This window comes from Doryrhamphus excisus, chromosome 8 (genome assembly GCF_030265055.1).
Source record: "Doryrhamphus excisus isolate RoL2022-K1 chromosome 8, RoL_Dexc_1.0, whole genome shotgun sequence".
Classification (NCBI taxonomy): domain Eukaryota; kingdom Metazoa; phylum Chordata; class Actinopteri; order Syngnathiformes; family Syngnathidae; genus Doryrhamphus; species Doryrhamphus excisus.
In genome coordinates this window covers 19,569,737-19,624,479 of record NC_080473.1, presented here as the reverse complement: position 1 = coordinate 19,624,479, position 54,743 = coordinate 19,569,737, and the positions used below count along the sequence as shown (strand labels likewise).

The 54,743-nt window shown below is 40.1% G+C and overlaps 2 protein-coding genes across 3 annotated transcripts; one reads left to right on the top strand and one right to left on the bottom strand.

Annotated features, from left to right (window-relative positions):
- Nucleotides 1–3,261: 3,261 nt before the first annotated feature.
- On the top strand, nt 3,262–25,999 carry dhx36 (DEAH (Asp-Glu-Ala-His) box polypeptide 36). Its single transcript, XM_058079130.1, has 27 exons — nt 3,262–3,376; nt 3,586–3,832; nt 4,179–4,336; nt 4,420–4,485; nt 5,700–5,931; nt 6,010–6,048; nt 6,130–6,300; nt 6,500–6,579; nt 7,800–7,874; nt 9,354–9,520; nt 9,611–9,692; nt 9,760–9,900; nt 10,532–10,637; nt 12,386–12,473; nt 13,566–13,621; nt 13,712–13,776; nt 14,233–14,376; nt 14,661–14,778; nt 17,051–17,149; nt 17,929–18,102; nt 18,187–18,273; nt 18,339–18,422; nt 19,309–19,408; nt 19,492–19,582; nt 21,082–21,202; nt 23,397–23,549; nt 23,620–25,999. Exons 1-27 carry the CDS (start codon nt 3,327–3,329, stop codon nt 23,869–23,871), a joined length of 3,246 nt encoding a protein of 1,081 aa, XP_057935113.1. The 5' UTR covers nt 3,262–3,326; the 3' UTR covers nt 23,872–25,999.
- LOC131134176 (rho guanine nucleotide exchange factor 26-like) lies at nt 25,139–53,681 on the bottom strand. Of its 2 annotated transcripts, XR_009131360.1 has the most exons (16): nt 53,533–53,681; nt 51,664–53,037; nt 51,322–51,373; nt 51,066–51,208; nt 46,705–46,761; nt 45,526–45,686; nt 42,615–42,767; nt 42,360–42,489; nt 41,870–41,944; nt 40,452–40,541; nt 40,188–40,342; nt 35,567–35,776; nt 27,617–27,690; nt 27,413–27,517; nt 25,777–25,974; nt 25,139–25,651 (listed from the first exon to the last, which is right to left on the bottom strand). XR_009131360.1 is itself a non-coding variant. In XM_058079131.1 (15 exons), the coding sequence occupies exons 2-15, from the start codon at nt 52,945–52,947 to the stop codon at nt 25,832–25,834; spliced, it is 2,832 nt and encodes a 943-aa protein (XP_057935114.1). In that variant the 5' UTR covers nt 52,948–53,037; nt 53,533–53,681; the 3' UTR covers nt 25,139–25,831. The 2 variants fall into 2 exon arrangements, 1 of the variants encoding a protein (XP_057935114.1); XM_058079131.1 differs by having other exon boundaries at nt 25,139–25,974.
- Between the last annotated feature and the right edge of the window lie 1,062 nt (nt 53,682–54,743).

Sequence of the window (54,743 nt, the reverse complement as noted above, 5' to 3'; positions counted from 1 at the left end):
CAACCATTCACACTCACATTCATACCTATGGACAATTTGGAGTCGCCAATTAACCTAGCATGTTTTTGGAATGTGGGAGGAAACCGGAGTACCCGGAGAAAACCCACGCATGCACGGGGAGAACATGCAAACTCCACACAGAGATGGCCGAGAGTGGGATTGAACTTCGGTCTCCTAGCTGTGACGTCTGCGTGCTAACCACTCGACCGCCGTGCAGCCCTACTTTCATAATATTATAACATTCATTCATTCATTTTCTACAGCTTTTCCTCACGAGGGTCACGGGGGGTGCTGGAGCCTATCCCAGCTGTCTTCGGGCAAGAGGCGGGGTACAACCTGGACTGGTCGCCAGCCAATCACAGGGCACATATAGACAAACAACCATTCACACTCACATTCATACCTATGGACAATTTGGAGTGGCCAATTAACCTAGCATGTTTTTGGAATGTGGGAGGAAACCGGAGTACCCGGAGAAAACCCACACATGGAGAACATGCAAACTCCAAACAGAGATGGCCAAGGGTGGGATTGAACTCCGGTCTCCTAGCTGTGAGGTCTGCATGCTAACCACTCGTCCGCCGTGCAGCCCTACTTTCATAATATTATAACATAAAAAAATGCAAACAATACAACTTTTTTTGTATTACAACTCTATGCTACTAAAATTACATTTCTACTTTTTTCAGTTAAGTTTATTCTTGTAAAATTCCTATTTTATTCTATTTATTTTGACTTTATTCTCTTTATTCTTTTTATATTTCTAATCAGTTCAACTTTCATTCTTGTAAATTTCCTTTTCGTAATCATGACTTTATTTCCATAATATTTTGGCTTTATTCACATTATCACGGCCTCCGCAGCCTGTACCTTTTTTTGCCGCTGAGAGGGTTGGCATGAGTCCTTCATTCTTAAAGACGTGCTTCCTGTGATGCATTTATGGTTTCCGTGTATGTAAGCATCCACACCCTCCTATGCACATGTGCACATGAGAATTTTAACTGTGTGAGCGAGTAGACTAACTGTAAAATCAGAAAAGCAAAGTTTGCTGAGAAAAGGAGAATCTGGCAGTTTTTCAATGCTAAAAAAGATTGAATAAAAAGCTCTGGCCTTTTTTCTCTTCATGTCAGCCAAGGCCTTTCACATCCCACTCACAACCTCACAGCTTACGAAAGCATCAGAAAAGAAGCATCACTTGGGGCCCTGAACTGCTTGATTCTAATACAACATGCATCTCCTAATATTCGTCAACGGAACAAAAAAAGACCCTTTTCACCTGGGGTTTTTTTTTGTTTTATAAATGAATGATTCAGCGGGCTCACTGGTTATTTGTATGCACTGCTGGTTGCCTGGAGGCTAGCAAAACAAGGTGTGCAGAGGAATCATCAGCGACGACTAAAAGGGGAGAGAGTGGAGGATGCATAGCTCTCACCGTCGTTCATCCCTCACATAACGCACAATTCTGAAAGCTCTTTCGTCCGTTCTCTCCCACTACGTGCCCACTCTCTGATTCAACTTCTGTGCTTCACTTTTCAGGGCGGTTGGACAATCAAAGTGCTCCAAAGATACAAATATTCAAAACATGTATACTATGCTATTTAACATAACATAATATAACAAAACCCTTCCAAGAAACCTTCTTGTAGGTCTAACAACAGCATCTCCAGCAGGAAGGTTTCTGGCTTGACGTACCCTACCCGCTCATCTCTGCCTTGTACCTCTTCACTCTCGTGCAGGCAAGCAAAGGTGGAGCATCTCCACATCACAGCAAGTCTTCCAGGTCCTGAAGCAACAAAACAGCACTAGACCATTACACTACCACCACCGTATTTTATGGTGTTTCTATACTGTTCTTGTTCTACTGTTTCTGAAATACACCGTTACTTTTATGTCTGATGTAATGGGACATACAACTTCCTAAAAATTAGACTTTTGAGTGTTTTACAGTGTTTTACGGTGTTTTCCCAAAGGTCTTAGGGATCATCAAGATATTTTCTGGCAAAATGGAGATGAGCCTTAATATTCATTTTGTTCAGTAGTGGTTTTGGTCTTGGAACTCTATCATGCAGGCTGTTTTTGCCCTTTGTCTTTCTTATGTTGACGTCATGAAAACTGACCTTAACTGAGGCAAATTTTTAGCATACATTTGACAATGGTAATGGTAATGGTAATGGTAATGGTAATGGTAATGGTTTTATTTCATTTGAACATCTCCTGTGAGCACCTGTGTGGCCTGCTCACAAATTACTCGTCCGCCTTGCACGATAATATTGATAATCTACAAAATTATAGAAAGATTGAATCAAAGAGACCTAGCTGAAAATTATTTTGTGTGACAATAAATGGAGTATATGTGGATCGTGTATTGGTGCTTTTTCATGATGATAGAGCAGGAATATAAATTTTTCATATTCTACCTAATGTAACACACGAAAGTCCGGAAAGCCATCAAATTACTGTTAGTGAGTATGAACTCCAATAACGTGAATTGAGGCGAGAAGAACATGAAAGGTGGAACATTGTTTGTGTGCCAGTAGCAACAAGAATCTGGAATGAAGGCAGAAAATAGCTATTATATTGTGCCTTTGTGCTCAAATGAGGACAAGGGGATTTTTGCACGTTTTATTGTCTGAGAGAGGTGAGCATTTGTTTCAATTTTGGAGACTTCGCTCTGCCGATGGAGTGTACTGTGTTATAAATTAGGATGTGAAGCCTACCTTAATAGAGTAGGGTAGATCATTTTCATTTGGTGGTGACCTTTAAGGCAGAGACAAAAGGTCACTCAGAATGCATCACCGAACTGTGAGTATGGCTGCTTTGGCAGCACATTGCTTGTATTAACTTCTTTTTGGGTCAACATTTTGTTCAATCCATTTGGAGTACAGTAAGCCATCAATGCCCCGCCCCACTTGACTAAGAGATTCCACTTTTTAAAACACTCCTTTACAATTTTTTAATAAATTTAGAATGAAAGCCATTTTTGTTAAATTGCATTGTTTACTATTGTCAACAACAAGGTGTTAAATTGGTCAAAAATGGCCACTATTTATGTAGGTATACAAATGACTTTTTTATACCACTTGGCCAAACACCAAAATGTAAAAATCATAAATGCAATTGGATTTATTCAGTATCATTTTAATACATTTAAAGATGTGAAATTAGTGCTATGTTAATCTATTTATCTTAGCTAGCTAGCTATTTATTAAGCTAGCTAAGATATTTATTTAATATTAAGCTATTTATTGGTCTATACTTCCCACCTTGGAAGTATAGACCAATCACAGCGCAAGACGTCTTTTTCAGGCAACATTGAAGATGACGTCATGACTGTGCGACATGCCATAGATGCAAACGCTTACATAGCTTTTGACAGGTATTGTAGCCTTATGTTCCAGTTACGCGTGTCATTTGAATATATATTGGTTAATGTAAGTGCTGGTATCGATACATTATAGGTTTAAGTCCTCACGCACTAATCTAAGATCGTTACTCGCCGCCGGAACAACGTTAGTCTTAGCAAGAGGGACCGTTTCACCAACAGTTCTGTTGTCAAGCTAATTGTCTCTCGCTGCTCGCTGACAGAGTTATGAGTTATAAATATGGAGGTGGAGGCGGTGGAAGCAGAAGCAGAAAAGGTAGTGGTCGTAGAGGCTATCGAGATGGCAGCAGAGAAAGAGCCGACAGAGGACGCGGGTCCGGTGGGAGCTCTAACAGCGTTGACGAGGACCAAGCTGGTGGCCGCCATCCATCACACCTGAAGGGTCGTGAGATTGGCTTGTGGTACGCAAGATACGGAGCCGTGAGGAAGAAAAATGCTGATCGGAGATCGGTATGCTTCACCTTTGTTTACCCTTAATGCGTGTGAATGTCTACAGTTTTGCTGCCATTTAGACTACCCGTCCCACTTCAATTCCAAATTACCCTTTTTTTTTTTCAAAACAAAAAAAAATGAGGGGAACACCACAGTCTACATGTATCCCGACGGTGATTTAAAAGAACAGGTTAAACAAAGCTAAACTTTGCCAAATTGCTATCATTAGCTGACAACAAACACAACCACTGCATGTGTGTTGTGTGTGTGTTATGTGGGACTTGCAATATTGCTGCAGCTAGGGAGTGGGTTTCCACAAGCACGTATTTGAGTAAAACTCTATTTCTATCCTACGTTTTTGCAGCGAGCAGTGGTCCAGATGGATGCGGCCAGGGAGCAGAACATTATCAAGCTGCTTGATTCCGTCCAGAATGACCAGTCTGGTGCAGCGAGACCAACGAGAGAAGCAAGAGCCTCAGCGTCCAGCAGCTGGCGTGCGTCGTCCAATAAAAGTGGTCATTGGTGAGAACATTTTCATAGCTTTTAATGTGATGTGATAACATCAAATACAGATATTTGATGCTTTCACTGTCGATTCTATGCAGCTACTTTGATGGAGACATGCCTGAAGAGGAGGAACAGAAGACTGACATCAAATCTGAGGAGGAAGAGTAAGACATTGATTGACACAACACATAAAAAAACAAATTAATGTTACATTCTACATGATATTTTTCATTTTGCTGAAATGTGCTGCTTTATAGTAGTAGTATTGATTTACTATCCACTGAGCATAAGTCAACACACAGCCATTATTGTCTACATAGCTGGCAACAGTTGTGAGTGCACCACAAGCATCGGGGTCTAACCTGTGGCCCACAGCACATATTATTTAATAAAATGAAATACTAAGCACTGATTACATTGAAATAGTTAGAAAATGAATAAAAACAGCTGTCATTTGTGGAGATTAAAGACAAAATATCAAGAAAACAAAGAAAAAAACCCACAATTTTATAAGCACAAATTGTGAGTAAAAATAATTTCATTTTAGTAGCATATAGTTGAAATATGACATTTTAAAAAAGTCGTAATGTGAGAAACAAACAAAATAAAGTTGTAATTTTTTGGTAAAGGTTAGGTTGGGGAACAAATAATGTTGTGGGAATGAACATTAGGGAATAAAGTCAATATTACGATTTTATTTAGTTTTACAAAGAAAGTTGAAACAATTTGGAAAATTAGAAAAAAAATACAAAAGCATGCAAAAAGCAAAAAATCCTCAGTAGGGTTACGTGGGTATGCTGGGGTATTCTCAGCTGACATTGGGCGAGAGGTGGGGTACACCCTGGGCTGGTGGCCAGCCAATCACAGGACACATATAGACAAACCATTCACACTCACATTCATACCTATGGACAATTTGATGTGGCCAGTTTAACCTAACAAAGAGAAGTCAATACTAATAATTAGTAGGGCTGTCAAATGATTAAATAAAAAAACATTATTATTATGATAATTAATCACTGATTTAGACCACACATGCACTCATAATAAAGATGTGGTTGGGATGTTCGGGGTGCCTGTGAAAGCATCACACGATTTGTCTAATGGGGAAGTGTTGCAGTGACGAACGGACTAGAACATGTGTTTGTTTCTTTCAATGAATGTTTCCTTTTCTATGCCGGCAGCTGTTGATGGTACAACCACCATGCCTGTCTCTATTGCCTAGATGTCTGGTTTGGGTGTTCAGTCCTTATCAGTAGATAGCAACGCTATGCAAGCTGTACACTGACTACTCTAAAGTATATCATTAATAAGATACAATGTACAGTGCTTAATCACATTTGTGAGATTCTCTTGTGTTTATTTTTCTTTTTAATAGCTCCATCACTCAGACAGTTAAAGATGAGCCCCCTGACACATGGGATGATGATGATGATGAGCAGGAGCAGCAGAAGCTGGAGGAAGAAGAGGAGGAAAAATGGAAACCTAAGCAAAAAGACAAAGATCTAGAGTTCTTACTTCAGGAAACAGCCAGAGACCGTTCACTGGATGAGTCGTTGCAAAGAGATCTGCAGAGTAAGAAATCACACCCCAAGTACAAGGAGATGCTGGTGAGTATTTGTTACAGGCTCACATTTCTGTCACTGCGTGTTGCATGCGTGCTGATGGGCCTTTGCTATTTGCCTTAGACATTCAGAGAGAAATTGCCATCCTATGGGAAGAAAGAGGTTTGTTTCTGCTAACATCCACATTCTGAATACAAAAGCCTCTTTCCTCAATCTTACCCGCATCTGTTCTTCTGCCGTCAGGAGCTGGTGAAGCTCATCAACTCCAACCAAGTCCTGGTTGTGAGTGGGGAAACTGGCTGTGGCAAGACCACCCAGGTGACCCAGTTCATTCTGGATGACCACATCAAGCGTGGCATGGGCTCAATGTGCCGGGTGGTTTGCACGCAGCCACGTCGCATCAGCGCCATCTCGGTATGTCACCCAGAAGTGTCCCCTTGCAAGTTGTTCTTTTTTAAATTTTGGACAGTAATCATTATAACAATTATAATAATAATAATGCATTTTATTTGTAAGCGGGGTTTTGATGTTATGTAGATGGGGTAGATACTGGGTAACGTTAGTGATGTGCAAGCGTTTTAGTAGTCAATTAAAGTTGTTTGCTTCCACACAGGTAGCAGAGCGTGTGGCGGCAGAGAGAGCAGAAATTGTTGGCAATGGAAATTCGTGTGGGTACCAAATACGCTTGCAAAGGTAAGTAAGGTTGATGTTTTTTCTCCCCCCTCGTGGAATGTTTGCAGAGCATTTGGCGCAAATAGCACAGGAAATGTAGAAAGACGTCCCACACGATCGTTGCCGTGATTGTTTACCAGTCAGCTCAGGGGAGGTGAAGAAATTACAACAGCAGCTTTGCAGCTGCACCACATCACAGCAAGGGAGCGCTTGGTTTGCTCACCACAGTAATGGATAATCTGGCATCACCATAGAGTTTTATTTTTTATTTTTTTTTACAATTTTCGGTTATTGGAGCTACTGGATTTATTGGTATGACATCCTAATTCTTCGTATTAGCCCAATAATTATCGTACACCCCTACCTCTGCATGTAAATCCTTTTTAGTTTAGTTGCAATAGATTAACTCAATTCAATCCCAGCCATTTTTCACCCCTCATTAGATGATGTTTCAAGGCACACAGAATATTGTGTTCTATGGCTATATAAAGATGGAACCTGCCAAAGGAAGATTAAACTCCTGTCTTTCATAAAAAAAGTTTTTTTTTCTACCTTTTTAGTAGAACATAAAAAGGAAAATATCAATTCCCGTCTAGAAAAGGGAGAAAAGCAGCTTTTTGTGAAAAGATGCATTTCAAGCAAAACAGTTAATAATAATTTTAACACCATGAACTATGTGCAGTTTTCACACATGGATCTGAACTATGTGTGTGCATATGTGTTCATGCATTAAAATTTCCCTACAATGTGTAACCTTTTGCACACTTCTTTTCCACGTTCTCCCACTCCTCCTTTCTGTCATGTTTGATTCTTTTTTTTTTTGATGCTCTTATCAAAATTTCTGCCACATTATGGCCCTTTATACTATATGTCTTAAATTTGCGCTGAAGTGAAGAGTTGTGTCATCACACTCTTTTTCCCTCACGCAAAATACGTTGTTGGGGTCAGGCGTTCATAAAAAGTCAGTCTTTGGTATTGATAAGTTTACAAAATGTACAAAGTTGTACCTACGTATCCGCTTACAAGGCTTAATGGTACCAGAGATGAAAGTAACAAAGATGGGAAAAGATAATGCTCAGTAACTGTCAGAAAATTATTTTCATGTGGTATTTTCTCCCTTGGAGTTGTAGAAGTTACTACAGCATGACAAACTTTTATATTTTAGACTGAGCATCTGTAAAGTGTGAGTAAAGCAAATTGGTGTCAGCAGGAAAATGCTCATTTTTATTCTTTCTTCTCAGCCAGTTACCACGGAGACAAGGGTCGATCCTGTACTGCACCACAGGCATTATCCTTCAGTGGCTTCACTCAGACCCGTGAGTCTTCCTCATCTCAGCGCTGACTACTTCTGCTAGTTATTGCCCTCGGCTGCCCGATCTTTCCCTGTGTCACTCTGCTTCATTGATTTGTGCTTGACTCTGCCATCAGTGCAAGATGAATTAGAATGGCTCCCCATCCTCTGAGGCGCGCACACACACACACACACAAACACTCTTGACTCATCTCTGCACGCCCTCCCTTGCATTGCGAGTATCGAAACAAGAGTGCCAGCTTTTGTTGTTGTCTCGTTTGTGCTCATCCCAAAATTGACACGACTCGACCGGCGTGAGTCATTTGAAGGACTACAGCAGTCTGACAAAATGCTGCAACTAAATGCTGCCTCATGTTTACACAGCAGCAGGCCTACAGGTTGCTGCACGTCACTTTATTTAGAAACACTTTCACTACAGAGAACACAACCACAGATCAGTTCATAGAGGTACAAAACACAGACCGTCATCAGAGAGCCTAAGCGCTTTTCATGCCATTCACTTTATTTTCAAGCCATTTTGGCTCGGCTGCATTTGTTGTATTGCCATAGGATATTCATTAAAATAAAATAACTGGCATCTATGTTCCTTAAATCAACCTTAAATGGCAAAGCTACACAAAAAAGGACATTTGTTACTAATGACAAAAAAATTATTCCTCTCTCTATTAGGGTTTGAATATTGCCCCCTCACTATCTTTCTATCAATCAATTTTCTATGGCGCTTATCCTCGCGAGGGTCACAGCTATATGTTGGAGCCGTTCCCAGCTGACTTTGTGCGAGAGGCGGGGTACACCCTGGATTGGTCGGCAGCCAATCACAGGGCACACTCACATTCATACCTATGGACAATTTGGAGTCACCAATGAACCTAGCATGTTTTTGGAACGTGAGAGGAAACCGGAGTACATGGAGAAAACCACCCCTCAATATATAGCAACTTTTTCAAACAATTTAATTCATGATTGCTGTGTCATGATTGAATATGGCCAATCGTTAGTTTGGAAATGTATATTTAAGCAAATTGTTTGTGTTCTTGGCCTAAAATGAGTATTTTCAAATGTAAAAAACGTTTAATGAACTAACCTAACAAACTAAAATACAAGTACAAGTAGGGCTGCATCTAGGCCTGTCACGATAACAATTAATAATTGGGACTTTCCCGTCTCATAATTATGACCTTAATGTCATAATGACATTCCCATATCAAGAAGGGAAAGTCCTAACCTAAAAAGGTTGTAATTATGATTATTGATTATCATGTTTACCTCCATAAACACACGGACATCATGTTTTACGCATGCGCGCCACTTCCTGGATGCCTCTCGTTCACATTTCACATTTTTCCGGTGATGTAAAAGCCACATAAAGTATCAAATTTGAACCAAATATTCAAACAGGGCATCAATCCCCTGCAGTGGAACCTGTGTTATTGTCATGATAGTGTACGTGAGAAGCTCATAAAACCAACTTGTCTCTTGTCAGGCACTTATCCAGTGTCAGCCACTTGGTTTTGGATGAGATTCACGAGAGAAGTCTGCACTCTGATGTTTTGCTCACCATTGTCAAGGACCTGCTCAACATCCGAGATGACATCAAGATCATCCTCATGAGTGCCACGCTCAATGCAGAGAAATTCTCCAAATATTTTGGTATATCAAGCCACGACTTTTAAGTATAGTGGGACAATGCTGTATTACATAATTCAATAATTTGTGCAGTAATTAGATCAAATTTTTTAGACAACTGCCCTATGATCCACATCCCGGGTTTCACGTTCCCAGTAGAAGAGTTCCTCCTCGAGGACGTTGTGGAGATGATCAGGTAAGAGTGTGAATCTCATACCCAGCCTGACTGTTCCAGTTAAGATGGAACCGCTTGTTTTTTCCAGATATTGTCCAAAGACTCAGCCTCGTCGCCCCGTATGGAAAAGAGGCTTCTGGCAGGGGCGCCATTCCAGACCCGAGAAGGAGGAGAAGGAGGCGGAATACAAGGAGAGCTGGCCTTCCTATGCTCGCACGCTGCAGGCCAGGTTCATCAGCAGCTTTTGTTGACTTCCAACAAAGAAAATGGACTTTCTTGTGATTGGATCCTTTATGCCAGGGGTGTCCAAACCTTTTCCAGCGAGGGCCACATGCTGTTGTGAAAAATGGAAGGGTGCAACTTTGCCACTTTGATATTTTGTAAAGCAACACGTGTAGATATGCAAAGAAGTTCTATACTGTATATTTCAAAGAAGAACTTTCAGTTTTCTCATGTAGTGTTGGTGAGAAAGTTAGTATCACCATCCATCATTTTCATTTGTTTTTTTTTACTTTTTATTTTTTCAGTTGTTTACTACCCAAATAATTATTGTAAATTAATTTAATATTTTACTTTATTCTTGGAAAGACACTGCAGATTTTTTCTGTTGTATTTTTTCAAGTTTTAATATAAAATTGCATTTATAGAATGTGCTGCTGGTCAATTTAAAAAAACAGCAGTCGGCAGCAAGTGGTCCTCGGGCTGCACTTTGGACACACCCTTTCTTTCTGGTAAATTGTCTTAATATCATGCAGAAGCACATGGGATTGTTTGGAGCAGATTTCATTTGCTTTCTAATGCAGTAAAATTGTCATCTCTTGTTTCAGCTAAAATATGCATAACCTATTTTTTTTTTACAGATACTCTGACAGCACCATTGCTACTCTTGAAATGCTGGACAGTGACGACAAAATTGACTTGGAGCTCATCTTGGCACTTATCCGATATATTGTGTGGAACGAGGAGGTGAGTTTGCCTTTCATTAGGTACGGCACACCTGCACAACAAGAGCAGGACTCACAAATACTGTACTCAATAATGGCATATTTACACGGACAACTAATAAAGTCCCTATCATTTGTAGACAGCATATTAGAGTAACAGAAGGGTTCGCTTTCAAGCACGCTGTGACATAAGATCAGAAAGAATGACATAGATCCTGAGTAGCTGAACCGCTCTAATGAACAAATGCACAGATGCTCTCCCACTGCATCCTCATTTGCATAACAGCTCTCCGATTAGTCCCACTTTCCTTAAGTTATGCATACAGTATGCAGCCATAATGAGAGCTTTGCTTTTTCAATCCTAAATGCACCAGCATCATTAATGTAGGCATATACTGGGCAACGTACACTAAAGTTCCAGTATTGGATCTTTACTGAAACTCCCATAGAGCAGCTTCACACTAACCAACTTCTATACTGTTAATTGAAGCTCTCGGCACAATACCGGAAGTCCTTCGAAGCATTTGGGAATGTGACCAACTACAGCGGAGTGGGCGTGCCTGGAGACTGGCTGTGGTTGGAATACATTAAAACAGATTGTTTTCACGGGAAACAAGAAATCCAAAGAAATACAGCTGAATAGGTGCAGATTCTGGAAGATCTTTCTGTGCTGGTTATTGTGTGTAGCTGCTCTATAGGAGTCCACATCTCAATAGAAAGAGTTGAAAAATGGGCATAATATGTCCCTTTTAAAATGACTGCTGATTATTGTATTTGTAGATTTGCATTTGTGCCACAAGCCGCAAATGGCCACTGAGCCACACTTTGGACACCCATGTACTGAAATGCTTGGTGATTGTATTTATACGAGTTGTCAGCAACAGTGGAATCATTTAAATAAGACAGCAAGGCCCACAAACACAAGTGATTAGTGCAGTTACGTAGCCCTTCCCCTCATGAAGCACCAACGTCTAACAGCCAATGGAAGAGCTGCTTCACTGCTGTGATGTCAGACAGTGACTGACTGATTGGCTGTGATGGAATCCTGAATGGAGGATGCGTCCAGCTGTGCTGACTGGTTGATTACATTGCAGTGGTCCATAATTAAAACTAACTTCTTAGGAGAATACATTGCTATGGTAACATACGCAGTAGCGTGAACCTGCTCAGAAGCAGGCTATGTTCGGGGATGAGAGCGCAGAGCCCGGCAAAAGAATCTTTGAAGTACCACTTATCCCACACCTTCAAAGTTTGGCTGGTGTAGGGTGAGAAGCAAAGACGAGATCCTGCATAGCTTAAACTTCCTTGGTAGTACAGGACAATGACATGCCATTCAGCATGCATGTTTACTAACCAGTGAGCCAACTTTACATGTCTTACTAATTTAGGTTACTTGGGTGATTAATACGACACTCGCAACAGTGGTAGATAACCGCTCATAATAATGAGATGTCATTCAAAGACAGCACTGCTGGAGGCTATGAATATTTTTTTCATATCTGCTTCTTCTGAGGAGATGAAATGAATTTTTTCACATAAAGGCTGTACTTGTCTGTCAATCACAAAATAGAATGAATCCCACCCGTAACATGCCTGGGACATCATGTTCTAATGAATGTTACAGGAAATGTTGAATTTTGCAATAATATTGTAATCTATGAGGTGCGGTTAACATTTTATTTAACGTCACTTATCACTTTGTCCACTCCTGTTGTGTTTTTTAAGCCTTGCCCGTATCTTGGTGTCTACCTGTAAGTTCTTGTCCAACAGGAAGGAGCCATCTTGGTCTTCCTGCCCGGCTGGGATAACATCAGCAGCCTCAATGACCTGCTGATGGCGCAGCAGATGTTCCGATCAGGTAGTCACACACGGAGTCTATGTCGGCGACTTTAATGTCCCTAATATGTAATAGCGGTGTGACTTTATTAAACATTGTTGGTTGAACATAATTAGCCTTATAGGAGGAGCTCTGGAGCAACAAGAGCTATTTTTACTTCAATATGAAGAAGAAAAAGAAGTGGTGACTGTACCCACATGCACGAGTGGGTGTTCTCAGCTAGTGATATGAATTTGTTAGCTACTCATGTTAGCTAGCACTGAACGCATAGCTAATCATAACAACATCATGACTGCATATTGTTATAGTCAGGCTGAATCAAAATTGTATGACAGTTGGGATGCGTTTTAATTCATAACACTGGCTCACCCAACCACTAGTGGCAGCATTGGCCAGCCGGCGATGGAGTTCTTATGTTTTTTTGGTTTTAAAAAAATGTGGTTTAGTTGCATCCAGCCCCGAATATGATTTTTAACACTGATGCAAAGGCTGGTACGCTTTGCAAGATTCACACTGCCTTGAGGCAATCACTCCACATTTCCCTCACTATATATTGCTTCCACACTTCCACACTCAAATATTTACTAATTAATAAATGATTTGTGGCTGTCTACAGCCTATTAGCAGGTTAAAATGTAAGCAATTTAAGCAAAATGTACCTATTTTATCAGGGGTGCCCAAACTTTTTCATACCGCTGTATATTTGATTACTGTTGAGCATATACAAGATTCCTAAACGGTAAATGCTATATTTTTAGTGAAAAATTAAAGCTGAAATTCTGCTAGACTGAATCCATGGTGGTAAAGGCACTGTCATACAAAACTATCCATATATTTGTAGACCTCGCTGTTACAGCATTCTTGGACCCATCATATAATAGTATTATATTAATGTAATATTAATGTGATTCTCCTGATTGTAGTTACTAAGAGTATAGGCAGACTTAGATAGGCTTAATTAATTTAATGTGCATTAGTCAATATCTTAATTCCCCACATGTGGTCCATAAAGTATCATATCAGTTGATGCATTTCACCATGTATTATTAGCAGCTCCAGACAGCAGGAAGTTGTGCTGTGATGTTTCCAATACTGCATTGTTTTGTGTTTCAGACCGCTTTGTTATCATCCCGCTGCACTCGCTCATGCCGACGGTTAATCAGACGCAGGTCGGTATTTACCACTTCTCTTGTCTCCGACAAATGTGTTCCTCAATATAACCAAAATCCAATCTCATCTTCGTCCTCCATTCCTCCCAGGTGTTCAAAAGGCCTCCTCCCGGCGTCCGAAAGATTGTGATTGCTACCAATATAGCGGAAACAAGGTAAACGTGACTCTTTGCCTGCTCCAAACACCACATGTTTTTGGGTTTCTCCAAGCTGAAATATGATGGCACTTTTGCCACTTTCGCTGCATGTGTGTGTATGTCAGTGTGCAAAGTAGTCCCGGGAATTTGTGGACGCGATGATGAAAGATTAATTAGCATACATCTCTTGGACTCATTACCAAGGTCTGGAATATTGCCTTGAATGGAACAGACTATCTCTTTGAAGATGCTCACAAGTCTGCGTGCACACACACGCATTTAAGAAGCAACCCATGCTCTCCAACACTTAGCTAAAAATAGGTGCTAAATTCCCCCTTGGGCTCAATTTTTTTTTTTTTTTACTTTCACAACAATTGTATGTCATAACGAGGGAGTTTCAGACCGCTTGCTTTGAAGTGTTTCCCCATCTGACTTCATTCCCATTTACTAACCCCCCTCTCCTCCACCTCACAGCATCACCATAGATGATGTTGTTTATGTCATCGATGGAGGGAAGATTAAGGAAACTAACTTTGACGCCAACAACAACATCAGCACCATGACAGCTGAGTGGGTGAGCCTGGCCAACGCAAAGCAGAGGAAAGGACGTGCTGGCCGGTGTGTAGTATTTACACATTTTTCTCTATGATCATATGCAATGGTTACCTTCCTTTAATCATCCCAGCTCCCCATTTGTCTCCAACACTCACCAACCCGCGGCAGCACGTAGTCTTAAAAGCAGAATGCTTCCAGCTGGCTGTGTTGCTTTTGTTGACTCGCTCCAACATTAGAGTGGAGCCAGATCCAATTAGCGGGAGCTGCTTGTTGTTTTGTGCCATTGATTGTCAATTAGTCGACCGACATAACTTTTGTTTGCTCTCGCTTGGCGTACATACATATAGAGTGTGTCCAGGGAAGTGCTATCATCTCTACAACGGTCTCAGAGCCAGCCTGCTGGATGCCTACCAATTACCCGAAATCATGAGGACGCCACTGGAGGAACTGTGCCTGCAAATTAAGGTCTGTACGAAACATGTGCCGCAGAGTCGACTGTTGCAATATCCCCAACAGTCACATTTGAGTATACCCTTGTTTATTGCGGTTAATTGGTTCTAGACCTGACCATGATTCGTGAAGTTCCACAAAAAAACCAAAGGCGTATTTTTACATACATTTACTACGTTAATGACACGTTAACACAAGTTTGCTTTAACGGCGGCAATTTTTTGGATGTGTGATTGACATGCACCTCTTTCACCCTCAGCCCCCACCGTAGTTTGATTGAAGCACAGTAACTCTGTACCCACAAGCTGGAAAAAATATTGCGCAGAAATTGAGAAAGAAAAGAGTATTTAGCACTCATAGTCATCAAATCTTACCTTTATGCATTCCCACATAGTATCAGCATTTGGGAACAAATATGACGTGAAAGAAAAAAGGAGGAAAATACATCCAAATACGTCCATACATCCCTCTTTGCATCGGAGAACGGTATACGGTGCGTTCAACGACCGTCAAAAAAGTAGGACAATAGCCCAATAACTTTTTTCTCCATTTTTTTGTCGGGAACTGCTATTTTCCTGAAACTTACCTATGTTGCACTCTTGATCACTAAAGAACAGAAAAATGGAGAAATCAACTTTTTTTCTTATGGAAGATGAGAGTCTGAAGGAAAAAAGGCAGGACAATGTTCAAGGTTCCGTGTTTATGTAGCCGTAGAAGACAATATAATCCGTGCCTTGAAAAATCTGTCAAAATGGTGGCTGAAGGGCCACTGAAGGGGTTGTCATTGAAAGAGCTAATAAATTGAATATTTTTGTAGCTAAAGCCTAGAAAACCTGTTTATGACTTTCTAAACCAATTTGTCCTGACTAGGAAACAAGAACAAGCATATGAACAACTATGAATTGGCAACCAAATTGTTATTTCCATGTTTTGTTCATACACGGCTAGATGGACCGTGTTGTGATATCATGAGCTTTGTTCTCCATGTATCACAGTCACCTGTCCAGACACAGTCTCAAGTTCTTGTTTTTTAATGCATAAGATTAGACACATGCAATACAGAAAATAAGTAAATGTCACAAAAAAAGTGGGCAAATAAATTGACACACAAAGACTGCGGATTTCAGAAAATAACAGATGAAATCACTACACTACAGCAATGAAGTCTGTAAAATTAAATAATTAAAAATAAAAAATCACAAAATTTTTAACTATAATGATGAAAATGGTAATATTAATGATGATTATAATGATGGTAATAATGATAAAGATTATAACAATAATGATAATAATGATAATAATATTACAATGAAAATAATAACAGGGGAAACAAGACAGTGGCATGAACATGATTATATCCTGTAAAAAGGGGTAGGCATTTATAAGCTTTTGCTTCAGCCTACTCCTTTTGGGCTTGGGATCAGATAGTTGAATACAAATGTAAATAATGGAAAGTTATATTTTGATTGATGTAAGAAATGCACTGTAATGATTCACATATATGCCCAAATAAAGGGAAAAAAAATATATATATATCATGGTGACTTACTTGATGGACAAACGGCTGGTCTGTGGCGTATTTTCCAGTTTATTTTGAATAGGTGGAAAACAGTTTCTATCCCTGCAGCATTTGTGAGCGTGAACAATTCATTTGTTGTGATGCAATCTCTTGGAGCAAAGTCCTCTGCATGCCACATTGCATGCCACTAAGTGCAGCAGAAACACTCAATTTCCTCCACATTTACACCATAGAGTCATGCCTGTGTAATGAAGTTTTACACTCTCTTCCTGTGGGCTAAGCTTCTAAACCCTGTAGCTCATCCTCCGTAAATTCAGGGGGAAAAAGACAAGGTTCTGGATCCTCATTTGTCCCAGTAGTCGTCGTCAGCGGCTCTCACAAAGTCTGCAATGATTAGTATTAGCAAGCACTTACTATTCAGCCGACCCAACCTGTGGAGGCAGTGAGAAGGGTCGTCTCCTGTAGCGATGGCTTGCTATTTATTTTTACCACCTCTTTGCAAAGCCTCCCAAACCACTCCATCCTGCCCCACGGCATGCTAATGGAACACAAAGACAAAGTTCACTCCCATCGAGTATTTGCAGACTCTACTGAATGTGTATGTGAATGTTGTATGCTGCAGAAATACCACTTGGATGCGTTTGTTTTCAAAGTGAAGCCAGCATGTGAGAGTCTTGACTTAATGTAATGTATGTGTATGCGAAACAGACCTTGTTAAGTCAAATATGAGTTATTAATAAGTTATGTACTCTCATATTTGCTGTGCAGATACTGAAGCTGGGCGGCATAGCTCACTTCCTGCAGAAAGCTCTCGACCCTCCCTCTGAAAAGGCTGTGAACTTGGCCATCAAGAACCTCAAAGAATTGGTAAGAAAAAAAACACTCCAAGAGTTCAAATACTGTCCGCCATGCTCGGGAGATTCAAAAAGTTATCCAAGGTCCCAGTCGACAAATTCTTGGCTTTGCATCAAGCAGGAAAGGTCATGGATATTCAACCAAAATATGCCTCCAAAGTCAAACAAAACTCTCGTTGAGGGTGTAGGTGTGTTTACTTCTTAGCATAACTTCTTAGCATCACACCAAGTTGTAAAAGTGGCCCTTGCGTCCTTTCATTTTTTAGTATGTGGCTCTCAGTGCAAAACATTTGGGCCCCCCTGCTATATTTATTTATTTATTTTAATTTTTTGTGTCCTGTCCAGCCATTGGGGCAGATCGTATTGTTGATCTAAATGCCCTTACATGCTAAACAGATTTGCTCTGTGTCAGGAAAGGTGTGAGCTATACCTTCCATGTACTATGAAATTTTATTTGGAGTTATTTTATGTTTTTATTATGCAAATTTGGAGTGGCCGGACCAGAGTAAGATGGGGCACACAAAAGAAGAAGAAGAAAGAGGGAAAAAAAAAAGGGCGGGGGGCAGTAGAGAGAGACAAAAACAGTAGCAACAACAATTCCCATGACAACAACAGTGACAAACAGGACTGCATCAGTTAAATGTCAATGATGGCTAAGGGTCGCAATGGCGATGATATCACTGAAATGAAGACATGAGCCGTGATAGTAAACAGAATTACATAAAATTACATAAAAGCTTAATAAAAGCTAGGAATTACATTGCTTCATATGTGTGCTTTGCTGCGTGTCAGAACACCTTGGATCATTCCGAGAATCTGACAGCGCTAGGGTTCCACCTGGCTCGCCTGCCCGTAGAGCCTCACATCGGAAAGCTCATTCTGTTTGGAGCTCTGCTGGGCTGCCTGGACCCGGTGCTCACCATCGCCGCTTCCCTCAGCTTCAAAGACCCTTTCTTCATACCCCTGGTACAACGCCGACTCTCACACATGAAAGCAGCAACAATACACAACCGCACTCGGTTTGCACTTTGTCATGTGACTTCCTCTTAGGGCAAAGAGAAGATAGCAGACATGAGGAGGAAGACCTTGTCCAGAAACTCCAAGAGCGACCACCTCACTGTGGTCTATGCCTTTCAGGTAGGAGAGCAGCTCACATCTCCATACGCTGTGTGATGGAGAGACTGATCCAACTTCATTTTCAGGGCTGGGAGGATGCTAAATACCGTGGCGCACGCTGCGAGAAGGACTACTGCTGGGACAACTTCCTGTGTGCCAAAACACTGAAGGTGAACAAAATAAAAGTGCAGCTCATGCACACACAAACGTAGATTTTTATAAAATTTTTTGAACACATTTTTAATCATTTTGACCTTTAGGCTACATGCAATTGATGAGTACCATAAGTACGTGAGTACTTGCAGCCAAGGCAGTTAGTCCAAAGATCTCCCTGTGTTCATTGGATAGAGGCTGCTACAGTGTTTTCAAAAAGGGAATTTGTTATCTTTAGTAATAATTTGTCATGCATGAAAAAGTGGAAAGGAAAACATATATATATTTATATATTATACGTATATTTATAAGTATATTGTACAAGACAGCAGCAACAGAACCAGCGTTGCAATAGCTGTAAGGAGCCAACCTCTCAGCCAGCACTGATACTCCTGTGGAGTTCGTCATATACAACAGTACGGCACGTGTAACACGTATTTGTGGACTCGACACACAACTTGGACTCCGGTCATAATTTACATTATATTTGACTTGAATTGACAATATCATCAAAGACTTGGACTTTGACATGAATAAGTTAAAGTAATATGAATTTAAGCTATAGTAATATTTGAAGTTAAATAAAACTTGAAGGTGTATATGTTTATTAAGTGTGCATGTCTGTAAAAAGCTTGGGAACCACTGAACTAATGTGATTGTTATATCATTTCCATCACGGCAACATATTTTCCCTTTGAATCTGCCTATTGAATGCCCGTATTAACATCCAGTCAGCATTAAGAACAAACAATGAATGTGTGGTTTAGCCTTCTGTGTATCGGCTGAATCCTATGCTATGCTATGTCATCACTCAAGAGATGTTCAAGCTGCTGTTGTCATTGTCGTGTGGATGGCGTTTCCCTGCAATGCCGAAAAGGTGTAGTAATTGTCTTTTCCATTTAGATGCTACACAACATGAAGGGCCAGTTTGCTGAGCATCTCATGCATGCAGGCTTTGTCAGCAGCAGGGACCCCAAAGACCCCAAATCAAACGTCAACTCAGGTGAACACCAGGAGGTGCAGTCTGGTAATAAGTAAAAATGGCGACACACTGACAAAAGAACAAAAACAATCCTCCTTTTTCAGATAATGAAAAGCTCATCAAGGCTGTGATTGTCGCCGGTCTGTATCCTAAGGTGGCCATGATCCGACCATCCTTACAGAAAAAGAGGCCTGGGTGAGTTACGTTATGAGTGCGAAATCATTATTATTGATACTGGGACAGAGAGAATGGGCTAGACCAGGGGTCTCAAGCACGTGGCCCGCGGGCCAAATGTGGCCCGCAGGAGGCTAGTTTAGGCCCCCGGCTTGATATGAAAGTTTAATGTTAGTGCGGCCCGCCAAGTTTGATATTGATGCTGTATGGTATCATGTACCCAGAAAAAAATATTACGTTTGATTAATGTTCATGTTAAAGGTTAAATAACTGTTAATAGTTATCCTCCCTATCCATGTGGAAGTGGTAAGTTTTTGGCTTTTTAAGTTTAAAGGAAATAACTTGGAGGCTACCGTTTAGGTCGCTAGCTCTCTAGTTTGCGAGTTAGCATGTGTCTCAAGACCCTGCAGTTGCGCAATATGTTGTAAATAAAAAGAGTATAAATGTGACTATAGTCGTGTTTTGTCATGTCTACAGGGCTCTAATAATGCTTTGTTCATTTTAATCTGAAAAAAATCATTTGTCTACCCACCGACTATATGTGGTTTCTTAAGTTTTTATTATTTGCTGTTTTATTATTATTATTATATTTATTTATTACTGATTGATTGATTTTCTTTATTCTTGATTTGTTTATTTATTTTTCATCTTATTTTGTGTAGAAAAATAAGACAGTGGAATGTTTTATCAGAGCTTTTCTTGTAGAAAATCGGAACCAAAGCAAAGTTGATTCATTTTTTTCAAACCTGATGCGGCCCAGTCTCACCCAGACCCTAGCTCCAGTGGCCCCCAAGTAAATTGAGTTTGAGACCCCTGGTCTAGACGGTTCAATATTTCATCAGTAAATGATCTCTTTCCAAGTCACGATGCTCAGCCAGCTTCTCTGAATCTTTGTACGTGCGACGCTCCATTATTCTTTATTTCACTACCAAAGCAGATGGTCGCCCGTGAGCAGGATTGTTCCTTGCAGTTGAGCTGATGGTGTCGTCTGCCTCCTGCGGCGCCATTTGGGAAACGGACTGTTAAATAAACATCACAGCTGTCTTACCTTATGAGCCACAAAAAAAATGTCACTAAGATGTATGTAGCATATACTTTAGAGTAGTCAGTGTACAGCTTTTATACAGTTCTCATTAGGTGCTCATTAGACTCAGGACTGGAGACATACTTCCACTCCATCACATCACCAGCAGCTTCCTCGGCTTGGTTGTGTTTGGGCTTTCTACCATGTTGGCAAACCGCCATGTGGCCCCGTTTATGCTTCAGAATGTACATGTTGGCATTCATGCAGGCAGCACTCATGCTGCCTCAGAATGTGACCAACACCCACCATCATGCTTGACCTGAAGAGAATTGTCTCGATATTCATATTTTGAGATGGAAAAACAGGGATAAAAGTTATCATATTCTCTAAATTGTGGCATTGTGCATAGCGTTTATCACAATGACGTCAACTTCTAGTACCTCGCGCGCCCCCCCCCAACCCAATAATGACACCCATTCTGTGTTATGTCATGCAGGGTAAAAGTGTACACGCAGGCTGATGGAAAAGTGTGCATCCACCCCAAGTCTGTTAATTACGAGGAGACCAAGTTCAACTACACGTGGCTCATCTATCACCTCAAGATGAGAACCAGCAGCGTGAGTAATCCTGGGAGGGCATGGGCGGGCGGGGGGGGGGCAAACATCACATATGTGTGCGTTGCCGCTTGGGCAGGTGCTTTTGGCACCATCTCAGAGTGAGGATAAAGGTTGGCAGTCGGGGTCTCGGCCGCTTTTTAGCTTGAATGAATATTTGATGAAAAGGCCACCTTTCAGCTCCCTCTCAAAGGTGCTTTCAAGCTCCCGCACATTTGTAAGAGATGTGTGTGTGTGTGTGTGTGTGTGTGCATCACAGGAACACACCTTTCATGTCCTTTCTTGTCATGTCACCGCTATCTTCATCACCATCATCATCCTCTGCTGATAATCACTGACGAGTGTGAGGCTGTCAAATTCACACAAAGAGAAGAGAAAAAAAAAACACAGCCATTACGTTACGTGACAAATTCACAGGCTGGTCTGCTTGGCTTCTCTTCAGCACTTCCTTGATTACCTTTGCCAACAAGCGTGTTTATGATGTGGCCTTTGTCATCACAGATAATCCAGAGGATAATCCCGTGGGATTTTTGTTGAGAGTTCACACACTGATGACCAAAATGTCTAAAAGAACTCCTCGTTTTTGACATAATGGGAAATGATCCAGTGGAGCCTTGGTTAGCGTTCCAGGTGCCTCAATGGGGTACAAGCCAGTGCCTTTGCTGTGCCAGTCCCAAGCCTGGATAAATACAAAACCAACTATGCAAATCAACAACACGACTTCCATACCGGATCGGTCGAGGCCCGGGTTAACAACGACCGCCATCATTGCTGTTCACCTACAGGGTGCCGGTGGAGATTGGGTTACTGATGGTTGAAGGAGAGGAGGAAGATGTGCCCGTAAGAAGAAGAAAAAGAGGAGGAAGATGTGCCCGTAAGAAGAAGGAGAGGAGGAAGATGTGCCCGTAAGAAGAAGAAGGAGAGGAGGAAGATGTGCCCATAAGAAGAAGAAGGAGAGGAGGAAGATGTGCCCGTAAGAAGAAGAAGGAGAGGAGGAGGATGTGCCCGTAAGAAGAAGAAGGAGAGGAGGAAGATGTGCCCGTAAGAAGAAGGAGAGGAGGAAGATGTGCCCGTAAGAAGAAGGAGAGGAGGAAGATGTACCCGTAAGAAGAAGAAGGAGGAGAGGAGGAAGATGTGCCCATAAGAAGAAGAAGGAGAGGAGGAAGATGTGCCCGTAAGAAGGAGGAGGAGAGGAGGAAGATGTGCCCGTAAGAAGAAGGAGAGGAGGAAGATGTGCCCGTAAGAAGAAGGAGAGGAGGAAGATGTGCCCGTAAGAAGAAGGAGAGGAGGAAGATGTGCCCATAAGAAGAAGAAGAAGAAGGAGAGGAGGAAGATGTGCCCGTAAGAAGAAGAAGAAGGAGAGGAGGAAGATGTGCCCGTAAGAAGAAGAAGAAGGAGAGGAGGAAGATGTGCCCGTAAGAAGAAGAAGAAGGAGAGGAGGAAGATGTGCCCGTAAGAAGAAGGAGAGGAGGAAGATGTGCCCGTAAGAAGAAGAAGGAGAGGAGGAAGATGTGCCCGTAAGAAGGAGAGGAGGAAGATGTGCCCGTAAGAAGAAGAAGAAGAAGGAGAGGAGGAAGATGTGCCCGTAAGAAGAAGAAGGAGAGGAGGAAGATGTGCCCGTAAGAAGAAGAAGGAGAGGAGGAAGATGTGCCCGTAAGAAGAAGAAGGAGAGGAGGAAGATGTGCCCGTAAGAAGGAGAGGAGGAAGATGTGCCCATAAGAAGAAGGAGAGGAGGAAGATGTGCCCATAAGAAGAAGGAGAGGAGGAAGATGTGTCCGTAAGAAGAAGGAGAAGACGAGGATGTGCCCGTAAGAAGAAGAAGGAGAGCAGGGTTCAAGTTGTTCTATCATGGTGTAGATGGGAAGAGAAATAGAGTAGGAGTTATTCTGAAGGAGGAGTTGGTTAAGAATGTCCTGGAGGTAAAAAGGGTGTCAGATCGGGTGATGAGTCTGAAGCTAGAACTTGAAGATGTGTTGTTCAATGTTGTTAGTGGCTATGCCCCACAAGTAGGATGTGAGTTGGAGGAAAAACTGAAAAATGTTCCTTCTAAATCCATCAGAGCATCACGTCAACTTCACTTTGAGGACAAGGTGACATTTTCTTGTGGCAGTAGAATCATTAGAAGCCATCTCAGCTCCTCTAATGGAGATACCTCTACGCCTCCATGGCGTGTTGTCCTTGTTGAAACCATCCACAGATCTTCCTGTACGACTGCACCGAGGTGTCCCCCTTCTCCCTGCTTTTCTTCGGAGGCGACATCACTATCCAGAGGGATGAGGACCAGGACACCATCGCGGTGGACCAGTGGATCGTCTTCAGGTCACCGGCGCGCATCGCTCACCTGGTCAAGGTAAAACCCCACTGGCGACAAAGTCCCACGCCAACGTGACATTGACGGGAATTTGCTGCTTGTTCTCAAGAGTCTCAAAAGGGAGCTGGATTCCCTGCTGGAGGGCAAGATAAGGAACCCGGCTCCCGTGGACTGGCAGAACCGCCAGTCCAAAGACTGTGCTGTCATCACGGCCATCATAGACCTCATCACCACGCAGGAAACCACCACAGCGGCGGGCGCCGCCGGAGCCGACAACAGTACATGGACGCCCAGAGGACAACATATTTATTTCAGTGATGACGATGACGATCAGAGGACTCATGCTGGGGACACGACTTGATAGAAAGAACCACAGGTTAGTTGACCTTCCTGTCACTTGGCCCTTTATTGCAACTTAGACTTCAGAGCACCTTATAATAAATAAAAAAAAGTCAGTACAAAGCCAGCATGGGTATACTTTAGAGTAGTCAGTGTACAGCTTGTATAACAGTATGGATGCATCGCCCACTGAAAAGGAGTCGACAAGCAGCCATTATTGTCCAAATAAACACATTGTCCTTTTCATGTTTCAGTACTGTTGTATCGTCCCTGGACAACATACATAGTAATAACATTGCTGAAATCCGCCAGATGAGCTCAGAGGGAGGCTGATATCATTGCAGCACCTCAGCAGCCATAACCAGTGACATTATTTGTTGAGATGAAATACATGATGGAAAGCCATATTTCTTAGCTCGCTTTTGAGTGTTAAGTTGCTGTGTGAAGAGTTATCTGTATGACGACCATGAGTTATATATTGAGCGCCAAAGAGGACTGATTTCCAATTGGCTGACAAGCTCGTTGTGAGTTCCCTTTCAGCTCATGATTAGCTCCTGCCAAAAAATGACCTGACTCGGGAGCATCACAGTATTTAAAGGATTAGTAGAAGTTCTAAAGTTAAGGAGATGTCTGAGATTAGAACATCGCCATGCAGTGTTCAAAGTTTACGAAAAAAGCAGCGGCTTATACACAGAAATTACGTGACATGAAATAAAATGGTGGTTTACCTGCTACAAAAAAAACTTACCTGTTGCTGACCTCTGACCCGGCATTTTTATTTATTTATTTTAGCCAAGGTGGTATCCCCAAGATAAAGGAAATGCTAGCAACACACACAATATCTAGTCGCTAAAGTGCTAACTCTCAATATGTGATATGCAAAGCTAGTATCTAGAAAGATGCTAAGTTCGGAAAGTGCAGATCTACGTATTGTCATTTTGCATTATGCTATGTCAGTATATGCTAACAGTTAGCATGCTAACACCCAAGAGCAGGATAGCACAATGTCAGTTAAATACAGGCCTAAAAACGTATACTTCTCCCACTACCGATCCATGGAAAACTTGAGGGAATGATGAAATAATTTGCATCCTAATTTCCGACTTTGAAAATTGTTTTGGGAAGTCTGCCCAGTATTCACATTCCTTAAGTGGAACATGAACCCATTTCTTTTTGGTGTAAATGCCTTTTCCATGTCATGTTTTTTCAATGAGTGTTTATTCCCACTTTGTATAACCGTCCTTGAAGGCATCACTGCTATACATCATGTTCAGTCCCATAATGATGAGTCATATTCATAACTGTTTATTTGATGTGTTTGGACTATACAGTCACTCATACAAGAACTGCTCCTCATGCTCATGTGTGTTTTTAACAAGCAGGTTTCAGGACATCGATGAGCATTTAGAAAACACTTTACATATTTACACGGTACGCTAGTGCTTCACGACGTATTTCAATTCGTTCATCGGAAGGACAATTGGACAAAGCCGTGCCTCCTCGAGGGTCCTTGCCCACCCCCGCCGCTTCCCTCAACAGTAGCGGCCGTGTCGTCAGAGCCGTGGGCGTGTGACAGATGGTCCCGTCGCTGCTCTCAGACCTGGCCATTCATTTCCTCACGGCGGGGGATGAAAAGCATGACTCAAGGCTAAAAGAAAGCCAAGGTCCACCTCACACAAGTTCAGGCAAGCTTCATGGCGCTGCAGCGTGGAAATGTCCAAAGAATACACATTAGTGTGTCACCTGACAGCACATTTTCTTCCCTTCTGCTCCGGCTGGTAGACATCATGAATATTCCATTTCTGAGTAAAAAAACAAAAGTGCCTTAAGACTGAGTCATTTTAGACCAACAACTTCTGCCTCGTCATGGGAGTGTAACTGTGTGAAGACACCCTGGAAGAAGGAGAAAGCTGGTGCACCAGCAGACCTTCACATGAACAATCATGAAGTCCCTGAAGGCATCGCAGCATAGGAAACGGACGTCACACGTTGGTCTCCAGTCCTTGCAGGCGGTCCATCCTCTGCATGTTGCGCTCGATGGTGGCCCGGCACGTGATGGGCTGGGCGCACTCGGCCAGGAACCAGCCTTTCTCACCATCACGCAGCCGCTCGCCCTCGAACCAACCTGAGCACGGGTCGACCAAATCACGGAAAGGTGACGCGTCATGCATGACTTCACATCACAGCATTATTAGTACGTTTGGCTTTTTCTTTGGCTTATTTCACAGCAAGCGTACGACCGCCGTGGTTAAAAGATCGCCTGAGGTGCATCTGACTACAAATCATTTAGTGGTGTCCAAAGTGCGGCTGTGAGAGCCATTTTTGGCCTTTTATTTGATTTTTATACCCTTGACATAGTCCCAAACTTGCAATAATAATATTTTATTAAATATTATAGTAATATGCTTAGTCATCCATAACTCAAAGCTAAGATGTCAGCGTATGTAAACTGCTGACCCTGGAAAACTATGATTATTCTCCATCATGATATTATGATGCATATGAATAATAATATAAATAACTTAGCATATCTACATGTGTTGCTTTACAAAATATCAAAGTGGCAAATTTCACAAAAAAAATTATACGGCTAAAAGGATTTTTTTCCCCCATGTTTAGTCCTATAAAATTGTGACTATTTTCATTTTATTTTCATAAAATTAAATGTTATTTTTCCCATTTTTTACTTTTTTATTTTTAAGTTTTATATTTAAGTTTTAAGTTTTTTGTTGTAATTTTTTGGCCTATTGTGACTTTATTTTCTTCATATTTGGACTTTATTCCCCAATCATACTTTTTCCACAACCTAATTTTCCAAAAATTACAATTTTATTTTGTGTGCTTCTCCTAACACTACAACCTTAAAAATAAATTTAAATTTAATATTACCTAAATTTTTTTTATTATTATATTCATCTCATAAAAGTGTGAATTTTTTCTTGTTAGATTATAACTTTTACTTATCATGATGCATATAATTAATAATATAAATACCTTCTTAGCATATCGACATGTGTTGCTTTACAAAATATCAAAGTGGCAAATTTAACAATTTTTTTTTTATATGGCCCTCTCTGGAATAACGGCTAAAATGATTTTTTTCCCCCATGTTTAGTCCTGTAAAATTGTGACTATTTTCATTTTATTTTCATAAAATTAAATGTTATTTTTCCCATTTTTTACCTTTTTATTTTTCGAGTTTTTTGTTGTAATTTTTTGGCTTATTGTGACTTCATATCATACTTTTTCCACAACCTAATTTTCCAAAAATGACAATTTTATTTTGTGTGCTTCTTCTAACACTACAACCTTAAAAATAAATTTTAATTTAATATTACCTACATTTTTATATTATATTCATCTCATAGAAGTGTGCATTTTTTCTTGTTAGATTTTACTTTTACCTCAATTTTTTTTTTACTTGAAATTACTGCAAATATTTTTTGAAACTATATTTTTGTAATGTTCCACGGGCCACAAATGGCCCCTGGGCCACTTTGGACACCCTGATTGAACAACATTGTCAATATGTTTGATAGATTTAGTTTAGTTGCTTTTCTTACCGTCGTCCACAGTCTGGGACAGGAGCACCACGTCGGCCACCTGCAGGGACAACTCATCGGGCTGCTTGGCTGTGTAGGTTCGAATCACCTCCACTTGGACTGCATCTGGAACAGCAGCAGCAGCACGCCATTACCATTACCATCACCGTCAACATGACTCTGATCGTTTTATCAGATGTCCACACGAGGGCGCCAAAGGCTTACTAGTTCTGTCCTGCTCGGTTTCATCTTTGTTGATTTTGTGGCCCAGGGCGCTGATCCACCTTGCCCGCTCGTTCCTAAAAGAAAGTAATATTATGTCGGATCAATACATCTTCATATGGTCCTTGGACACCACATCAACGTACACTGAATGGACCCCATTGAGTGGCTCAGCAGGTTTTGCCTTACACCCCTGACCCCCCTTTCCCCTTCCCCTCAGTTGGACAACAGAGGTGTGTTGTCAGCGTTCCGTGGGTGATGGGAGGAAGCACAAAGGGCCGAGTCTCAGGAGGCTTTAGCTTTTCTCTCACCTCTTGTCCTCGCCGTGGGAAGAGAACACAGAGTGGGCGGAGCCACGCAGCTCGGTTTCCATGAAACTTTGGCCTCACCTGTTCCTAGAGTGGGTGGGGCTTAAAGCAACGGAGGAGTGGCTCTCCTGTGGCGACTGGAGTGCATGTTGAAAATGCTCCATATTAGCCATATTCATATTCATATATACATATAAAATATCAGTTCCCGACTAAAAAGATTTTTTTTACATGCAAATAACACCAGGAACCATTTTGGATATAAGTAATCAGCAGTAGGACATAGGTGAGTTTCAGGAAAATATCAGTTCCCGACTAAAGAGATTTTTTTTTACATGCAAATAACACCAGGAACCATTTTGGATATAAGTAATCAGCAGTAGGACATAGGTGAGTTTCAGGAAAATATCAGTTCCCAACTAAAATTTTTTTTTTTTTTTTTTTTTTTTTTTACATTCAAATAACACCGGGAACCATTTTGGATATAAACGTGTCTGGAAACATCATTTTTAAGGGTGTTACTACTAAATAATATACGACCACATCAGCATAACCCTCAGGGTGTCCAAAGTGCAGCCTGGGGGCCATCTGTGGTCCGCAACCAACTAGTAGGGGGTGTCACCAGACATGTGTGTGTGCTAGCGGCCCCGCCTCCCCCCACAGAGACAAAGAGACTCGCTCCGTTCAGGCCGTTGTTCTATAAAACCAACATGTTGGACAGCCACTTCATGGTTATCTGTGGAAGGAATGTAGCGAGTGTGTTTACACGCATGTGCCGCCTCCTTCCTGATGTTAAGGCGCTGAAAGGGCGAGAGAATGTGGCGCATCATAAATCCAACGTGGGGGCAAACGGGGCAGCGCTGTCCCACCCAGATAAAAAGCGATGACAGTCTTTCTTCTGTTCTTCCTTCCTCTTTCACAGCAGCTCATCTCCATCATCAGCGTGTTGACCTGCTATCCGTATGCTTCCCATACCATTCCAACCCGAGCACTCCACAAAAACATCACACAGAGGGAGAAACTCCCATGTTGGAGGGGGAGGGAGGCATGATTCCCATCACTGGGGCGGCCTCTTCTAATCCTTACTTGAATGACAACACAAACATTCTGGATTGAAAAGTCTTATATTTTAGCTGCAAAGCCTTGACAACATTTCAAGGAAATTGGAGTTTCCCTTTAAACCAGGGGTGTCCAAATGTTTCCAAATTTTTGGTAACGTTGTAATATTCCCAGAATATTATGACTTTCCCAAACCCATATGAAAATATTTAAATATTTACATAATTTAAATATTTAAATTATTTAAATATTTAGTTACATTATTTAAATATTTAAATTTTCCGTTATTTAAATATTTGATTATTTAAATATTATTATTATATACATTATTCATATATTAAATATTTTCCCTCATAATATTATAAGTTTATTCTCATAAAATTGCTACTTTTTCTCTCATTGATTTTATTTTAACATAGCCTTTTCTGCAACCTAATAAAAATATTTGTTATTTATTTTTTGTATTCCAAACTAAAAAAAAAAAGTTAAATATTTCAACTTTACAATTAACTTACAAATATGACTTTATTGCCATTATATTTTGACTTTATTTTCCTAATATTATAACTTGTCCCCCAACCTAATTTTCCCAAAATAACAATTTTATCATAATAATTTAGCAATGTTTTTTATTTTAGGGTTATGCTTTATTTGTTTTTTATTTTTTTTCTTAAATTTTTCAACTTTCTGCTGCTAACATTGCTATGCTAACATTTTTTCCGCCTCACAATATGACACCACTTTTTCCTGCTAATATTTTCTCTTTATTCCTGTCACATTACGTCTGATTTTGCCATTCATTCACTTCCAGTTGTACCTGGTTTTAAGATATGTAGAGAAGCCTGTTTTGTTTTTGTTTCCAGGTCGTCTGTAAAGTGGTATAAGAGCACATACGGGGCGGGGCGGGTCAGAGGGTGGCATTGTGTCCGTGAAGTAAGTCCATGAGGTTTTTCCTTCAGGGAGGTCATGAAACCTCCAAACTCCAACGGCTCGATGTCTCCAAAGTGGAGCAAACAGCTCAGGTTTTCTTTTTCTAGAGATGATGGAAGATGATATTTTGTATAATAGTCCACCTACAGGCCCTGCAGGGAGCTTCTCAACCAAGAAAAGAAGAGCATAACAAAGCCAGAAGTGGAGTCAGAAAAGAGCAATAGTGCAGAACTCCCTACTGTGGTTGTGTACACAATAGATAAACACACTTGTTGAGCTCTTGTTGTCTGTTTGTGTTAAAAAAAAAAACGCAAGTTAAAGTTCATGAGGTCAGAGATTAAAGTGCAAACTCCAACCATGATCATCCTGGCTAACAATATCCACTTAACCATCTTACAGTGTTTGAATAAGACGACAAAAATCCCCGTTGGCAGATCATGTTTACGATGCAACACGAAATCCGGTTCACACGCCCACGCTGGTGCACAAATAGATCCACTGCACACCATGCTTGCTTGGTGCTGCTCTGCCTTGCATGCTAGCTTGCTATCTATCAACATACGTTCAAACCCGCCACTCGAGCTATTAGTATTATGTTAGGGTATGTGTCAAAGTAGGAGTACCACTACTACATTAGTACATGCATGCACTGCTTCTTTTACTACATTTCAATAGGCGTCACGTGAAGACACACGGCTGGTGACATCATTTTTTCCGTGATTATATCAGGAAAAAAAAAACAGCTGTGTCTCAAAATTATTGATATCAACTTCATGTTGTTGTTTTTTTTCCAAAAATTTTCTAAAAAACGATAAAATTATTTTGTTGTGTTTCTTTCTCAAATAACAACTTTCATAAAAAGAATGTAGTGTTTTTTTTTATATTTAAACTCTATTTTTCCTCCTAATATTCCAAGTTTAGTTGGTAATATTTCTCCCTTACCGTTATGACTTTATTCCCAGAATATTTTGACTTTATTCCCCGAACACTAACTTTTTCTGCAACCTTATTTCCGCAAAATTACAACTCTACTCATTATTTGTTTTTTCATAATATTACAGCCTAAAAAAAATAATACATCAACTTGATGCTAATACATTTTTATATTATTAATTGCAACATTTTTTCCCCAATGGATTATCATTTTTTCTCTTCATATTTTGACTAATAAAATGACAGCTGCTTTTTCCATCTCTGCTCTTTTTAAATTTCCAACGATTGAAAAGTTCCTCTTGTAAATATTCCTCTTGTAATTATGACTTTACTGCCATAATATTTTCACATATTCTTAATTCGTAATAGTCACCAACTTCATTCTCCAAAAACTCTAATCTTTGTTTCATTTGTTCCTCGTAATATTACATCTTTAATATTTTATTTTATTATATTATTATTAATATTATCAAATTAATAATTTATTAAATTAACAATTTATTAAATTAATATTATTATCAATATTTTTATTATATTTTTAAGTCTTTTTCTTGAATATTACACATTTTTTCCTTGTGAAATTGTGACTTTTTATTATTAAAATGCATTTATTTTCTTAATATTTGGACTTTATACTTGTAAAATTTTCTCCGGTTGCTTTTTCTTTTAACACAATTTTCCAAATATTTCTTTTTAGATTTTTTTCATGATATTCTGACTTCATTCCCATGATATTTTGACTTCAGATTACATTACAACTTTATTCTTTGTTTTGTTTGTTTATTTCAACTTTATGCCCCTCAAATGACAATCTTCCTCTAACATTACAACATTCTAATATTATGACTCTTTCTTGTTAGATTACAAGTTATTTCTCTTAGTTTCACTTTATTCTTGTACAATTATTGCTGATTTGTTTTTGTTTTTGAGTTTTCTAATATTGGAAACGCTCCAACTACCACCCTCTTCTAATTACCACCAGCCAGTTATAATTAGAAGGTTTACGGTAATAAGACAGAGGGATGGGAATCATGTGATCAATCACGTGTCATGTCGCGTTTAGTCACAAACTTGGGGAAGAAAGGACATCGGAAACTATTTTCTGACCACAAACAAAGAACCAAAGCTGGCAGAGACACCAAATAATGACGGCGGGTTGGAGGGCGGGGTCTTAGTCGTGGGAAATAGCCCGTTTAACAATGGGATGCTGCTATGCAACGATGCCTAGCAACTACTGTAAGAATGGACACCGGGTCACTACACACACACACACACACACACACACACACACACACACACACACACACACACTGTTCTGTTATATCCCAGCCAATGGCCTCCAAACTCCAAGCTATCAAAGGGGGGGCGTAATCACAGTCATGCCCCACCCTCCCGGGGGCCCCACAGCAGCCGTCATAATAGCAAGTACCTCTGTAGTCACTTGAAAAGCTAACATCAGTGTGTGTACTGACACAAACGCCATGAAAACACAGCAAATAATATCAACTAAATGAAGTATTTTGAAGCACAAGTATGGCTAAAAGAACCAACATTGTCAGTCATTGACAATGTAGGGTTGTATGAAGGGTTGACAGGCACTAGACTTGTCACTAAGGTTCCCTAAGGAACACATTTACTGGGACACCAGCCGCCATTACGATACATTGATGGAATATTGGAAGTACGATGTCCAGAAAAAAACATGAAACTACTAACATGCAAGTCTATGTTATGTAATTTATGTTTAATATGTCGTATTTTCTCAGAATACATCCACTTTATTGGCTTGTGGGTGTGTAAAGGTGACTGTAGGGCTGTTATTTCATGTTTAGAGAGCTCTAATGTTTATTTATAAGCTTGTATCTATGCCATAACTAAGAAAATATTCTGTTTCAGAAATTGACTGGAACCAATTAACAGCAATAAAGGATGGATGAGTGTAATATCGTAATTATTACAAGATTATTGCTATTATATTTGAGGATTATTATTATTTATGAAGAAATTCATTACATTTCCATTATTTAATTTGGGGGAAAAAGAACTTTAAATCTGAACAAATCTGACAAAAATATTTGTCATGAAACTACTAACATGCAAGTCTATGTTATGTAATTTATGTTTAATATGTCGTATTTTCTCAGAATACATCCACTTTATTGGCTTGTGGGTGTGTAAAGGTGACTGTAGGGCTGTTATTTCATGTTTAGAGAGCTCTAATGTTTATTTATAAGCTTGTATCTATGCCATAACTAAGAAAATATTCTGTTTCAGAAATTGACTGGAACCAATTAACAGCAATAAAGGACGGATGAGTGTAATATCGTAATTATTACAAGATTATTGCTATTATATTTGAGGATTATTATTATTTATGAAGAAATTCATTACATTTCCATTATTTAATTTGGGGGAAAAAGAAATTTAAAACTGAACAAATCTGACAAAAATATTTGTCATCCACTAATGAGTTTTAGTATGAAATGCAAGTTAAGATGAATCTGCTGTGAGCGCACAGGAAGTGCAACTGTTCATTCTCAAATAAGCTGTTTATGAAGCCAAATATGACAGGTCCCCTTTTGTTTAAGCACGTTACATAATCCATGTAAACAATCGTCTATGTCTTGTACAAAAGCAGCAAAGAGAGATGGCAGGGGAATCAGAATGAAGTCTGCACAGCAATGATTTATGCAGCACATATTCTAACCTCCATGAGGAGACAGTCTTGTGGCTTGGAAGACTGTCAACAAAACAATCAAGTGGTGCAGCTGGCTCGCCTCAGAGTACAACACTGAAGACTGAAAATGATAAACTTTATTTCCCAGGTTCCATTAAGAACAGACAGTAAAGACTGAAGTCATGCCGCGACAATGGAAACGTAACTAAATATCCCTGTGACCTGAAATGGACCCACGCGGTCCAGGAAGTGAAAACTTGGGAATGAAAGTCGGCTGCCTTGATATTTTGTAAAGTTACCGTCATTTCCAGTGTATCATCCACTACTACAGCACTGTGGCTAATTTACAGCTAAGTTCTTATCTTATGACTTCTCCTTTACTTCAGAACTACTACTAATTGTTGAAATACTATGCCACTCGCGAGTCAGTGAGGAATAAGTGAACTTACGTATGACTTATGCGTGAACTTCAATTTAACAGTCTGACTCACAGTGTCATCTTACAAAAGAAAGCTAAACTCATCACACAGCAACTTAACACAAAACTGTATTTTTTTTTTGTTCTTGTAAAATTACAGCTGGTATTTTCATGTCTGCGGTTTATTGTAAAATCTTCCAACTATTTCAACCCTCCCACTAACATGCAAAAATGTTAAGCAGAACATTTGCAAACCAAGGTGCCACTAGATTTTTTGTTTTTTTTTTTTGCATTATTTTTTATATTTCAGCTCTACATTACTAAAATGCAAGTTATTTTCCCCACAATATTACAAATGTATTCTTGTTAAATCACAGCTTTTTTTCCTCTGCATTTTTTTTTATTAATATTTGGACTGTTTCTTGTACGATTTGTAATTTTTTCAGTAAAAAAACAATCCAAAAAATAACAATTTCACTCATTTTATGACTTTTGAAAAGATAAAAAAAAATCTTAATCTTTAATTTTGACACCACTAAAATGACGTTATTTTTCTTCACAAAATGAAGACTTTTTCCTAATTAAATTGCAACATTTTTCTCTTAATATTTTTCACTAAATTCTTGTCAAATTACTACTGATTTTTGCCTTTTTTCTTGGTAAATTATATTTTTAGAATGCGCCAATTAAAGAAAACAGCACACTGGGGCACAACTCAGCATTCAAAATGTATACCTAAAAAAATATAGTACAATTTAACAGTCTGACTCACAGTGTCATCTTACAAAAGAAAGCTAAACTCATCACACAGCAACTTAACACTCAAAATGTATGCCTAAGAAATATAGTACCAACACAAGTTTATAATAGAAATATATATTTTGTCTTGGATGCGTGATCCAAGAAGGCAGCCTAAACAAAGTGGATGAAGAAGTGGGCGAAAACAAGCAAAGGCAACATTTTTGCATGTTAAGCAGAACATTTGCAAACCGGGGTGGATGTTAACCAAGGCGCCACTAGATTTTTTTGTTTTGTTTTGTATTTTTTTTTGTTCTTGTAAAATTACAGCTGGTATTTTCATGTCTGCGATTTATTGTAAAATCTTCCAACTATTTCAACCCTCCCATAAATTTAAATTGTAACAATAAGTGCGCCACAGTTGACAGCTGTCGGAAGCGTGCAGTGATACAGACAGACTTTTTCATGGATGCCAGTTTTGTGAGGCAAATGTTTTACTTTTTTGTAAGTATGTCGGGATGTTGGCTTTTTTGCTAAAAACCGATATGCCAATAATGTCGATAACTCTCGATTTCCAATATCGATATCAGCCGATACCGATATGTGTAACATGACATATCTCCTGTGGCGGAATGAACACATACGCGTTGTATACAGCTGTCACGATCGGGAAAAAGTCCAACCAACCAAAAGACCCCACCAACTAGCCACTTTCTTAAACACGGGGGCAAGGTGGGAGGGTAAGTCACCATTGATGCACTACACTGCTGATGGGGATGTCAACTATCCCTTTAAGTTTGACAGTAATGGCTGTCTAACCTGACTCACTTCTCGGAGATAGTATACGTATATACTGCAGGTACATGGTGCGATACAAAAGAAGTACTCACATTAACTCCGTCCCCAAGATCATGGGCACCTTTTCACCCGAGTGGTTGCTGAGGAAACGCAGTCGGAAGAGATGGTTGGCGCCAGCTTGCCGCAAGCTCAGCATGCTGGCGGTGCTGCGGACCGGCGACAGGTTGAGTTCCTCGGGCTGGCAAGAGCCCACCCAGATCTGGTCCCTCAGAGCGTAGTCGATTACAGAGTAGCTGTCCTCGCTGGGACAGGAAGAAGAAGAAGAGAAAGACGTTTATTTTACATTTGGAGGAAGGAGGTGGAACACATTCTATTTGCTTCCACCTACTGTACACATAAAACTTTGTTAGTTTAAAACAGGTCCAAACTTATCCATGAAAGAATGCAACTTTGACACTTTAATATTTTGGAAAGCAACACTTGTAGATATGCTAAGAAGTGAAACTATATATATTTCAACTGCATCTCAGCTTTGTCATCAAGGTGAATTGTTACTAAAACAACTTTCACTTTCCATGTAATTAAACCGCAACTTTTTATATTTCATATTTGGATTTTATTTGCTTAAAATTACAGCTGTTTTTTTTCCATTTCTGCTGTTTAATTTCCAATTATATCAACTTTCCTATTGTAAATTTTCTTGGAATAATAAATAATTATGACTTTATTCCCATAATATATTCATACTATTCTCATAATATTTGAATTTTAGCACATCATTTTTCAAAAATTGCAACCCAATTTTTGTTTCTCGTGTTGTGTGTTTTTTTATGATATTTTTTTTTAATTAAAAAAACATTTGCTGTAGATTTTCTTTTTTTTTTTTTTACTTTCTTCATGTAATATTACGACTCTATTCCCATAATATTTATACTTTATTCCCCTAGCATTATATAACTTTTCTCCAATTAAATTTTCCCAAAATTACAACTTATTTGTTTTTTTTTTTTGCTTCTCATAATTGTTGTTCTTCTTTAATATTTCAACATGTGACTAAAATTACATTATTTTTCCTCATTTCCCATTTTGGCTTTATTCTTCTAAAATAACTGCTGATTTTTCCCAGTTTTTCATTTTTTTTTTTTACATTTTCATCTTAAATTATGTTTTTAGAATGCGGCGCTTTGGACAAGCCTGTTTTAAGGTCAGGTTTCTCGATCCCCCTGAGAGCGAAGCACTAGTACATGGTTAATAAAAAGAACCCAAAGAGGCTTATAAATGAGCAGCAAAATGATGTGTCACATTTACAATAAAGAATGAGCCATTTCCACCCCCATGAGTACCTGTACCCGAGTATAAGCTTTTGCCTACGAGCCTGCACGGCCGATAGGAAACATCTGGAGCCAATTTGTAGGACCTCTTAAAGCAAAGTGTGCATGTATGTTTACGCAGTGTGCTGAAAAACAGGAGCTTAAGTCGAGCCCATGTGCCTTTTATCAACCCCAGACTGGAAGGGCGGCCGAGCTGGACGGGAACCAGCTTTGTGCGAGCCAGCGTGTCCATTTAGGTACACGTGCTGCGTGTCCAAGTAAAGGTAGCTCCAAAACAAACAGGAGCGTGTAACGCTGTAAATAAACCTTGAACTATGAGGAGGACGCGAAACAAGAATGGGGTCACAAGTTGAGCTTTAACTGCCACCCTGTCCTCGGCCCCACCTTTTGTTCACAAATCAGGCAAGAGTTTGGGACGCCAAACTATTAAAACTTAATAGGAGACAGATAGGATGGGGGGGGGGCTTAGTAGGTTTTAGCTCCAGGGCTCCGCCTATCATTTTTAAGTGTAATTTACTTTCAAGCTGAAAATGTAAACATAGCCATTGTGTATTTGTAAGTTAATGATCAGCTCATGAATACTACAAAAAAAAAACGTCATATCGAAATAAACTTTGTTGGATCATTTGAATGTGCAGTAAAGTCTGAGGTATCCCTGTGATGGCCTGGATAAATGGCAGGCAGGAAAAAAGCATTTCCAGAAAATGTCTTATCCCATATCCCATACGTATCCCATACATCACAGCCGCTGTGAAAAGCTTCCATGGGAGTCTTCATGACTGATAACCCGACAGGTGAGATGTTTGGAATGCCATTGGCATGGCTCATAGGGGATCAGAGTGGGAGGGGAACCTGCCTGGTTTTCATGCATGAGTGAGTGAGTGAGTGAGTGGGTGGAACACACTGAAATGACAATACTGTGGAAAGACTAAGTTTTAACACCAATGTTGCAGCATGCAAAACACAGGAAAGCCAAAACGTGAACGGTCATGTTAAAATGGCCGTACAAGTAAAAAGAAATGATTAAAATGCAGCAGAACTTAGGTAGGGGGTCAAGTCAAGAACTGCAGATGAGTATTTCATGCTAAGGTTAATCGCCCCTATTTCTCATAATATCAGAACTTTTTCCCCAACCTATTTTACCCCTTTTACCCCTGTTTCCAATTTAAAATAATAAAGTAGCTTTTTCTTTAATATTTCATCTTTATGCTACTAAAATGTTTTTTCTCATGATATTATGTAAAAAAATACATTATTTTCATAAAACAACTTTTTATCTGTAAATTAAACCTTTTAAATATTATACTTTAATATTTAAATATTATTTTTTATATTAATTTTAATATTAATATTTATACTTTACTCCCATAATATTATTATAACTTTTTCCCCAAAAAATTTTCCCCAAATTACAACTTTGTTTTGTTTCTGATAATATTATGACTTTAGAAAATGTATTTTTTTCTTAAATATTTCAACTCTATGCTACTAAAATGACATTATTTTTGTTTTGTTTTTGTAAAATTGCAACATTTTTTCATGTTAGAATATGACTTTATTCCCATAATATATTTTTACCTACTATAATTTCCCCAAAATTAAAACTTTATTTCGTTCCGTTTGTTTCTCATAATTACAGTCGAGTCTGGAGGACAGTTGAGAAAAAAAAACATATTTTTGGTTAATATTTCAGCTCTACGATACTAAAATTTTCCACAAAATATTACAAATTTATTTTTGTTAAATCACAGCTTTTTTTTCTCTGCATTTTTTTTGTCTTAATATTTGGACCGTTGTAACTTTTTCCGTGAAAAAAAGGACAATTTCACTTGTTTTGTATAACTTTTTAAAAGATAAAAAAAAGTATTTAATCTTTAAGTTTTACACAACTAAAATTACATTATTTTTCTTCACAAAATGGAGACTTTTTCCTAACTAAATTGCAACATTTTTCTCTTAATATTTTCCACTTAATTCTTGTCAGATTACTACTGATTTTTGCCTTTTTTTCTTGGTAAATTATATTTTTAGAATGAGCCAATTAAAGAAAACAGCACACCGGGGCACAAGTGGCTCCCGGACCACACTTTATACCCCCCTCCTGTGGTGGTCACATTAAAGAGAGGGAGAAAGAGTGTTGGGATTGTTATGGACTAAAAAGTCAGGCCACAAGGTTCCGACCATGAAGAGTGGAAAGAAGTGAAAACATAACAATACCGAACGTGGAAACGGAACATTGAGTAAAAAGTGGGAAGCGGAGAGAAGCCAGCTGCTGTGGATGCTGAGTGTTATGTAAGTGTTCCTGCACAGTCCAACAACGCAACGTAACGCCTCCATGCTGCGTGACACAGGGTCTGCTTTCCAAGACATGACTCCCACTTTGGATCCAGGAAAAAGCATCTGTTATGTCAAACAAACTGTTGTCTTTCACTGTTAGCCTCCAGCGCCTCTATCTCAAGGTCATGTCCAAACAAAAAAACTCACCATCGGTTCATTTGGTCTTCAAAGACAAACATCTCTGGACGTTTGAAGAAGATTGGTCGGCAAGTTGACTCTTTCGGAACATGTATTTAGCCATATTGGATCACATGAACAATAAAATAGCTTGGATATTCTTCAACATGACTAGGGTAGCAGACTAGCGTGACACGGCAGAATAAAGCAATATTTTAACAGCTTCTCTCATTCACACTCCCATTTCCCAAAAGCCCTCTTCCAAAAACACAAGCTGGACAGCACACGCCGAAGCAATCTGCCTTTCCAGATCCCATTCCCAGAAACAACATCATATGGAATGTTTCATTTTCTTTCCCGCCCTCTTATGATTCCTAGGAATTCTGAGTGTGCATGTCGGGCAAGACAATCCCTCCCAGAGAATGGACATGTGAGAAGGAAGGGTAGGAAGGCATTTTCATGGGGCATAAAAAGCACGCTTTGAAGGCAACAGGGAATGTTGACACCTGCGGCTTTACGGTGGCAAATAACCTTGTTCTGGTATTTCGGATTTTTACCAGAAAAAAATATATTGCCAATACAGTTAATCTTTCAATCATCTTTAATCATTAAAGGTAAAGTTGGATCCTTTCATTTTTCAATACACGGCCATTGCTGGAAGTTTGCACACCACTGGTGCACAGTGTGAGATATGTGATTGGCTGGTGACCCTCAGAAGGACAAGTGGTATAGAAAATGGATGGAAGGATGGATGGATGGATGGATGGATGGATGGACAGACGTTATCTGCAGTCCCAGTCCAGTCCAAACACTTGTAGTGCAAACCAAATGCCTCAAATCAGCAGGAAGTTAAGTGCACACACACACACACACACACACACACACACACACACACACACACACCACATTCACTCCATGCTGCACGTACCTCTTCTTTCGAGTGACGATGAGGACGTCGTTGAAGAGGAAAAAGTACACCTGTTGTCGCGACGTCCGCTTGAGGAAGATGCCGTTGTCCTCCACAAAGGCCGTCAGCTCTCCTCTCTTCACCATCCACCTGGACGAGGAGACCAGGGGGAAAGGCTGGAGGGGCGAGGGGGGAGACCTTTGGTCAATGTCATTATTGCAGCATTCATAGTCGTATAATACACGGACGTGCATGTTGTGTACAACTAAATGATAAAAACGCTACCTTGATTTTAAAGTCCAGCTGGGAGTTGATGGTATACATCATCTCCGTTCTCTCCATGGTGCGTGCTCCCTCATTGCATTTCCTCACCACCTGCACAGACACAGATATAGAAAGTACATACATCTATGTTACTTCTTCAGCTATGTAGTAAGCATAATAACACTAGCTTAGACCAGGCATCTTCTATATTAAACACAGGTTCATACTGTAAGTGTTTGGGTCCCTTTTCAGTAATATTTACAAAGGAGGAAGGTAACTAAATATTGCACAATTTTACTTCAAAATAAATTAATAGACATCTCTTGCAATTTTTCTGAGAATAAACTGGTAATATTATAAAGAAGATTTTAGCACAATAAAGCTATAAAATATTAAATAAATAATAAAAAATTAAAAGAAAAAATATTTTTATAAAGCTATGATATGAGAAACAAATTAAACAAAGAATAAAGTTTTTATTTAATTTACATCTATATTTTTTTGGAAAATAAGGTTGGGGAAAAAAGTTATATTATTATGAGAATGAAGTTTAAAAATGATCAAAACAAAGTCAGAATTACAAGAAGAAAATTAGAGGACGGAAAACAAAGTAGAAGGGTAACTAAATATTGCACAATTTTACTTCAAAATAAATAAATAGACATCTGTTGCAATTTTTCTGAGAATAAACTGGTAATATTTTAAGGAAGATTTTAGCACAATAAAGCTATAAAATATTAAGTAAATAATAAAATATTAAAGGAAAAAATATTTTTATAAAGCTATAATATGAGAAACAAATTAAACAAAGAATAAAGTTTTTATTTAATTTACATCTATAATTTTTGGGAAAATAAGGTTGGGGGAAAAAAGTTATATTATTATGAGAATGAAGTTTAAATATTATGGAAATCAGAATTACAAAAAAAAATCAGAGGAGGGAAAATAAAAGAGAAAGGTAACTAAATATTGCTTTTTATTTTAATTATTTATTTTAATTTTACTTCAAAATAAATAAATAGAAATCTGTTGCAATTTTTCACAAGCTGGTTGCGACCCACCCAGAACGAGAATGGGTCCATGACCCAATTTGAGAATCCCTTTAACCCATTATTACGTTGTTAGACGGAGGTGTATGAAACTCTTGTTTTGATGTTTGTCCTACGCTATTATGATGGCAGACGGGACATACGGTGGATGAGTGGTTAGCATGTAGGCCACACAGTCAGGAGATCGGGAAGACCTGGTTTCGAATCTTCACTATTTTTATGTTGTATTTTCATATTTATGAACAGATTTACTTTATTTTAATTTCATTTTATTATTTGGATTGATTTTTGTTGCTCTCTCTCTCATATATATATATATATATATATATATATATATATATATATATATATATATTATATAAAAATAAAACATGGATGTTATCCACTGACCTTGCTGACAGCATGTAAGGCCTTCTTACATTCTTCATACTGCGCTGAGTCTTTGGGAATCTTCTGACAAATTGTCTGCGGGAGGCGGAAGAAAAAGTGTGTTGATTTCACCTTTAAAAGCACACGCCACCTTATCAGGCCTCCTGATAACGTATTGCAACTCCAGAGCAGCTGTGAGAAGCAAATGAAGTGAAACCAAAGTTTCTCAGGCTCCAGAAGCGTTCATGTGGACTCCTGGGAGACGCTACGTAACAACTTATTGGAGGGTGACAGTGGAGCACGGGAAAGGAAATGGGAGAATAACCGACACTTGGAGAACGAGGGAAAAAATAAAAGATAAGAAGCCAAATTGTAGGGATCGTTTGAGGGAAACGGTAAGGTCACCTGAATACGGTGAAGGTTAGTGAGCTCAAGCACACGGCCTGTATGTGGTTTGCAAAAGTTGCATAAGATTCAAAGTCTCCTCATTCCAAAGCTCATGCACACTCACATCCATGAGCAAGGGCAAACGCGTGATTCTCTGCATGGGCAGGATGAGGAAGGAGATCATGGGGAGGTTCCTGCACTCAGGGTGGGCCTCGATCCTGGTCAGCACCTCCTTAAAAACTGGATTCTTGGACCTACGAAAACGAGGAAGAGAATGTGGAGCGGAGAGGAAAAAGTAGCAAATCCCCAAGGTCAAAGTGTGAGAGTAGTACATTCTGGAGGAGATAAGATAAGAGCCTCTGTGAGTGCAGCCACTTACAGGAGCCTCTGCAGGGTTCTTTGCTGGTAGACCTCGTTGGAGCAGTATGTGACGTAAGGATCAAAGTTGGCTTTGGCGTGCTTACAAACGATATCGCTGATGTCGTCGATTACTATGTTGCGCTGGTGTTTCTCCTCCAATTCCTTAAAGAACCTACATGCAGGGGAGGCGTCATCAGCAAGTTAGCGTGCCATTTAATCCTGCTCTTCCCAGCATGACATGGCTTTATTCCACTTTACATTCCTGTGTTTACAATGTGGAGACTGTGGAGTATAATACTGCAAGCCTTATGGATGTCACTGGCTCAGGATGCCTGCAGTCCCAGGTAAACGGGTTCTACAAGTAGTAACTAAACATCCATAGAGAGTGGCGCCGTTGCAAAACAGTGCAGAGCAAAAGGGGCAGGAAGCAGGAAACATCCCCAACACCTTTCTACACTAAGATCACAAGGGAGGAACTCCCTGCCTCTTAAAAATAGTCATGGCCCAACATGAAACACAACACATAGGCCTTTCCTCTTCCTGAGGACCAGCAGATGGTGACTTTAACAGCATGACACAAAGGCAAAACAGGGCTTTTAGCATGTGATGTGAAGGTGGCAAACAGGAAAGCAACAAATACAGGCTTTGGCCGCTTGCGTGGTTTCTACTCATTCGTGAAAAGCAACCCCCCGTGCCACCCCAAACACTTTGGCTATCTATAGGAGACAATGCCTCTCTGGCAGCCCCCCCTTTGCCCTTCATGCTGCAGCCTTCCTAATGAGGACTGGCCACACAGGATCAAAGGCATCATGTGTCCATAAATGTCCATACATTCCTCTAGCGAGGCCACACAGTGGAGCGTGAAAGAATACTTTCTATTAAAAAAACAACTTGATTTCAGCTTGGTCATATAGGTGAAATGTTATGAAAATTATATTATTTTTCCACATAATATGACAAGTTTTTTTGTAACTTGCAAATTTTTTTCCTCATTTTCTCTCTTAATGTTTTGACTTTATTCTCATAAAATTACAGTTGTTTTTTCCATTACTGTTGTTTTTAACTTGCCAACTATTTCAACTTTCTTCTGGTCAATTTTCCACTAATGAATATGACTTTATGCCCACATTTTGACTTTATTCTCATAATATTAGAACTTTTCCCTGACCTACATGTCCAAAAATTACCGATTTATTATTTGTATACAAGTCTTTTTTCTCTATACAATTCAACTTTATCCTAATATTTTTACTATATTGTCATAAAATGTAATACAATTTTTGTTCTTGTACTATTATGGCTTTATTCCCATAATATTTTCTAATATCAATATTCTAATATCCAATATTGATTCTAATATCCAAAGTTATAATTTATTAATCAATATTTAATATATTTTGAATGAATTAATTTTAAAATTCTAATTATAAAATTGTATAATTGAAATGTACTGATTCAAGTAAAATGACTGCTTTTTTTGTTTTCTTCCATCCCTTCATCCATACGTCCATTTTCTATGCCGCTTATCCTCACTAGGGTTGCGGGGGATGCTGGAGCCTATCCCAGCTGACATTGGGGAGAGGCTGAGTACACCCTTTTTTAATTTATTGTTAAATTCTATTTTTAGAATATGCCATGGCTAAATTAAAAAAATGCCCCCCCTTTGGCCTCCCTGTTCAAGTACTATAGTATAGGTTTTAACTGGTCAAGGATGTGGGCTGCCTTTTAGGACACACACCCTTATCGCGTCACGTTGTTGTGAAAATGAAGGACATCCATGTGCAATTATGAAAAACAAATATGGTGACAAACATGCATGTGACAAATAGGCTTGGGTAAAGGTACTTTTGAAATGGTGCCAGTGCTTTAACATTGGCTCAACGTGCAAATTTAGTCCAAAAACAATGCCTTTTTATTGTGTTCCTGTACCTGTTCCTGTTCACGATAAATTCCCCTTAATTCCACATGCCCATGACAGATATGATTATGGTACTGAGTTTCAGTAAGCATCCCTAGTGAGAAACTGCTCTTTGCATAATAATGTGAAGAACACTAGTATGCAGATGGGGTTGCTCATATCCTGGGGTCTTATTGAAATACAATCAGCAGCACACCTGCGTGTAAAACACTCACGCACTGACAGCATCACCACCGCCTCAGGGTGTGGAGAGAACAAGCAACTCAAATTCCAACTCTGTTGTCTTGTTTGACGGGTGCTATGAGCCGTTTGCATATCTTAGCTTCTCAGAGAGGATGCTGTTTGTGTGTCCCTATCATAGCAATGTCAGCAAAAGGGAAGAATAAATGTAACATACACGAATGCATGTCTAAATACAATAGATAATTAGGATGAACATAAGTACATCCTGGAGCACAATCTTGGTTACTCGGGCACTAAAGAAGAAAACTTCTAGCCCAAATGTCCAGGTAATTCCGATTAATTGTCATTAATTCCCATTAACTCAATTCCCCATAACGTTCATGGCTGTCTTTATCCGCTCAGCAAGCTTGCAGACGGCTGTTTTCACCAGTTTCAGCTTTCACGGCATGTCCTACTTTAGTGTTTCCAGCCCAGTCATTAGGATTTAAAGGTCTATTGTTACCAGGCCGTGAATGTCATTAAACGTCTCATGCCTGCACTCTAAATCCTGATGGATAAATGCGGTCATAGGGCTCATAACTGCTGACCAAAACAGAAAAAACAAGTATTGCAATGATATGTGAGCTTGTCCAGACATATCCAGACTGAAAGAATGCAAATGTACTTGTTTACAGACACCTCACTGTGCACTCCACCAAGTGTTAAGTGTTTAAAGTGGAATTATACGGCTCGTTGGCCAAAGAAAAACACCACAAACTCCAACGTAAGAAGCCAAAAAACATCCCAGCCCTTTTGTTTTAGTCTACTGGCAACAAAAGATATTTCTTACTTTTTACTGGCCTCACAGACATCAGCGATGTTGGAGAAGAGGTGGTGGTGTTCCGTCTTGGTCATGGCCTCACTCAGCTCCGCGGAGTTCTTGAACATTCGGATCAAAATCTCAAGACTGTGGAGGTAGGAGTGCTCTGAGGAGATCACCTCAAAGATGGCCTGAAGAAGGAAATGTGAGAATAAAGTCAAACTATTAAGAGAAACATTATGTAGTCTAATGAGAAAAAAAGTAATATGGAGAAAACATATTATCAACAATCAACACATTATAGGAATAAAGTCATAACGTTATGAGGAAAAGATTTACAGGAAAAAAGTTGAAATATTTGGAAAAAAAACAGAAATAGAAAAAAAGCTGAAATTTTACCAGATTAAAAAAAGATTAAAACTATTTTAAAAAAGCTGTAGTATAACAAAAAAAAGTAGAGATTTTACGAGAATAAACTGGTAATATTATAAGGAAGATTTTAGCACAATAAAGCTATAAAATATTAAATAAATAATAAAATATTAAAGGAATAAATGTTTTTATAAAGCTATAAAATGAGAAACAAATTTTAATTAAGTTTTTATTTAATTTACATTTATATTTTTTTTGGAAAATAAGGTTGGGGAAAAAGTTATATTATTATGAGAATAAAGTTTAAATATTATCAAAATAAAGTCCGAATTACAAGAAGAAAATAAGAGGAGGGAAAACAAAAACAGATGGAAATTTAAAAATTGCAGAAATTTGCTATAATTTTATGAGAATAAAGTCAAAATATTAAGAGGAGAAAAGTATTCATTTTACAAGACAAAACTTGTAATATTATGGGAGGAAATAATGTCATTTAGTAACACCTACAGTCATGGAAAACATGATTACTTACATTTGTTTCGACAAATACAATGACGATGACAAAAATAGCTCATAAGATTGTCATTTAGCATACTTCTAGCCATTTCCATAGTTAATAACCATAGATAATAACCAAAATCACTTAAGTTCTTACATCAATAGCTATGGCATTATACGAGATAAAACAGTGTTTTCCATGTTGTCGTGTTCATTGTATTCCTCAGGTAACATACTTGAAGGGCTACCAGACATTACAATTAATAAAAAATTGAAAAAACAAGGCTGGTCTAATCCTTTTCATACCTAAATAATTGTAAAAGTGGTAATAATTCATACCTCTTGTCTTTTGCGTTCTTCCTGACTCAGTCGATCGAACAGGCCACTTTTCTTGACCTAACGCCAAGGAAGGAGAAAAAGCATAGTCAGTAAAACTATCTTGAATGGCTTTGCAGGGGTTCCCTCTACATCCTTCGAATGGAAGTGTGTGATGTGACTGCATGTGTTGTCCCAGCATATACGGTGCAATGAGAGGAGCACTTAACATAGCACTCTATGGGAAGGGTGCAACAAAGTGGGAAACATCCACGGCAACAGATGACACACTGACGTGAAAGCAGATAGCGGGGGGATGTTTATGTATTGCTTGGTTGTGAGAATGAAGGGAATTGAATGATTCCGCCTGTGACTGTGTCGTCAGGATGGCAATGCTAAATTAAAATGCCTCCAACTAGTGCTGCACAATATGAAACTACCTACTAACTCCTTCAGGGGGAATGCTTATTTCATGTGAGGAAACACCCCCCCCCCCAGACTATTTCCCATGCTGCAAAGATACCAGGAAGTGATACTGCCGCCATCGCTACTATCTGGCTCCAAGCCCAACTGGGAACAAAAAGATACAGTACATGAAACCAGTAAATAGTGTATCCCTTTGAGGTTTATCATGGTCAACTAAGGCATTCTTCAAAAGAGCAATTTTCTTGGAGGCATTAAAGGACTTTTTTTGCACATCATCCATAATCCTTATGCGAGACATGAATACATATCTTTGTCTTTTCAGAGTGTTGTAAAGATATAACAAAAGCTGAGAAAATACTTCCTTCCTGGCTGCATTGATTTCACATGGCAGCATAGTGTTAACTTTTTAACAAACAGACAACGAAGGCCAACTCTGTCCGAGGATGTCCTCCGGAACAGGTGGATGAGGTGGGCAAGAGGAGTATGACAGCAAGCTGTCCTATAATGAACAAACTCCCACTGACTCACTGCACTAAAGAGCTCCAACCGTCAGATGTGATAATAAAAACTGTTCCAAAAGAATCATGTACAATAACCATGCAATAAACTGTGCAATAAAACTGTGTAAAATGTACAGTATACAGCTGTATATCGTGGATATAACTTCAGATTTGTATTACCCCGATCCTGCACTTCATCTCCTCATGTGTGCTTTGAACTACACTCTTGCACTTCCATTGCTGTAAACCTGATATTTACCCATTGTGGGACTAAAAATGAATGTCTTACCTTGACTTCTCCAAACTCAAAAACAAAAACCTAACAACAGCCTGACAATAACCAGCCGGTCTGGTGTGGCAAGGTGTCACTATACAAGTAACGCAGTTCTTTGGCGTAACAATGTTAATCTTCTTTCCCTTCAGGGGTCGCCACAGCAAATCAATCTCCTCCATCCAACACTGTCGTCTGCATCCGTCTCTCTCACACCAGCTACCCTCATGTCCTCCTTCACTTCATCCATAAACCTCCTCTTTGGTCTTCCTCTACGCATCCTTTCTGGCAGCATCCTTCTACCAATATATTTACTATCTCTCCTCTGGACATATCCGAACCATCTCAGTCTGGCCGATAACTGACTTTATCTCCCTCTGATGTACTCATTCCTGATCCTATCCATCCTGGTCACTCCCAATGAGAACCTCAGCATCGCCATCTCTGCTACCTCCAGTTCTTCTTCCTGTCTTTTCCTCAGTGGCACTGTCTCAAGACCAAACAACATGGCTGGTCTCAATTTGCATAATTGCATAATTGTTTTGGCAACATTTTTATGTCGGATGCCCTTCCTGACACGACTCTCTGTATTTATCCAGGCTTAGGACTGGCACAACAAGGCCCTGATTTGTACCCCATTGAGACTATATTGGCGTACAATGTTAATAACATTAATTAAAACAAATGTCACGGTAGCTTGGTTAATATTATATCACATTTTTTGGGAAAATCGAGCGTTTCTAGCACATTTTAGAAGTTTTTTCAGAAAGAGAGTAGTTGTGTCCCACTATGTGCATTCTTAGCTGCCTCTTTTTAGTTGTTTCACCAAAAAGAGAAAGCTGTGTGTTCATGTCTCATATAAGGGTTGTGAATGGTGGGCAAAATCCCCCTCCCAAAAAGTGTACTTTTCCTTCAAGAGCATTTCCAAAAGGAACATGTCCTAAATCTATATTTTACCAAATAATGCTCAGGAGGTAATATGATAGGCCCCTAGAACTGACATGTTTGACTTGATGTTAGAACTATGAAAACTTGAGTGACAAAGCAGCCAGGATGAAGACAACTCATAAGTCTGGTTCTTGGCTTCTGCAGGGACAGCATCGCAACGTCACAATCCAAACCGTTAACTATTCGCTGGCCACAGCGGATTTTGATGGATGAGGTGAGACGCATGGTTTTGCACGAGTGCCGGATGTTATTGTTTCCCTTTAATTTACAGTTCACGCTCATCTCTGAATTCCTCAATCTTTTCCCTTGCATGTTTAATCGCATCTCAACAAGTAAACACATCGCTGAGAACCCCTGAGAATAAACAATGCCTTCATTGAGTACAACCCTGCCTCCCTCCATTCCAATCCCTAACTACATTATGCAACTTAGAGGCAACCACATTTCCCCTATGAAAGCACTACATATTATGCATAGCTTCAGTCTGGCAAATAAGAGAGAGCTTGCCAGCACACTGGCATGAGACCTAGCAGTGCTCCCAAAAGAGGTCTGGCTGACTTGTCTGCCTCCCTGCTCTTGAGGAAGAAGTACGCCTGCACTCTTGGCTGAGCACACTGAGGGACAGTGGGAGGCAGGCACGCTGTGGACTGTGACCCAACTGGATATGACAGCATTCTTGAGAGCATTCCAAGCACTGTATACAATAAAGTCATGGGATGAAGAGACAGCATGTGAAATTACAAAAGAATGGAGCTACAATGACATTACCATAATTTCAGACTATAAAGAAGTGAACTTTGTCAGCTGAGGTTAAAATGCTGGTCAATGTCAGAGTGAAGTGTGTTCTTGGAAACAACCGCCATGTTTGTGGAGTTTGTATGATATTCTGTTATCACTTCATGACGACATGTAGTATACCTGGAACTACATAAATGCTGTTTTTTTGTTTTGACATACTACAAAAACTCCACAAATACCACTTTGTATTTACCCAAAATGTAGACAATACTTATTAAAGCTGCTCACTTTCCTCTCCCTTTCTGTGTGAAAGGGGATAGTGAACGCCAGAGGTGGTAGCAAGTCGGTATTTTGCAAGTCTTAAGTCTTTAAAGTCAAATCTCAAGACAGTTGAAGGCATAGGCTTCAAATCTTAGCCCGCTAAGTCATAAGTACTATTCATTCCTTTTCTACCGCTTTTTCCTCACGAGGGTCGCGGAGGTGCTGGAGCCTATCCCAGCTGTCTTCAGGCGAGAGGCGGGGTACACCCTGGACTGGTGGCCAGCCAATCACAGGGCACATATAGACAAACAACCATTCACACTCACATTCATACCTATGGACAATTTGTAGTCGCCGATTAACCTAGCATGTTTTTTGGGGGGGAATGTGGGAGGAAACCGGAGTACCCGGAGAAAACCCACGCATGCACGGGAGAACATGCAAACTCCACACAGAGATGGCCGAGGGTGGAATTCAACCCTGGTCTCCTAGCTGTGAGGTCTGTGCGCTAACCACTCGACGGCCGTGCCGCCAAGCACTATTTAGTGTCTCCCAAATTAACATTTGAGCCATGTAGACATAAAATCCTATGGTCTCCATTACTCTATTATTCATTGTTTACACTGGATAGCACAACTATTATAGACAGCCGCAAGCTAGCAAACTAGCGGAATTAGAGGACATTCTGCATCTATGACTGTCTACATCGCAAGGTAGGGTAATGTAGTAAAGATGGATGTCTCATCCAGGTAACATTACTGCTGCCTAGTGACCAGAATACTCCATATCACTTGTATTTCAAAATGTTTTGACTAATAATAGACCATCGTCTAGTACTAAACAGTGATCATTGATTAATTTTCGAAAAACATGATATAACGTAGGAGCGATAATGGAGCCAAGATATTACGAGGGATGACTGTACAATTAATTGATTTTGAATTGTTTCAGTTTGTAGTCGAGTTGGAAGTCTTTGGTGATATTGTCAAGTCCAAGGTCGTGAAAATTGTGACTCGAGTCTGACTTGAGTCCAAGTCACATGACTCGAGTCCACACCCCTCGAAAGCCGAAACAGGATTATTGTAGTTGTTGTGTTACACTCAAGACTCCTCTATGCCCCGCCCTGTTGTGTTAAAAGCAAACGTCGCTTACGTCGCCGATTTGATGTGTGTTCCAAGAGACTAATATCTGTAAAGGGTGCCCAAAGCTGACGTGTGTTTGTAATATTCAGAGTGTCTAACCACGCTAAGCTGGCTCCAGGAGGTCCGTATGGGTCGGTACTGCACCACAATGGTTTTATCTGCTTGAGGTTGTCTGGAATCGGCATCTTCATCAGAATCGTTATGTAACGCCTTTTCCTGATAGTTCTGGTACAGCTCTTCCTCTGAAAGACATTTTTTAAAGAAGGGATTATACGTGTACGTGTGTGTGCAAGGGAATAGCATAGAAACAAGTCAAGTTATGAGTGAAATGCAATGCTGGAAGGGCTGCTCTCACCTTCACTGTCAAAGGTCCGCTGAGGGGTCAAACGGTTCCTTTTCTCAGGAATCTGAAACACACATGGGATAAACTATGAGAGAACATACACACGCAGACTCTGTCACCTGTTCTGTGCTGGCATCTGTCATTGTCAAACAGAGCCACTCTGTGTGTGTGTATGCTTGACTAGCATGACATCATGTCTTCCAACCATCACATACTAGATGTCCTTGTAAGGCTTTGTCCTGATTCCGCTGTGAAGTCTGTACCACATTATGTGAACTTTAAGAGTCAGCGAGTGTGTTGTTGAACTCTTATCTTTATAATACGTTATCTTTATTGGTCTCCAGATTCGCTCACCTTGCTCTTCGCTGTTGCAGGAGGAGTTTGCGTCCGTGGGCTGTCAGGCTTGGGTGCCCCCGGGCTGGTTGGCTTCACAATGCAGGGACTGCCTGGGCTGGTCGGGGGTGTTTTATTATCGCTATCTGACCCTTTCAGGACGGGCTGGGTAAGCGACTGCGCCTCCAGATCGACTCCACTGACAACAGCCCTCCGATAGGATGTACTCCTCAGGCCCCTCCTTAATGTCCCCGGGCTTTCATTTTCCCCATCTGTGCCCCCGCCGTGACCCGCTCCCGTGGAAAAGTAGGCTCCTGTCTCTACCATGCTGAGGGTTTTTAATGTCCTCTTGGAAGCGTCCAACCCCAGCAGCCCTGCCAACCCTTGGCATTGTGGCCCAGACGAAGTCGTCTTGCTGTGCCGAATATCCGAGGCTAAGCCCTTAGGGATGAGCTGCTGGGTCCCCATCTTCAGGGCGGCGGGGCTGTGGGTGCTGAGGACCACAGACGGACAGGGTGACATACACGGGGAAAGAGAGGGAGAGGGGGAGGAAGAAGCATGCCTGGTGTCTTGTGAGGAGGCGGACGAGGATGACGACTGCCTGATGGGCGGCGAGGAGGAACGAGGTGTCGGGGGGTCGGAGGAGGTGAGGGAGGTTAAGGAGGGGATGCTGGACATGGAGCTGTGGGAAGGACTCCGTCTAGTTGGAGGAGATGGGCTTGATGGAGACGAGAAGGACAGTTCGAGGTTGTTATTGTTAGGCGTGTGTGGAACCCCTTCAGGTGGGGACAGGTTGAACGACGTCTTCTCCTTAGGCAGGCTCAGACTAAACACACTAGAAATGAGTCCTTGAGGATCTCTGACACACTTCTCTGGCCACACTGTCACTCCGTTGCTGTGGTTTCCTGCGTTGTACTCTCCATTACGCATTCTGTTGTCCAGTGAGGCAGATCTGCTGCTCTCAGGCTTGAATTTAGACAAGGAGAAACGTCCATTGGCGATGTGCCCGATGCTGATGCTCCGGACAACTCTGGACTTTTTGGAAGGTTTGTGCAAAACATGCTTCAACACGGCGGTATTCTTGCCCGGACACGGGGCTGTCACCACCAGTTTTTCCGCCGGTTGGCTCAAAGCGAACGCACACTCCTCCACGGGGAAGTCCGTCGTCACGACGCCATTCATGTGGTAGCTCCTGGGCCGTGGTTTCCTTATGGTATCCTGCGGCATTTTGCAGTTGTCTGGGCGCCGTTTCCACAAGGGCGTGATGTTATTGTTGGATAAGTCCACGTCGTTGCCGAGATCCATGGTCCTCGGATGTCCTCTTTCCCTATCTGTGTCACAGCCGGAAGGCCGCAGTGCAAACACTGCTTGCCCTGCGGAGAGCCGATCTCAGCCCTGAGGGCAAACAAAGAAGAATAGCAATCATCCGAGAGCTTAGCTGCGTCCAAATTCCCACAGTTTACTCATTAACAGCCTGGCAACATCTAGATGAGGGCAATATATTTAGAATGAGCAACAACAGGCAGGAAAATTATTGTTTGGTGGCAGTTCAGCAAAGTGAAAGGTCATCATTAACAACTGACAATTGTAACTGTATACATTGCGAGAACTTAAAGTACATCTGATACGGTGTTCCTATGGGGTGGTGCATGCAAAGGTACTGCTTTATTATTAAAAAGATATGAAAAAGAATAGTTTCTACACTGTATACAAAGGCAAACACCTTTAACTAGCTAGAGATAGATTGTATCTTAAAAGACATTTACTCCTTCTGATCCCCTGAACAAAGTCATTAAACACCTGATTCTTAATTATTGTTCATCAGAAAACTGATTAACTAAGAAATTAGACTAAACTTTGCCGTCAATGTATTTAAAGTTGCATATTCACCTGAAGAGGAACTCTGCGTTCAGTGGCTCATGTTTCTTGATTAATCCAACACGGGAACTGAGAGAAAGTGCGTGGAAACCAGGCTTGGTGTGGAAGCAGCATCGATAAACTACACTGCAGTGCGCGGCAAAGAGCGCGTCTGAGGCCAGCCAGGCGTGTTTGGCCCGGCAGGGAGGTTCCTGGATGGTGTGTGCAAGTGAGGAAGAGGGGCGGGGCTACAAGTAGGAAGGGGACACCACCCCCCTCTCTCTATCCGGTTCTCATGTGTGGTGGACCCCAGGTGGGCACATACCCACTTGGGGATTTTACACAACCAATTAACCATTATTAATTAGTCTGGCAACTGCTTTGTAACATTTTACAACAAATGTAAAATGTTTCTGATATTTTAGACCGAAACTGGAATATTTTTTAAATGATATGATTATGTGTCAGCGCCCTCGTGTGTCTGATGACGCAATTGACATTGACAGTAAAAGTAAAGTAGCCAACAGTGTAGACATTTACTGCATTTTATTTCTATTGTGTGTCCATTTCAAACAAAAGTGATGTATTTTTTTTTAAACTGTGCCAAGGATGCCCATCGCCGCCGTTGTCACTGAAGACACTGAAGTGTTTCTTCCTGTTATCAGTACTTCCTCACACTTTACAACACTTTGTGTGTGGGCAACCCCCATCCCCTCTACATTGTTCGAGGATCACAATTAATCCTTCAACAAAGGAAGTGACTTAAGCTCTAGTAATGGTAATTAAACCCTTCCTCCTCACAAGATAATATTTCCATTTGCAAAAGGCATCAGGTTTGGTGTCCATGCAGGACAGAGATGCTCTGGCGCCATCTTGTGTGTGTTAATAGTATTAACTTTCTTTACTGAATTTAAGTCAAATGTTAAGTAATGCGTTATTAATTTCGAGTTTTATCACCAAACGAAGACATATGTCGATATAGAAATTAGAGTGAATAGATCTTTTAGGCACTAAAACAGTGCATGTTCTCAGTCATTTTGTTAGCTCTATGAGCTATACTTGCAACTGCAATTGGAAAGCACACTAGCTAGCACTAGCTAGCACTAGCTAGCACTAGCCTTCGTGAGTTTTTATAGACGTCATTAAATTTGACAATTTGACATCTCTATGACGCGTTATAAACTACACTGCGTTGTGTCACTTTTAAGTACACTGTAAAACCAGGAGTGTCCACTTTAATGGAT

What these genes read in the sequence shown, in the direction of transcription:
- dhx36 (XM_058079130.1), top strand. Translation starts at nt 3,327, where the DNA reads ATGACTGTGCGACATGCCATAGATGCAAACGCTTACATAGCTTTTGAC. An exon ending in CATCCTATGGGAAGAAAGAG is followed by an intron (nt 6,049 to 6,129) that starts GTTTGTTTCTGC and finishes TTCTGCCGTCAG; the next exon opens with GAGCTGGTGAAGCTCATCAA. An exon ending in GCAGCAGATGTTCCGATCAG is followed by an intron (nt 12,474 to 13,565) that starts GTAGTCACACAC and finishes TTTGTGTTTCAG; the next exon opens with ACCGCTTTGTTATCATCCCG.
- LOC131134176 (XM_058079131.1), bottom strand. Translation starts at nt 52,947, where the DNA reads ATGGATCTCGGCAACGACGTGGACTTATCCAACAATAACATCACGCCC. An exon ending in CCTGGAGCCAGCTTAGCGTG is followed by an intron (nt 46,762 to 51,065) that starts GTTAGACACTCT and finishes CCTTGGCGTTAG; the next exon opens with GTCAAGAAAAGTGGCCTGTT. An exon ending in AACCGAGCAGGACAGAACTA is followed by an intron (nt 27,518 to 27,616) that starts GTAAGCCTTTGG and finishes CTGCTGTTCCAG; the next exon opens with ATGCAGTCCAAGTGGAGGTG.